This window comes from Sapajus apella, unplaced genomic scaffold (assembly GCF_009761245.1).
Source record: "Sapajus apella isolate SASKATOON/1434 unplaced genomic scaffold, GSC_monkey_1.0 scaffold74, whole genome shotgun sequence".
Lineage (NCBI taxonomy): Eukaryota > Metazoa > Chordata > Mammalia > Primates > Cebidae > Sapajus > Sapajus apella.
This window is the reverse complement of record NW_022437014.1, coordinates 2,111,555-2,183,643: the sequence shown is the minus strand read 5'-3', so window position 1 is coordinate 2,183,643 and position 72,089 is coordinate 2,111,555. Positions and strand designations below refer to the sequence as shown.

Here is a 72,089-nt window from a genome sequence, read left to right as displayed (position 1 = left end):
CTGTAACCTCATGTGAGACTGAGGGCCAGAAATACCAAGATAAGCTGCTCCCGTGTTCCTGACCCACAGAAACTATAAGAGAAAAAAGTGTGTATTGTATGAAAACTCTGTTTTGGGGATCATTTGTGATGCAACAGTAGATAACCTGTGTAGTACCCTAGTAGTTCATTACTCCAACTCCCTAGGCCTCTGATTTCCGTTTTTGTTCGACCAGTGGGTAGAAAGTGAGGTCAGTGTGTCTATTCCTCAGCATCCTTTTCCAGTCCTGGTTTCCTTCCTCAAGAACCACAGCGTCATCTGGGCAGCCCCACAGGTGTCCAGGACTGCAAGTCTCTGCATTTCTGCAGCACTAACCCCTTCAAGCCTAGGTGTGGCATCAGATCTTGCTGTTGGTTTCCTTATCCCCGCACGTACCTCTGGAAATAGTCCCTTCATTCTCCTAAAAACGGTGTGCCTTCTATTTCCTACAATACCCAGGCAGATACAAATATCCTCCTGCAGGAGAGAACATTTGGACAGAGACCTGAAGAAAGTGAGAGGATGCTTCCTAACCTCTGGGGAAGAGTATTTCAACAAGTGCACAATACTCTCCCCTCAGACTGGAGAAAGCTGGATGTGTTCAGAACCAACAAGGAAGGGTCAGCACAGATAGAGGAGAATGCACACACAGGGTAAAAGATGGGGCAGTAGTCAGAGGCCATATTTAATAGAGTGTTGTGGGTCACGGTTGTATTCTGAGTGTGATGTGGAGTCATGGGGTGGGAAATGGTCTGAACAGGGGCAAGACATGATCGGATTTGGACTGTGAGACCAGAATGAAGGTAGCCAAAATGGAAACTAGAACAAGGAGAGTGTTTTGGAATTTAGAGAGATGATGTTGGCTTGGCTTAGCATGACGGATAGTAAAGGCCATGGGGAGAGATTGGATTCAGGTTCCATTTTGAAACGAGGGCTGTAAGAATTTACTGCTGACTTGGATTTGAGGGAAGGAGAGTAAGAGTGAGGAAGTCACCGAAGTGAATGGTGACTGGTGGGGCTATTTATTAGGATGGAATCCAGAGAGTGAAGGGGGCCGTGTGGAGGGAGGAGGGGAGGAAATCAAGAATTTGTTAATCTCAACTTCAAAAGAGGAAAAGCGTAACCTTCTGCTGTTAAAAAGGAAGATGAGAAGTTATTTCTCATATTACAAAAAAAAAAAAAAAAAAAAAAAGGACCTGTATTCATAGAGTAGCATCCCTACGTCCTGGCCTATCAGAATATCACTATTGGTAGACTGTTTAAAATCGAGTAGCAAATTCTCAATTTTAGTTGGAAGTGCAATCAACTCTTGGTAATTTGACTCTCCCAAAGTCAGACTAAATAAGTCCAGGAGCTAAGGCCTGCTGAGGGTCCAGGGCCCCTCTTGCCTGTGATAAAACTTAACCCGCCTATAGGAGGAAGATTCTAAACCACTGAAGCTTCTCATTATCCTGCCTGTAAAAGATAATCTCACTGGCTAATCTCACATGACCTTCTTTTTTAAATTTGAAATGTGACTACCTTCAGCTCCAGGAGCAGATGTGACAGGAAACAAGACTCAACAGAAACTTCCGCTTTTCTTGGGACAGCACCCCTCGGCCCACTTCCGCAGTCAGGGCTCCTCTTACCATAAAAGTAGAGCTGTGCCCCAACCCAAACCGAGAGGCTCTCTTCTTACACAACGTCGGTTACCTGCTTTTCCTCTGCAGACCTGAAGTGTCACAGAATTTGCCAATTGGGGTTGGCACTCCCGCTTACAGACTTCCCTCTACAGATGCTGCAGAGACCAAGTGGCACCGGTCACCTCTCCTCTGGGCTGAGGGGAGAAGGCAGCGCCCTGTGCCTCATGGTGGGGCTGGCTGCCTGCTCATTCCCACCCTCCCAGGCTGCAGCCTGCCTGGGGGTGCCAGTTCACAGGCCTCTCTTGATGCCAAAGGGCGTTTGTTGTGGTTGTTGATTTCATAATGACCTCTGTCTAAAAATTCTGTAGGCTTCCAGGAAGGGACACAGCCTACCGTGATAAAGTGGACTTCCCCTCCCCTCCCCCTCTGGTTACCATGGCAACTCCGAATGACTGATTTCCTGGTTGCCATGTAAATGCGGTGGGATCCCAGCCGCTGCACCGCACAAAGACGTCAGTAAGAATAGCGAGAAAACAAAACCAAACCAAAAAGATCATGTTTGAAAACACAAAGGATTGCATCTCAAGCTCTGTTCTCTCACACAAAAGTAGAGGGAAGGAAGCAATTGTAATTAGGAATGGTGCCCTTCCTGGAGCAGGAGTGCCTGCATCTGTCCCACAAGGGAGGGAAGAGTGGAAAAAGGGGAAATCCCTTTTTTGTAACCAGGGATGTTGGCATGGTGACGGGAAGGCAGATGCCACTCTCAGGTGGCTAGAACCCTTCAGCACTCAACTGCTTTCCACCAAGGAAACCTGAAATATTCAACTGGGGTGGCAGAATTAAGTTAAGCTGAAAACAAACCAAAAAACAGGTCTCACAGACATGTTTTAGAATGTTCTTTTTATAGTTCTAAATTTTAGAATTAAGATTTTAAATGCTCAAATTTAATATGGGGTTGAAGTTGAATTTTTACTTCTATCCAACAACTTCAGAGAATTAACAGCAAATGCAGCTGTTTTCCCATCTTAAAAATTGATTTGTAACACCCTGATAAAACCACAGAGCAAAAATTGATTAATCCAGGTTTCTACGGTTTTCATAGCCTGGGTATTATCTGTCTTTAGTAATATGTATGAAGAGCACTCATGTGTGAAAAAAATTGTACGTAAAATGTATTCTATATTACTCCAAATATATACAAAAACTAAAATGATTGATAACTCATCTCCTTATTTCATGATTATATCTGAGTCAACTGGTTTAAAATTAATCTATTTTTCCTTTTCCAAAATACATCTTTCTTTCGACAAATGGTTTATACATTTTAAAAACTGAATCAAGTAGGGTTCACACAGAGTTACTGGTGCTTTACTGCTAATTTTTGGCAGCTGAATCACGAGGTCATTTTGTAATGCCTATCTTGTCAAAGGTGGAAGCTGCAATGAACTAGAATGTCCCATGTTTTATAGGTGCTGGAGCAGTGGCGCCAAGAGACAAAGCTTTGTGCCCAGGGGACTGCAGAGCACAAAGAGAGCGGATCCAGCCCTGTAACTGCCATTTCCCAATATTTTTTCCGGCATGTACCACCGCCCTGTCACTCAGGCCAGCATATCCCACACTGGATCAGTAGGTGGCACACAGGATGAAAGTGAGGATGGGGAATTCAGAACTCACATCATTTTGCAAAACCATAGGTTCAAGAATGTTGACCAGCTTTATTTAGGACAGGACTTCTCTGGGCTTTTGATACGTTGGTATCTGGGATGACTCTTCAAGAGGGAGTTCTACAGAATAAGAATGTGGTGTTTCCCAAACATATTTGACCACTGAGCACTGCCTTCACAGAATCTCTCGTAGGTCTTTAGAACATACTTCAAGAAATGCTGGGTCAGATTGTCTCTGAGATCTAATTACAATTTAAAGATCCATGGATATTTATTTATTTATTTATTAAGACAGGTCTTACTGTCACCCAGGTTGGAGTGCAGTGGCACAATCTCAGCTCACCGCAGCCTTGACCTCCTGGGCTCAGTCAATCCTCCCCCCTCAGCCTCCTGAGTAGCTGGGACCACACAGATGTGTGCCACCATGCCTGACTAATTTTTGTAGATGTGGGCCTTCGCCATGTTGCCCAGATTGGTCTCAAACTCCTGGGCTCAAGCAATCCACCTGCCTTGGTCTCCCAAAGTGCTGGTGTGAGACACTGCACCCGGTCTTTATTTATGATTGAAAATTACACAATTTGAAAAAGTGATTTGGCCCATATAATACACTAATTTAGCCCACAGAGAAAAAGATTTTTAAGAGAGCCAAGAGAAAAAAAATTCACAATAAATCGGTGTCTTTTATCTATTTTAAATCAAAGCAAGAGCACCAAGTTGTTTCAATAAAAATTGTGGCAGGAGGGCTGGGCGCGGTGGCTCATGCCTGTAATACCAGCACTTTGGAAGGCCAGGACGGGTGGATCACGAGGTCAGGAGTTTGAGACTAGCCTAGCCAATATGGTGAAATCCCGTCTCTATTAAAGATACAAAAAATTAGTCAGGTGTGGTGGCGTGTGCCTGTAATCACAGCTACTAAGGAGGCTGAGGCAAAAGAATCACTTGAACCTGGGAGGTGGAGGTTGCAGTGAGTGAAGGTCATACCACTGTATTCCAGCCTGGGTGATAAGGTGAGACGCTATCTCAAAAAAAAAAAAAAAAAAAAGTTGTAGCAGGAGGTAAAGAGGATCAGATACAAAGGGCCAGGTGTGGTGCCTCCAGCTGGGAGTCAGCCGGAAGCTATGTTAGGTTCTCCTGGGAAAGAACCACTAATGTTCAGGGGACCTTCGTGGAACTGAGTCTTCTTCAGTGGAGATCTTGGCGCTTTCATCTGATCATACTAACTCTTCGTACAACACTCCTCTCCCCCACCCCCCAACACACACACACACACACACAGCAACCTTAGCATCACTGAAGCCAAAGAAGAAAACAATGACTTATGGAAACTCCTCCTCCTCTTCCTCTCTATTATGACGTCATGAATAAGAAGGGAACAGTCTCAGAGGATCTGCCCCCTACCCAGCCTAGTCTAGCTTACCCTGGGGAGAGAAAGAGGTTTGAGCCACATCATATGAGACAGAAAACCGGACCAGATTATTTTAACAACACAAATGACTTAAGAGTTATGACAACGACTCAAATGTTGTTAAGGGGACTGGGTCCCTGGAGGGAAAGGAGAGCCAATGACAGGAACGTACAGCTGGTGGCAGCCATTTGCAAGATTAAACTGCTCCTTGTTTCTGCCTCCACAAGTTCAATGTCTTCAATCAAGATTGTTGAGTATGTGGGACAGCCATGTGAACAAAGTAGGGAGGAGCAGAGAGAACTAAGAGGACACACAGCCAGGAGATGCACAGAAAGGAGATATATTTCCTTTACCTGAGTCACTAGGAGAGTCTTTAGAGCAAGGTTGGAACCAAGGTGGTGGCCAAGGGCTGGGGAAGAGAAAGGGGGCCTTGCAGGCTGAGGCAATTGGCTGCTTGGAGGCATAAGTTTATGGCTTATTCTGTGAGCCATGAATAGCTTGGTATAGTGGGACTGAAAGGCCAGGGCATGTGAGTGGGGTGGACTGAAGAGGTGGGCTAGGATAAATGGGGTGGACTGAAGAGGTGGGCTAGGATAAATGGGGTGGACTGAAGAGGTGGGCTAGGGTAAACTGAGGAAGTACCTTCCATGGCAATTCAATCAAAATGGAAAAATGAGGAGCCATTAAAAATGTTAGTCAAGAGGACTGATGTGACCAAGTGTGCACGTTGGGAAGACTGCCCATGACAGAGTGGGATAGGCATTGAAAGGAAGTAGGGTGGAGGCTGAGAGCAGAGTAGACACACTCAAAATATCTGAGAGGTTTTTTTTTTTCTTTTTTTTTTTTTTTAAAGTTCTTGGATACATGAGCAGAACATGCAGGTTTCACATGCCATGGTGGTTTGCTGCACCTATCAGCCTGTCATCTAGGTTTTAAGCTCTGCATGCATGAAGCATTTGTCCTAATTCTCTTCCTTCCCTTGCCCCCCACCCCCTAACAGGCCCCATTGTGTGATGTTCCTCTCCCTGTGTCCATGTGTTCTCATTGTTCTATTTGAGGGGTTTCTACAGCAGTTGGCAGTCAGGTGTCTGGGTAGTCTTATGAGGAGGTAACAGGGAGAGAAGAGCAAGAAAGAGGAGGTCAGCGTTAATCCCAAGAGTAAGACAACCACATAGGCAGTTGTGTCTTCATCCAGCCCTTCAACAAATGTTTATTTGCATTAATATAGAAGCATCATCTCTTTCCTCTCCCCTTAAGACCTTTCCTATGATTTACGGTAAGGAGTGCATTGATTTAAAACACCTGAAATAGTTCAGCTAATTATAACTTAATTGGGTTGTTAGTCTCTTCTGCAGTCTTTAGCTGCAACATCGCAGCCTGCTAGCTTAGTGGCAACAAGATTAACAGCAGAGTTCTCCAGAGGGAGAACAACATTTTTCTTCAGTTCTGGCAAATAGGCCAAGTGCGGTGGATTACAGGCGTGAGCCTGTAATCCCAGCACTTCTGGAAGCTGAGGTGGGCAGATCACTTGGGGTCAGGAGTTCGAGACCAGCCTGCACAACATGGCGAAACCCTGTCTCTACTAAAATAAAAATTAGCTGGGTGTGATGGCGTGTGCCTATAATCCCAGCAACTGGGAAGGCTGAGGCATGAGAATCACTTGAATCCTGCAGGCGGAGGTTGTAGTTAGCTGAGATGGTGCCACTGCACTCCAACCCCGGCAACAGAGCAAGACTCTGTCTCAAAAAAAAAAAAAAAAAAAACCACAATTCCAGCAAATAACTGTTCTCTGAAAAAGGGTCACACACAGGCCATTTGTGGCCAACCAACCATCTTGTTAAATAAATTCTGGACCCTGAATAGGTCTGTGACCATTGGGGTGGGACCTCAGGAAAAGCTACTGTGGCACTGGGACAGTGAGTGTCCCAGCTTCTCAGTACTTCTGTTTGTGCGTGAGGAGCCCTGTGGCTGCTGCAAAACAAATCCTGCCTGCCAATCACAGGTTCCATTATTGGTGTGCACGACTTGGACAGCTCTAGAGGATGCAGAAGGAAGAAACACAATGAACTATTATGGTGAAGACCTGGAAAAGATGCTTCCTTGTTCTCTCTACAAAATAACATGTATTAAAATTGAATTTTTAGAAAATTTATTTCAAGACATCAACGCCAGACAAAAAGATTCTAATTGTACCTTCTTGCATGAATCCCTATGTCTAGACTAGATATTATCAGGACAATAGTCTCCTATCTGAATAAGCTTTTAGTGTTCCGGCTCTGAATAGGAGGATTTTTCAAGGATCTCAATTTCATTATGGTTTAGGTCAGGAGAGGGTAAATAAACCATGACATCATGGTACCCATCTAGGAGAGCTAAACAGGAGGCCCTCTTGACAACAGGAAAATAATATACAGTGAATTAAAACATTCATTAGACAGAATGTTCAGAGAGCAGCCTGTTTTCCTTGATGGGATTTTCTGGGTAGCTGTAAACAGTCAACTTATGTTAAACATCTTTCTTAAATATATTTTTAATAATATATTTTTCATGCAGAGTCTATTGGAAACACTTTATTCTTCTTTCTTGATGGCGTATGCATTGGCTTGAACTGTCATTAAAATCACAGTTGTCATTGTACAGCCCCAAAGAAAAGCATTTCCTTGTATCTATACCTACCTCTATATGCTGGAAGTCATGTCATGTCTGTTTCACAATAATTTCCTATTTCCTACAAAGTGATTTTTCTCATCTGCTTCTCATCACTTCCTACTCTTTTCTCTTCATGTGCCTGAATGTTTTCTTTTCTTTTAATGGTTCTGTTGAAATATTATTGTGGACTTCAAAGCCAGATTACCTGGGTTCAAATCCAGGCTCCAAAGCTTAACTAGCTGTGTGACTTTTCTGTGCTCCCGGGTTCTTGTCTGTAAAATGGAGGGAAAAATTGTATCTACCTTCGAGGATTATATGAATTCATATAGAACAGTGCCAGGCTCTTTTTTTTTTTTTCTTTCTTTTCGGTGGAGCCTCTAAACACAGCATTCTCAAACCTGGTCAAATATCAGAATCACCTGAGGAGGATTTTAAAGTCTAGATTCCTGGGCCCCCTGCCATTGATTCTGACTCAAGTCAGTCTGGAGAGGGGCCTGTTGCAGCTGATTCATGGAGTCACATTTGGGAACCACCACTTAAAATGTGGGGGTCTCCTGTGCTGCTGTCCTTGCTTTTCCTCTTATATTCTCTTGCATTTTCCTCCATTTTCTAAGTTTGGGGCTTTCTTTGCCTGCCAGTTATGGACCTTTGTAGAACTACCCATCTTCTTACTGGCTAAACTGACCAATCACAGTATTTTATTGATCTTGGGTTTTATATTACGCATTTGTGGTCACTCCTCATGGTGTGATTGTTACTTCTGCTCTTGGGAAAAAAATTACCAGATACATGAAGGCTTCAATTAATCTAGATTTGCTGTGGTGAGAGGTAATACATTGTTTTAGCATTGTACATGAGAGACTGAACCTAGCTTTGGGGCTCAGAATATTGTAAGGTGGGAGAAGCTTCAGGGATTCATTTATCTAACATTACTAACTGATACAAAAGAAAGGAAGGATATACTCTGGCATATAAACATAGCAGATGTGCTAAAAGGCACAGGGCCCTGAAAGGTCAGGCTACTCTCCTGCTCGCTTGACCTATGGTCAGATTGATGAAAGTAGATTGTTTCTCTCTTTATCCACTCACTGAGTCCAAAACCACCTTAGGCTCTACCTCAGAAAATATCCTGAGGCACCAGAATGAGTGACAATCTAGGCACAAGGCTGAGAAGCAACATTTAAGATACAGAGAGTTTGAGATTAGGGGTATCAGTGGGAGAGGGAGAACAGAAGTGAGGTGTTTACAGAGGGCAGAAATCCCTCAATGAACTGGGAACTGGGCAACTGTGGGGACATCCAGAGTTGAGAATAAGAATGTGCCCAATAGAGGGAGGAAGACAAACAGGCTCAAGGAGCTACTTTGGATTCTCTGGTGAAGGTAGATTTTGTGCTGAATATTTTATAGATGTCACAGGGGACATGATTGGTGGAAAGATGCAATAGACACTGTACAGGAACATAAAGCGTCTTAATGATAAAATAAGGGATAAATAAAATTCTGACAGTAAAGGAGAAGACAAACGTGTCATGCTCCCAGACCAAGGCATAGGCTTCCATATTCCCAGCTCCCACGACGACATCTAGCTATTGATGGAGCAGCCCAGGTGGAGCCATAATTTCACCAGACGTGAGAAACTCACCTCTGCCCATTCTTACAGGTATTTTATATCTTCTGGAATCCTTCCCAGCACCCTGGTTACCAGATGCAAGTAACCAGTACAAAACTACAACACATTTCTAATGCTTATTGCAAGACAGTTCGTCAAAGACCAATTCCCCAGGAGCATCCTACAACTAGCTGAAGTTGCAAGACTGTTGGGAGATCTACCCCTAGAATTGTAATAACATGAAGTTAGACATGGTTCTGCATATATTCCAGGACTCCATATTTATATTGAATGATAAACAATAAAGCTTGTTTAAAAAATTACAAATGTTGTGGTACATCTTGCTCTTTTTCCATTAAAAAAATTAAAGTATAAGTTGCATATAGCAAAATTTACCTTTTTTAAAGTAGTTATGTGAGTTTGACAAACACAATCATGTCACCACCACCACGATCAAGATATAGAACGGCTGCATCACCCCTAAAATTCTCTCATACTTCTTTGCAGTTAACTCCTCCAACCCCTGGCGGCTGACAACCATCTTGTGAAAGGAAACTAAATCTTGGGACCCAAAAATCACTAAGCCAATGGGAAAAGTCAAGCTGGAAACTGTGTAGGGCAAACATAGCTTCCATTCTATTCCCAAACAAGATAGCTACTAAGATCAAAAGCCTACATAACTCCCTCTCAAGGAATTTCCTTGAGGAAAAAGGACAGACAGAACTCAAAGTCATCCTTCTGCTCATTTTGGAAAGGCTAATCAGAAACTCAATGCAACCATTTGTCTCTTACTAACCTATGATCTGGAAGCCCCCTCCCTGCTTCAAGTTGTCCCGCCTCTCCAGACGGAACCAATGTGCATCTTACCTATGTTGATTGATGTCTCATGTCTTCCTAAAATGCATACATCCAAGCTGTGCCCTGACCACTTTGAGCACATGTCGTCAGGGCCTGCTGAGGCTGTGTCACAGGTGTGTCCTTAACTTAGGCAAAATTTATTTCCTAAGTCGACTAAGACCTGTCTCAGATATTTGGGGTTCACAATCCGTATAGTTTTGCTTTTTCCAGAATGTCAAATACATGGAATCATTACAATATGTAGCCTTTTGGGTTTGAGTTCTTTGACTCAGCATACTGTACTGGAGATTCATCCATGGTGTTGTACGTACTAGTGGATCATTTGTTGCTGAGTGTCTTGATTTTTTTTGAGACAGGGTCTCACTCTGTTTCCCTGTTGCCCTGGCTGGAGTGCAGTGGTGGCATGATCATAGCTCACTGCAGCCTCGATCTCCCAGGCTCAACTAATCTGCTCACCTTAGCCTCCTGAGTATCAGGCACTAAAGGTGGACACCACCAAGCTGGCTAATTTTTTATATTTTTTGTATAGATGAGGTCTGTATTAGTCAGGGTTCTGTAGAGGGACAGAACTAATAGGATAGATGTATATATAAACAGGAGCTTATTAAGGAATATTGCATTTTACCATATGAATGCTGTATCTTAATAAAAAATTTAAAACATTTTTCTTTTCGTCAATATGTACTTTGTAGCAAGTGGAACAAGGACTTCCTAAGTAAACAGATCCGGGTAATCATTTGTTATGTTGGATTTGGACACATTTTTTGATCTTCTTGATTTTCAGTTTCTTTACCTGTGTACATGGGATGAATAACCTTTTTTTTTTTTTTTTTTTTTTTTGAGAGAGAGAGAGTCTTGCTCTGTTGCCCAGGCTGGAGTGCAGTGGCACAACGTCAGCTCACTGTAAACTCCACCTCCCAGGTTCAACTGATTCTCCTGCCTCAGCCTCCTGGGTAGCTAGGATTATAGGTGTGCACCACCACACCCAGCTACTTTTTGTGTTTTTAGTAGATACAGGGTTTCAGCATGTTGATCAAATTGGTCTTGAACTCCTGACCTCAGGTGATTCGCCCACTTCCCAAAGTGCTGAGATTACAGGCATTAATAACTACTTTTCAGAATTGTATAGATCTCATAAAATAATGAATATTAAATTCTGCCAAACAATATGTGTAAAGTAGTGTTAACAATTATTCAAGACTTAGAAATTAGCAAGTGTTTTCAGTGTCAGTGGGGTTGTGTGTAAACCTGAGTGGGTGATTATCTGATTCTCCAGGTGAGTACTTTTGTTTGACTTGTTTACTACTCACGAGGATATTTTACAACTCTAAAAGTTAACTCATAGGAAACAGCAATGCAAATAATTCTCATCAAAGAGCAATGCAGAGGGATAAAAATATCTTAGCTGGAAATATCACTCCAAAGTTACGCTATTATTGCCCTCTAGGGCATGAACCAATTTTGTATCTAAATTATGAATCTTATTCAAACATTCTTCTTTGTTTTTCAGCCTCTATAAATACTTCAGTTTTTCCTATTTCAACTGCCTGCTGATTCCCTCATTAACAAGTTAAAATACCTTTGACTTGTGCTCCCTTTATATTTGAATGAGTCATACTTATTTTTTTTTTTTTTTTTTGAGACAGAGTCCCACTCTGTCACCCAGCCTAGAGTGCAGTGGGGCAATCTCAGCTCACTGCAGCCTCTGCATCCTGGGTTCAAGAGATTCTCCTGCCTCACCCTCCCGAGTAGCTGAGACTATAGGCACGCAACACCACACCCAGCTATTTTTTTTTGTATTTTTAGTAGAGACTTGGTTTTACCATTTTGGCCAGGCTGGTCTCCAACTCCTAACCTCAGGCGATCTGCCTGCCTCAGCCTCCCAAAGTGCTAGGATTACAGGCATGAGTCACCATACCTGGCTGAGTCATACTTTTAACTTTGTATCTGGCAATAATTAACAGAGTGTTTTGCTCATAATAAGTGTTGGATAAATTTTAGCTTTTATTCTCATCCCAACTTTCCCTTCCTATTTCTAGGTATGAGAAATAATATTAAATGAGGTATGTTTCTTTCAGAACTGATTTTCCAATTAATTTTTGTTTTATTTCATCAACATTAAGATGAGCTCATGCCAGGCACAGTGGTTCATGCCTGTAATCCCAGCACTTTGGAAGGCTGAGGAGGGTGGATCACCTGAGGTCAGGAGTTCGAAACCAGTCTGGCCAACATGGTGAAACCCTGTCTCTACTAAAAGTACAAAAATTAGCTGGGTGTGGTGACGGGTGCCTGTAATCCCAGCTACTCAGGAGGCTGAGGCAGGAAAATCAATTGAACCTGGGAGGCGGAGGTTGCAGTGAGCCAAGATCATGCTGCTGCACTCCAGTCTGGGTGACAGAAGAAAACTCCATTTCACTTAAAATCATAATACTGAAAATATTTTATTGAATTTACAAAAACAAACTTTTCAAGATAGGTTAGCATTAATTTTTTTTAAACTGGGAAGTTGTATGTAGCAGAAGTAGAGAATCCTATAAATTTGCCTTCCAATTTTTTTTCCAGGCACATTTGTTTAAGGGTATGTAGAAGAGAATGGAGTAGGGGAAAGAGAAGCGCATTAGACTTAATAGATTTCGGTCAGGTTATGCAAAACCAGTGGCAAACAGCATACTGGTGTTTGCTACAGTTGTGGTGAGGGGACAGGACACTAATGAGGCAGGTGGTATATTAACAATTGACAATAAAACTTTGTGACTTTTTATATTTTTAAAAGCATTGTCATATACATTCTTATTTAACTCATAAAGCAACATCATAAACTATATTCTTCCATTGCATATAGAATACTGGCATGAAGAGTTCAAGGTCACTCAATGAAATAGTGAGTGAGTTTTTTTAACAAGTTAAAAACAGGAGAGCAGTGAAGGATCCTGTAAGTTTACCTCGTAATGGTTTTTCAGATGCATCTGTTTGAGTGTTTGCAGAGGCACACAGAACATGGGATTGAGGAGTGGGTTAGACTCTGACGTGCTGGGTCAGCAAACCTCAAACTAAAGGTGGGTGATGGTGTGGGTTTTTGCTGAAGTTGAGAGGTGGGAGAGGCAAGTGAAGAGGACAGTTTGAAAATAGCTATCTTCAATATATAGCCTTCAATCTGTAGCCCCAATGTATAACCTTGGACCTCTGAAATATAGCTAGACAGCTAAGAGAACTGATGTGTGAATATAAATAGTAATTTTTCTCCTTCTCAAGATAAAAGAAATGGAGTAAGAATGTAGGTTTAGATGCTAAAATAATCAAAAGCCTAGATGCCCAGTCTGTCTCTTCATCTCCTGTTTTCTGGCCCTTTATGCCTCTTCTCTGATCCAATTAGTTCACTGCTGCTTCTTGCGTCTTACAGTAATTACTGACTCTCAGCTTCATTCTTCACCCCAACTGAGCTAGGGGCCATTCATAAACATCAGGTTAACCTAGTGGCTATCTCTCATCTCCTCTTTTGCTAGTTTCTCAGAGAGGGCATGAAAAGAGCTGAGCCACTGTCTGATGACTAATTCTACATCCTACTCCTTCTATTATGCTATATTTTGCTACCTTGGTTAAGACCCTGCTGACCTTCAGAGTCCTTGGCTCTTTCAGCACAGAATTTTGTCCTTATTCATTTATATAGTGGGGTAGACATTTAGAGAATCTTTAAACCAGGTATATAATAAAGTATTCTAACTCAGAGCAGGATATAGCAGAAATAAATCAAATGCCCTGAAGGGAATGGAAAAGAAAATCTATTTCCAGAACATCTGCATTCTGTTAATGAGCACTTCAGCCCAGGTATTCAACAACTTTGTATGCATTATAGCACTAGATGTGTTCCCAAGTTCACTTAGGTGACATCTCCAATGCGTTCCTTCTTAACCATGGAAAGGATTATCCTGGAAAGTAAAAATGGCTTTAGCAATCTCAGTATTGAGAGGGCAAGTGCCTGTCCTTACACAGGATCCAGTGGCATTGGTGTCGACGGAACACAGGAGCACAAGACAGAGGCAGCTGTCTTCTGACTTGCCACCCTCTGGAGGGAATAACATTAGCATCTCGCCAGCCTTTCATCTGTCACCTTTACCCAGCACTTGACACTTGTCTCCCAGCTGGTCGACAAGCTCTGTTTTCAGTCACCAAGAAAGGCCTCATTTCCATGTGGCTCAGACTTCGGCAGGGGAGCTTGTGGCAGGCAGAAGCCAGGTAAGTGCAGGGATGGAGGCCATCGCAGTGCTGATACCCAGCCATCACAGTTCGGGGACCAAGGGCTGAATGCCGGGTACATTCTGGGGGGACTTTAATATATAGGTAAGGAGGCATTTGCATTGTACTAGTTAACAGACAGGAATCCTCTGAGGCAATTCCAACTCTCCTTCTCCTGCCAGTCTTTAAAATGCCCTTCTTCCCCCATCTCCAAAAGCTTCAATGTATTATATATTTTATGCAGTTACTGAATGAAGCCAACATCCTGCCAATCATTTTGCCTGCCTTTGTTTTTTGGTCTTTTCTAGAAATTGTCCAGAGAGCAGAAGCCATGTTTACTAACTCAGTTGGTATTGCATGATAAGGCTGTCTAAAGAGCAGTCTGATGCTATTGTTGAATGGATCTCAAGATCTCAAGACATCTGCTGTAAGCTATGGAAACACTGTATGTCCCCTACTACTCATACGGCCACCAACATCACTGTAAAGGAAAAAGCAAGTGGCAGGGAAAGTTGGTGGTTCTGATGTGAAAGTAATTTCATTCATCAGCGCAGCAGATGGCACACAGCAACACCGCTGTGATGAACTGGTCATAGTGACAGGTGAGTGACAGTCTATAGAATGTGAGTTCCCAGTAGCTTTTCTAAAAATCAGTATTACCATTTGTATGCCCCTCAGGTAATCACATCCTTCTATCTGCCTGTTACTCGGCAAATTACAATTTTCATCCCTTTGATTTTAACAGTGCTCATCCCTCTTGAGCACTGTTAAAAATTCCTTAGGATGGTCCTCATTAAGCGTTATCTGGCATCTCAACTTAGTGTGAACAGGCATTTGGACTTTTCCTAAAGAGTAAGTGTAATGGAGCAAATACTGTCATATGTTTGTATTCACAGTCTTACCCTACTACAGGTTCTAAGGAGGACTCTTTGCCTCGTCCTGAAAAGATAATGGGTTGCAAGAACTAGATGAACTGGCAGACACCTAGAGAGGGCAAAGTGATTTACATTAGAAGAAATTCATAAACCAAGAGGGACTGGAAAAAGTTGAAAGAGGAAAGAGCCCATTAAAGATGAAGATTTTCATAGAATATTTAGAAGAGAGATTTGGGGGTGATACGAAAATTGCAATGAAGAGGCACCAGAGGTAGATTTTCCATGAAATTCTCACTGGCACTGACCCCTTCCAAATCCCTCAGACCTCAGATACAGAATGAATATACATATTCATTATATATCCTTCTTCTTGCAGACAATTGCCCCCATCCCCAAATTGTATAAGCTTCAGGCCCCATAAACTTGAATCTTGACTAGGTCTATGGAGAAATAAGTTGGTAAGATTGAGAAAATTTTTCCAACCTCTGAAAGGCAAAATAGATGATTGTGTACCTTCCTTGTTATATGAGGACCCTGTCTAGTAGGCCTAAGGGACATCTGAATTCAGAAGTGTGTAAAATTGTCTGAGTTACTAACAGGTATTAATTAGACCATTTTTGCCTATTGCTATGCTCTGTGTCTACAACCCCTTAATTCATATCTTGAAGCTCTCATCTTCAATGTGATGGTAACTGGATATGAAATCTTTGAGAGGTAATTAAGTTTATGTGAGGTCATGAGGCTGGGGCCCTTATAGTGGAATTCGTGCCCTTTTAAGAAAAGACATCAGAGAGCTTGCTTTCCTTGTCTGCCTTTTGAGGACACAGGGAGAAGGCAGCCATCTGAAATCCAGAAAGAGAACCCTCAACAGAAACTGATCATGCTGTCACCTTGATCTTGGACCTCTGAACTCTGAGAACTGTGAGAGAATAAATTTCTATTATTCAAGCAACCCAGTCTACAGTATTTTGTTATGGCAGCCCAGCTAAGACACTAAGAGAGAATAATTTTTGCCCTATAGAGATGCAAATTATTTCTAAAAGTAGAAAAGGTAACCCCAAAGATTGCGGTTTATTGCCCTGTAATAGTTTTGCATCTAATTAACAATCATATTTCTGCAATTATTTTTGCCTTTATTGACTATACATATATTACATTATTATCATTTGAAGTAGCTTTACCATCTTTTTTTTTTTTTTTTAAACGGGATCTCACTGTTGCCCAGGCTGGAGTGCAGTGGCATAATCATGGCTTACTGCAGTCTTGAACTCCTGGACTCAAGTGATCCTCCCCCAACTACCCCCAAGTAGCTGAAACCACAAATGTATGCCACCATACCTAATTTTTGTATTTTTTGTTCAGACAGGGTCTCGCCATGTTGTCCAAGCTGGAGTCGAACTCCTGGGCTCAAGTGATCCTCCCACCTTGGTCTCTCAAAGTGCTGGGATTACAGGCACAAGCTGCTATACCCAGCCTCCCTATCATTTTATTGAGTTAAAATAAAACTTTGACACATGCTCACTATGTATTTGTATAAGAATTCTCTTTTTAAATTTTGAAAATAATACTTTTGACAGTGAAGAGAACTTTAAGGAATTATGCTGCATATTTTATAATGTATTTCCCCTTGATATCACTTTATGAGACTTCATCAAATATTTTAAATTACATTTTAGATGTTAGACTGTGATTTATTTTTGAAAATAACACTATGCTAGCATTGGTCACGAAGTAATTCAATTATAGCAGGGCTTCTCCAGTGATATCAAACGTGAATTTTGTTTTGAAGTCCACTTTCTTACAGACCATGAGATGAGAAGGAAAAAGTGCCAGGTAATTTCTAACGACTACAAAGAAATGAGTTTTTCCTTCCTTCTCTCAGAACTGGTTGCCCAAACCACATACTGCTCTTTCGTGACCCCTTTTTATTACCATAGTTCTCCTTATTGCTTGTGGTTTCTGATACTGACAGTCTAGATTTTATGGATCAGGGCTACCCTTGCTGTCCTTTTCATTTATGTCGTCCTTTCATTTGAAAAATATTTATTGAGCACGGCATATGTGCCAGACACTGTTCTAAGTACTGGGACTATGCAGGGATCTACACAGGCAATCATTCCTGTCTGGTCTTCCTGGAGATTATATTCTATTGGGGGAGACATGTAATAAATACAGTAGGTTAGATAATAACTAGGTGTTGGCAAAAAATGTTTTTAAAGGGAAGGAGGATAGGCTGTGCTAACACAAAGCAGGAGGAGGTTTACAGGAATATTAAGTGCGGGGGCCTCTGGGAATGTGACACTAAAGCTGTTGCAGTTAAATAATTTTTGGAGTTGGGGAACTAGCAATGCAGAGATCTGGAGGAGCAGCATTTCAGGCAGAGGACATGGCAAGTATACACAGGACTTGAGGCTGGAGCATGCCTGGTGGGTTTGTGGGCTAGCAAGGAGGCCATTGCGTGGCATGAGTAAAGGAGACAGAGGTAGGACATAAGGTCGGGGAGGAAGAGGGCAGAGAAACAGATCGTGTTGTCGGGCTTTATCAGCCATTTTAACTATTTGCTTTGGAACTAAAATTTTGCGTGAAATGGACAATTTTTGGAGGATTTTAGAGGAGGAACTGCATAATCTCATGTTTGAAAACGTGCACTTTTGCTGCGGGAATGAGACTTGACTGGAAGGGCGGCAATGATGAAATCAAGGAGGCTTATTAAGAAGCTATTTCAATAATTCAGGTCAGAAACATTGGCAGCTTGGATCACAGTAGAAGAAGTGATGAGAAGTGGTTAGTGGCCAAATATATATTAAAAGTTGAGCCAACAAAGTTTGCTATGGATTTGATGCGGAATGTGTGAGCGAAAAGAAGACACCAATTGACTCTGCTTTTTGGCTTGAGTAATTAATTGGAAGGATATATAGGGTCGTTATTTGCTGAGCTGGGAGAAGTGCAGGAGGAACAGTTTGAAGGTAAGATCAGGAGTTCCACTTTGGACATGTTAAATACGAACCATCTAGTGGAGATGTCCAACGGGTAACTGACATTTCAGACTGGGGTCCAGATGAAGGGTCTTTGCTAGAAATATAAACCTGGGAGTCATGAGGACAAAGACGGTATTAAAAGCCACTAGAGGAGATGAGCTCAATAAGAGAGTACAGAAAGGTCCAAAGACAGAGCTCTGGAGTACTCTACTATTTTGAAATCAATAAGATGAAAAAGAACCAGAAAAAACTCTACAAAGGAATGGCTAATTGTAGAGAAGGAAACCCAGCAGAGTGAGAAATCCTGAAAAATCAGAAGAATCAAGTGCTTCAAGAAGTAGGGGAAGATCAACTAGGAACATAGGTCAGTTAAGATAAACACTGAGAAGTGACCATTAGGTTTAGCAGTGGATGTCTCTGGTAATCTTGATGAGAGCAGGATTGGAGGGGTGGAGGTGAAATCCTGATAAGAATGAGTTTAATGGAGAATGGGAGGGAAGGAATTGGAGACAGTGTAGATAGATACTTCTTTTTAAGGATTTTATCTAAACGGGAGCAGGGGAATGGGCCTGTAGAGGGCAACAGATCAAGATAGGGCTTTTACTTACAAGGTGGTAGGAAATAGCAGGCAGGCAAATGCAGGTCTGTAGTAGGTGATGAATTGGGCTTAGCTGGGATGGGGGTTGACATGTGAGTGCCCTGGAGCAAAAGAAAGACAAGTGAGATGAGGATGTGGTAAAGATGATGAGCTCTGGAATCAGCTAGGTAAGGCGAGAATAAGGGTTTGGGGGCCTTGTAAGGGAGAACGAAAGGTGGTATTATCAATAGCTTGCAGATGTGTCCAAGAACTGCTGGATTTAAAGAACTTTTGGAGTTGGGGAGATAAGCTGGACAGCCAGCAGATGATGATTGAGAAAGGGCTACCACGGATGGTAACAAGTCTAGATAACCATCCCTAGGAGGGGACAGCTGAGGCAGAGGAAGACCAGGTCACTGGAGGGCCGAAAGGCTGGGCGGGTAGGAGAATGCAGCTGTTCGGCCAGCAAGTGCCTTGCTGCTTTACTGAGATGTTCACAGCTGCCGTCTGCTCTACCAGTCAGGGCCTTTGCCCACTTGTTATATATTGTGAATATTATTCCTAAGCAACGAGGAATCAAAAGCATCATTACTATGGACCCTGGCATTTCTAAGAATGGTGACAAGAGTGTTTGGGGAGTGCGATGGTGGAGGAGAGCTAGTATCCTCAGAGAGAGGGGCCTGTAAGGCCTGCACATCACACTGTCAGGCAGGGGGGAGGTAGTGGGGGTAAGCCTCTGCTGTCCCCAGCCCTAAGCCCCTGGGGTGTTCCTGAAGGGTAAGGCCAGGGCCATAGGGTCAGGAGAAACCAAGGAGAAGAATTTCTGGAGGAGATGAAGCGGCCTGAAAACAGTGGAGTCAGAAGCAAATTCTGCCAGCTTCACAGCCCGGCCTTAGACCAGCCCAAGCGGTTTGATGGGTCTGCAAACTAAGCTACATCTTGCAGCCATTAGGATGTGTAACTCACACCTGGGCCAAATGCATTCCAGAATCATCAGTGTGGCCATAAGTCAGACAGGAATCATAGGCCAACCACTCAGCCAGTGAAAAGGACATGCGTTCTTCTGCTTTTGTGATTATCGCCTTGTTATTTTGTAATAATCTCCTTGATTTATTCCTTCCTCCTTTTTCCCTCCTGCCCCCTTATCAGTCAGAGCTAGGATAAGCAATATTAAAAGGTTGTCAAGGTTCTTCTGATCCTGCTTTCCTTTATGATAACCATTGTGCCCAGGAGCCATTTTCAGGCAGGCGCAGCTCCTTCCTGGGGAAACCACCCAGAGCTCTGGAAGTGGGAAAGTTGCCCACCTGAAAGCGCTCACCACAGACCAGGCTCTCTGTCACCTCCTGTTCACCTTGAGACGGCTTCCCCAGTCCCTACAGCTTCCCTGCCCAGCACAAAGCACCTTGCCGGAGACTGTGGCTTTCACCACACAGTGACTCAGCTCCCCTGGGGATGGTGGCAGGACTGTCTGGCACAATCAGCCACAATGGCACCAAATAACTCACGGTGAGGAAGTTAGTCAGTTCTACCAAGGCCTCTTATCTCGAGAAACCATGGCCACCACCCCCAAAGCAAATGGTGCTTGCCCTCCCCCACCTTCTACACCCAAACATTTATTCCGGATTATTCTCGCATCTTCTGCAGCTTTATGCTCCCTCCTGAGTCCTCCCACTCAGCCTCTCTCTCCACGCTCTTTACTCTTTCCGCCCTTCCCTCTTAAGCCACCACCCCACAGAGAATAAACACTTCAGCGTTTTTCTCTTTGCAGTATCGTTCCACCACCATCCGTTGAAGCCTACCTTTCCCTGAAGGCACACCTTCTCCTCGCTTCCCTCTCCATTGGAGGCTGCTGTTTCCCCTGCACGCCCCTATAACGGAGGCACAGGTTGGACTCAGGATTCACCCAGCTCCATGCTGCTGCTTTTCCACTGTGTGTAATTCCAGGATATTTAAACATATGCGTGGATGAACATCCAGCACACTCATCAGTGCTTTAATTCCTTGACCTTTTCAAGGCTCAAAGCTGAGCTAGTTACGGCCAGGAACTGCATGACATCAAAAATTACCACTAGCTTTCTCGCTACGTCTGTTCTCGGAGGGATCACCAGGACCAGGATTCCTTCTTTTCCTCCTAATTCAGTGATTGTCCAACTTTAGCAGGTATCAGGATCACCTGGAAGGCTTGTTAAGACAGATGGCTGAATCCTGGCTCCCAGAATTTCTGGTTCGATAGGTCTAGAGCAGAGCTCAAGAGTTTGCAATTCTAACAAGTTCCCAGGTGATATTGATATTGCTGGTTGGGGGACTACACTTTGAGAAGCACTGTTCTCGTGTAGTGCCCAATATTTTTCAAACTTGTCTTCCTGTTAGAGTTACCTGGAGGGCTTTGAAGAGTATTGACATCTGTGCCCGTGTCCTACTCCTAGGGATTGTGATTAATTCACCTGGGATGTGGCTTGGCCTGTGAAGCTTTTAAAAGATCCCCAGATGATTCTACATACAGATAAGTTAGGGTACTGCTGCTGTCACCGTCTAGCCTCCCTTCCTTTCCTACCTGCCTTGGAAGGCGTGGTGAATTACCCGAACTACACCTCCCACCTGTATCATTGTGTCAGCCTCACTCCTTCCCCCAGGAAACCTCGGATCTGTGTCAACTCATCTCATGGCGCCTAAGTACGAGATATCAAGTATGGCTGGAGAAAACCTCATAGCCATCTCATCTGTGCCTAATCCTAGCTGTGCTTATTGATAGGCCTTTTATCCTTGGTTTCTTGTGTTTTTCCTTCACTGATAATTCCAAAACTTTGCCATTCTAATTCACCCTTTTGAACTCTTCAGAATATCTCCTCTCCTGCTTCAGCAAGTAAAATGGGTCCCATCAGTTGTGATCTCTTTCCATAATTTACTCCATCCAAATAACTAATTTATCTGCAGCCACACCCTTTCTTCCCTCTTATCCCTCCATCTCAGAGGATCAGGTGTCCCTGTTTCAGGTCACCACCTCCATTCTGCCGCCTGCGTCACTGCACTCAGAATGATTAATGGCATGCATACAGTTGCTCCTCAGCATTCATGAGGTGGGGGATTGGTTCTGGAGACCACCCCGCCTCCCAACCACCAATACCAAAATCTGCAGATGCTCAAGTCCCTGAGGGAAACTGACTTAGAATCTGCATATAATCTATGCACATCCTCCAACTACTTCAAATAGTCTCTAGATTACTTATAACACCTAATGCAAGGCTAATCTTACATAAATAGTTGTAACCTTCCCTTTTCAAAATTTGTATTTTTTAAATTGTTGTCTTGTCATTATTTATTTAGTATCTAGTTTTCGATCCCTGTCTGGGAACCTGCAGATAGGAAGGGCCACGGTACCTTCAGCCATCTGCTCTTGCTGGCTCGGCAGCCCCTCCTGCAACCCTCAGCCTCTCTAGACTCTAACGCTCCCCCTTTTCCTATCACTGTCTTATACACAAGCTAGCATCATTTCTCAGAGCCTGCTGCCCACTGATGGCTGATTCAGAAGGAGGAGTAAATCTTTCCAGATGCCTCCTTTAAAGGCTTTTTAATTTGGTATTCAGAATTAAGATCTTTCTCTCTTTCTTTCTTGCCATGTAAAAAGGGGACTCTGCTCATGCTGTCAACAGCACACTTCTCTTTATTTCTGGAACCCGGCTTCTTTGCTCAGTGCGCTAAGCATTAATGAGAAAGCTGCCCCAGCAACAGCATAAAGCATTATATCTGTGATGCTTTTGCTTCCAACACGTATTTACCACTCAACAAAGGCAGGCACGTAGTTCTTGTCAGCACAACGAAAAAGCAGCAAATCCAGCAACCCTTTGGGAAACCAGTTGTCTGGGGCTTTGAGGGTCTCCTATCCACATGGTGACAACTCCAGCAAAGGCAGGAAAGCAAATCACATTCACACACACACACACACAGGAAAATGACAAAAACACAAACAGGAAGCAGAGTACAAGAAGGAACAAGGCAGACAGAAGAGTGTCGGTGTAGTTCTGTTTGCTCAACTAATACAATTAAATAAAATTTTGTATAGGAAGTGTGCTTGCATTATTAGTAATGTGGCCCACCTGTCAGATTGGATCTCCAGTTCTAAGGTGCTATGTAGTTGATTTCTTTCACTGTGGCTTTGAAAACATTAATGTTAATCTAAAACAGAGTGCCACCACTGCTTCTTTTTAAAAACATTTCAACTTTTATTTTAGATGCAAAGGATACATGTTCAGATTTGCTGCATGGGAATACTGCTTGATGGTAAGGCTTGGAGTACAAATCCCATCACCACTATTGCTTCTATTCAAAATACAAAATAGGGCTGGATGCAGTGGCTCACACCTATAATCCCAGCACTTTGGGAAGCTGAGATGGGTGGATCGCTTGAGCCCAGGAGTTTGAGACTAGCCTGGCCAACATGATGAAACCCTGTTTCTACCAAAAATGCAAAAAGAAAAAAAAAACTGATGGGTGTGGTGGCACACACCTGTAGTCCCAGCCCCTCAGGAGGCTGAGGCTAGAGGATGGGTTGAGCCCAAGAGGTGAAGGTTACTGGGAGCTGAGATCACACCACTGCACTCCAGCCTGGGTAACAGACCCAGACTCTGTCTCAAAAAAAAAAAAACAAAATTAAAATACAAAGTAGGTCAGGAGGAATAATGGATAAAACTTTGGTATTAATTTTCCTCATAGCATACTTAATATAATAATGAACACATTCATATAAAATTATATTTTATACATAATATTAAATATGGTATTGATATAAAATTTCTTATTTTGACATAATATAGAAACAGTATTAAAAGCATGATGCATAAAAGAAATAATACACTGGATCTTATCAAAGTTAAAAGACTTTTGGGTTTCAAAGGACACCATTAAGAAAATGAAAAGATGAGCCATAAACTGAGAGAAGGCATTTCAAATCATACATCTGATAAAGAACTTGTATTTAGACTACACAAAGAACTCTTACGACTCAAAAATAAGAAAATAATCCAATTTTTTTAAATGGGAAAAAGACATGAGTAGACATTGCATCAAAAAAGATATAGGAATGGAAGAGCATGAAAATATGTTCAATATCATCAGTCATTAGGATAATGCAAATTAAAACCACAACGAGATGCCATTCCATACCCAGTAGAATGGCCATTATCAAACAGACAAACAATACCACATATTGGCGAGGATGTGGAGGAATTAGACGCTTTGTGCAATGCTGGTAGGAATGCAAAATGATACAGCTTCTTTGAAAAACAGTTTGGTGGTTTCTTTGGTTTTTATTTTTTATTTTTATTTTTTTTAGATGGAGCCTCACTCTGTCGTCCAGGCTGGAGTGCAGTGGCAGGATCTGGGCTCACTGCAACCTCCGTCTCCCAAGTTCAAGTGATTCTTCTGCCTCAGCCTCCTGAGCAGCTGGGACTATAGGCTCATGCCACCATGCCCAGCCAATTTTTGTATTTTTAGTAGAGACAGAGTTTCACCATATTGGCCAGGCTGGTCTTGAACTCCTGATTTCATGATCTGCCTGCCTCGGACTCCCAAAGTGCTGGGATTACAGGTGTGAGCCACCATGCCCAGACTGCTCATTTCTTAAAAAGTTTAACACAAACTTATTGTATGGCCCAACAGTCCCACTCCTAGGAATTTTTACAAGAGAAACAAAAACATATCTACAACATAAAGACACAGATGTGAATGTCCATGGGAGGATGATTCATCATAAACCAAACTGGAAACTTTCCAAATATCCATCAGCTGAAGAATTGACCAACAAAATGTGGTAAATCCATACAGCAAAATAATATTCAACAATTGAAATGAAAAAAACTACTGATTCAGACTACAACAGAGGTAAACTTCAAAAACACTATGCTATGTGAAGGAGGCCAGATATATAAAACAGCACGTCGTATGTATGATTCCATTTACATGAAGTGTTCAGGAAAGGCAATGTGTAGAGACAGAAACAGGTCAGCATTTGCCTAGGGCTGGGGGTGGGAGCCAGGATTTACTACAAACAGGCATGAGGATACATTTTGAGGTGACTAGAAATGCTCTAAAGCTGGATTATTTTATTTATACCTCAATAAAAACTATTTTAAAAAGTTAACAGCTCATAGTTTTCTAAATCACCAGTGAATGAAATTTCCATTTGTAAGCACTATTTTAAAAACATGGGTAAAGACAACACTCTGAGAGAAGAGGCTCCGGGGGGCTTTGAGAAGTTCATGCCAATGGTGAACCTGTGCTGGAACAGACTGCTACAAGAAACTGGCATAAACACCCAGACCAAAAAGTCTGCATTTCTCTGTTCTCACTTGTTCTTCCCAAGGTGAGAAAAGCCGGAGACCTGGACAAGCCTAAAATAAAATGTCATTCTTGAAACACAAGGCAGCTAACTCGTTTTTTTGCCTGGTGCCAGTGAATTTTGCCAGCATCATGTATTATTATAATTCAGGCTTGCCTTGTTCATCCTTAAGGGCCATCAAACAATACAGAATGAATGCACTGGCAGTACTTTCTTGTCAGGGATTGCACTGAAAGGTGCACGTGAAGCACCAACCTTATCCTCTCTGCATGAGCATCTTTTGTGTGCAAGGCAATGAGCCAGGCTTGTGGGCAGGAGGAGGTGACGCAGCCTCTGTGCTCAAGGAATGTGTAAGCTGGCTAGAAAAACAAGCTGAGAAATGGTCATTAGGAAACAAGTAGTAAATGTTAAAGAAAAATGTTGTGAAATCAAGTTGAAAACTTCAAAATGTAACACAAAGGAGTTGCACTACAATATGGTTTTGAGTTGCTTCCAGGTTGAATATTCTACCATTTTTTTTTTTGAGATAAATCTTGGTTGTTTGCATAGGCTACATAGCCTGTATAGCCACATGGAGGCTGTGGCTGGGTAACTTAAGGATTTGTTATGTTTCCGTAACAACTACTTATTTAGTGATGCCTTTTGGTCTGTTTCATAAATTGCATGAATTACAAGATTGTTTCATTTCTAAGTCAAGATCTCATCGTAAAGCTGAGCCAAGTGTGTGTGTGTGTGTGTGTGTGTGTGTGTGTGTGTGCAGCTGCAATATGTTCTGTCTCCCTCTCTCTTATCTTTTCTTCCTGTATGTCCTCAGTTCTGCATGGCAATGCTGATATTATGAGAAGTCAAGTCATTATATTATAACTAAAAAGGGAACAAGGTATATTTCCTGGGGCCATGCATACGTAGCTTACCCTGGCCTACTAAAGCAAAGCAGAGGTCCTTCGCAAGTGGTGCTAGGTCTTGTACTTGAGTTTCCAGACAAAATCCAGATCTGTTAAGCAAAGGCAGACAAACTGTCATGTGTCCGGACACTCTTGGTCCACAGCCATGGTGAAGGGAATGGCCTCATTAGTGATTCCTCTCCTATTGAAAAGTCACCCCTGACTTTCAAATAAACTTAGGAACTGCACACATTAATTAAGGCAGCCTAGAATTTTGCAGATAAATTTTCATTCCGTTTATATAGAGTTTCTATATTCTTTAAAACAGCAATTTGCAGAGAAATGAGTCATTGTTTAACATAAGGTCAGGATTGAGGTCCGGGTATGAAATGATGCGAATTAGAATAACATCTTCCCCATCTGCTCTCTCTGACTCCCATCTCATCGTATTTATAGACCTCCACAGAAATGTAAGTGGCAACATCATATCTAGGCATTGCTAAATCAATCTTTTGTATGTGTGAATGCTCCTGGGCCTGAGAGATTCCATAACCACACTCCTGCTTTTTTTTTTTTTTTTTATTTGCACCTGCACCAGCCAAAGATATTTCCAGAAATACAACTCAATCCTGCTTCCAAGGCCTAACGCATACTTGGCCCACCCTGTTTCCACCCCCTGGGATGCCATAGCCTTTACCCACGTCCTAAATTACATTATAAGTTTTACTTCATCAGAAACATTATCCTGGCCTCCTTTTAGCAATCTTGTCTTGAAATGCAATTCAGTGCAAAATATTATAATGTTATAAAAATGATGGTTACTCAACTGCTTAACTCTCAGGAGAAAAAAACCAAGTTAGATTTTTTTATTCGCATGACATGCCAAAAAATACTCAAGTGGATAAAAGCTTTAAATGTAAAAGTACAACAAAAAATAAAAATCGTGAAAGGAAAGGTAGGTAAATATTTGATTTATAGACAGAGAGGCCCTATCTAAGGTTAAAATCAATAGAGGAAACCATCAAGGAAAATATTGGATTGACTACATAAACAGTAAAATCTCCTACGTATAAAGATAATCATTAAGAAAATTAAAGAGTAAACACTAAGCTAGGAAAAATATTTGTGACAAATATCAATAAAAAAGTTAATGTTCTGATATTGAGAACTTATCTAAATCGCTATGGAAAATGGTAACGTTTCTATAAAAATGATATCCCAAAGGGCATAAACAAGTTATTATACAAAGCCAATTTATAAATGACAATTTAAAAATGCTGAAGTCTTTAATCTCATTTTAGGTGAAAAATAAAAATTAACACAATGGTCAGATGTGATTTTTTTTTAAAGATTTGTAAGTAGGATAGTAACTTCCCAGTGCAGAAGTCAAGGCAGAGAGCGCTGCAGTTAATGGTGCCAAGCGCCACAGCGAGTGCACAGAATAGAACTGAAGCACGCTGCGGGGCTCAGAGCACCTATTAAATCTGTGTGAGGGGAAAACAAGGCGGGATGCCAGCTGGAGAGATGGGGAAGAATGCAGGGTTGCATGAGTGGTGTGGTGTTGTTGGGGTTGTTAAGGTCTAGGCATATTCCACCAGAGTCAGGAGGAAACCACCATGTGCTGGGGATTAGGGTAATGATATAAAGGAAAGGCCGAGATCGTTTCTGCCCTGAACCAAATTTAAAATGTTACGGGAAACACAGCAACACTCAATTAGTGACCTTCTTTTCTATCAACTTCTTCTAAACTTATCTTCACAAAATGTAATATGTCAACTGAATGGCAGCCAGCAGCAGATGCCTGGACATCTGAAACGTGAGCCGAGAGCACACCCCAGCTCAGATAATGTCATTGTCAAAGAGGTGCTGTCCTCTGTCACATCCAGTCACACCTCAACTGTTCTGTTCTGGACCCATTAAATGCTCTCCATCCCCAGCTGCCCTGGATCCCTGCCAGGACAATATTGTCATCCTAAGGCTCTGTCTGACACATTGATCTGTGCTCCCGACAGAAAAGTGGCGTCCACTTAAAGGACAAATAGACACAAATCTGCTCACTTCCAGTGTGCCCGCCATGATTTCTGCATGCTTTCTTGGTGCTAACGCGAACCTAGTAATGCAGCCAGACTGTGACACAGCAGGCAGGTAGGCCAGATGTGGGTATAGGCAGCTGCAACTTCCGTTCTATTGTGATGCTTCTGAGTACCTGTAATAGTCATTTGCGTGCTGCTCTTGGTACTGACATTGGGGTGTAGTTGCGGAGTGTGTTTTTCCTCCCCATGTAAATAGTTGACCCTTGTAAGGAGGAGAGATTAAACCTGCTTCTGCATATGCCCCTCAGATTCCAGCACATTTTACATAATGTTTTATACAGTCCATACCCCTTCCCCCTTTTTTCTGCTTTGAATCCAAACATGATGTATGAAACTCGAAGCCCACCTTGGGACCACAAGGTTACAAGAATGAGGGAAAGGTCAAGAGCCTCCCCAGGTTGCTGACCATGACATCATCAAGCAGCCAGTGGAGGCAATAATTTATATTATGAGAGAGAAATAATTTTTTGGCTTAAGCCACTTATAAGTCAGGTTTTCTGTTTCCTGCAATTAAATGTAATCTACCCAGGCAGCATCCACTCCCATGACGTCTACATTAGAAGAACCCCAATTTTTTCAACCCTCCATGCCTTTCTCACTCAGCTAGGTGCCTCAGGTGAAACTGACCCCATCTCTAGGTTGAGGGTGGCATTGATGGCCAAGGGTAATTTAATTTCATTTCCCATGCCAGTGTTGAATTAAGAAAACAATGAAGCATAGAGTGAGGATGAAACCTGATGGGCATCAGGGACAAGGTTCCCATGATACAGCAGCAGAAAGAGTGTCTCTCTCTCGCTCCTGTGGATATTTCGATACAGATCACGGTTTAGCCTAAAACGTGTCCAGGTTTGCTATGTGAAACTGTTGCATCCTACTTCCCTGAGGACGAGGCTGACACAGAAGATGGTGGGGTGAAGAGGCAAAAATAACCTGGATCTTGTTGACATTCTTGCTGTGCTGAATCAGCCAGCCTTGATGCCTGCTTTGCCCCTGTATTTTCTGTTCTCAAGCAATGTAAATTTATTTTTTTTTATTTCTTTTTGAGACAGGGTCTTACTCCACCCAGGCTGGAGTGCCATGGTATAATCACAGCTCACTGCAGCCTCAACGGAAACTCCCACCTCAGCCTTCCAAGTAGTTGGGATCACAGGCGTGCACCACCAAGCACAGACAATTTTTCAATTTTTTGTAGGGATGGGGGTCTCCCTGTGTTGCCAAGGCTGGTCTCAACCTCCTAGGCTCAAGCAGTCCTCCCGCCTTGGCCTCCCAAAGTGCTGGGATTACAAGCATGAGCCACAACAACCCGCCAAATTCTTTATTTTTAATCCAGTTTGAGTTGAAGTTTTTGTTACTCATCGCTGAAAGCATCTTTACAAAAACTGAAGATATTTCTTCTCCCTTGAAAATAGAAGCTTTCGATACAGATCACGGCTTAGCCTAAAACGTGTCCTGAAGCAAGTGTTTGCTACCCTGGTCAATCTGACCCAACTAGAAGAATGCCCTGATTTATTAAACTTGTGTCCCTAAGTAGGGTACAGAAATCGAGCCAATAATCAGATTATCTTTTCCCTCATGGGATCTTAGGGTAAATGAGCCAATGAAAAATAATATTCTCACTTCCAATAAGACTTGAGAAAGACAGAACAGTGGATTATTTCATGACAGGAGCTGGGGCTGCTGCAGTTGGTGTTTCATAGGCTGATGCCCTCTGTGACCTCCAACCCTCTCCCAGTCCCCTCTGGGATCATAAAGGTGGAGATGCCTGTGCATGGTCTGTGGTTGGCAGGAGCCATTATTTCTGTGTCTCTGAATAACTGTCCCAAGAAGGGGAATGCCTTCAGATGTTGCAGGTTCATTAGGCTGTAAAAAGGACTTAAAACTATGTGTTTAATGGATAAGTGAAGGGGGCTAAGCAAGTGGCTTAGCTCATTATCTTAGAAATGCCAAAACAGCATTTTTATTTCTTCTTCCCTCCCCTCATCCCAGTTATTCTTTTTCTAACTGCTCATTGCTGAATATGGTTGAACTATGCAGGTGGTCCAGGGAGACTTGGAGTAGCCTGTCTGAGGTCACTGAATTATCCAGAAACACGTCCTCAAAACCAGAGCCAATACTATAAGCACAGAATATTTTTAGAAGCTGTGGGATAGAGGAGGGCCCTTCCCAAAATATTGCTTGGGGACCCAGAATTTAAACGTTCACCATTGGCTCCAGACATGGAGACTGTGCCACATGCTTCTGAAAAGATGGCCGCGTGAGTCTTTCATCATTGCTTTTGATACAGAAGGGGGGCAGGGAGGTGCTGTGTAGAGAAGGGCGGTGACCCTGGTGAGGGCTCCACCCTCCCATGGACCTAAGTGAGGACAGGCACTCCTGTTTACATGCCCAAATGTTGCATTTTCCAAGACCACCCTGGCCCACCATGCCCCCCAGTCCTGTGCCCACAAAAACCCGAGAGACCCTAGTGGGCACACACACAAGCAGCTGGATGTTGAGAGGAACACACTGGCAGAAAAACACGCCAACAAACAATGGCAGGCCATCAATGGTGGAACCACGCAGATGCCCAGTGGCCCAACTCCAGGGAAGACCCCTTCCCACTCCATCCCCCTCTGGCTTCCCATCCATCTGCTGAGAGCTACTTCCACCACTCAATAAAACCTCGCACTCGTCCTCCAAGCCAATGTATGGTCAGATTTTTCCAGTACACTAGGCAAGAACCCCAGGATATAGAAAGCCCTCTGTCCTTGCGATAAGGCAGAGGGTCTAATTGAGCTGATGAACACAAGCCGCATGCGGATGGCTGAGCTGAAAGAACACACTGTAACACACAACCACTGGGGCTTCAGGGACTGTAAACACTCAACCTTAGACGCTGCCATGGGGTTGCAGCCCACGCTCCCCACAACCTACCAGTTTGCATGCTTGTCCTAGGGGTTTGAGCTGCAGGGCACTGAAGAAGGGAGCCACTCCCCTGTCACGCCCTGCGAGGGGGTGAAGGGAAATTTTCACTATGACAAATACTTCAAAAATGAACTTGCAGTATTTCAGAGGTGTAGCCATGTCTCTCACCTGCTCACGGTGAACCCGGAGTGTATGCTCCTAGATAAAGCCATCAAATGCCCACCTTGCCTTTGAGGTTCTCTAGAAGATACGTCTTCTTAAAGGGCTGAATTCTGGTATTTACTTTAATTTTCTACTTGCTTAATAACCAGTATTATAACCAAACATGTATTCTGACTTTCAACACTGAATGTTCTCTATCCCAGATGATTTAAACATTTTCACCTTTTGTGAGATGTGTTCATCTTCTGTGAATGCCCAGAGTCCAACACCGTGAAGCATAGTCAAACGCTCAGTACATGCTTGAGGAATAATTGGATGAATTGCATGGATGCCTGTGGTGGGAACAGACAGCAGGTTCCTTTTTAATATGTATGTTCTGCACATTTAAGGCAATGTATCTGATGGAGATTCTAGCTTACAAATTTAATAAGAAACACTATAGTGATGGGCGGCGGGGCAAGGGTTTCCGAATGCTGAAACTAGAAAGGTTTTCAGCCTCAGCTGTATCATTGTAAATAAACACTACTGTTTGTTGTTTGTCCTGAAGATAAGACTGGCTGGCATGGTGTTAGGTGCTACATACATGACAGCGTTTGTTCTTACAATGACCTTATACTATATATATATATATTGCTGTAATTCTTATTCTAAATAATGAAGAAGGTATTTTTTTGTAGTCACACAGCTAGAAGTGTTGTATGGACATGCCTGACACTTTATAACCATGTTAATATGCCCAGGGTACCTTCAGGAAATTTATCAGATCTGGTTCCTGTGCAGTGGTTTATGCCTGTAATCCCAGCACCTTGGAAGGCTGAGATGGGAGGATCACTTAAGCTCAGGTGTTTGAGACAAGCCTGGGCAACAAAGCAAGACCCCATCTCTATGAAAAATAAAGAACTAGCCAGGCATGGTGGCTCACACTTGTAGTCCCAGCTACTTGGAAGGCTGAAGCAGGAAGATCACTTGAGCCCGGGAGGTTGAGGCTGCAGTGAGCTGTGATCTCACCACTGCACTCCAGCATGGGAGACACAGTGGACCCTGTATCTAAGAATAAATCAATATATAAAATAAAAACTAAACTTATTAGATCTGAAAGAGGACACAGAGTAAAGAGAGTTTGAAACCAGGGAGATGCAATCCTCCCACCTCAGCCTCCCAAGTAGCTGGGACTACAGGTGCTTGCCATCACACCCAGCTAATTCTTGCATTTTTAGTAAAAATGGGGTTTTGCCATGTTGGCCTGGCTGGTTTTGTACTCCCTGCCTCAAGTGATATGCCTGCCTCGGCCTCCCAAAGTGCTGAAATTGTAGACGTAAGCCACCATGACTGGCGAAGAGCAACTTTTTTTTTTTTTTTTTGAGACATCTTGCTCTGTCACCCAGGCTGGACTGCGATGGCGTGATCATGGCTCACTGCGGCCTTGACCTCCTGGGCTCAAGTAATCCTCCAACCTCAGCCTCCCAAAATCCTAGGATTATAGGCATAAGTCACTGTACCCAGCCATGACAGCAATTTTATCTAATCTTCGTAACTCTGACTAAACAGGTTTGCTCAATAGACCTTGTGCTATGACTTTTTCTTTCCTAATGCCCGTCTGTCTTGCTACCATAAGACTAAATCCTCCTTTCCCATTAACGTTAGCTCAAATCCTATTCACCATTCTGACCTGACATGATAATTCTAATAGTGTCATTGAGACCTTACTATGTGCTAGACTCTGTAATAAACACTTTATTACTTAATTGCCAAAGCAATGCTATATAGGAGAAACTATTATTAATCTCATCTTATAGATAAGAAAAGTAAGTTATGAGCAGTTAAATAACATTCCCATGCTCACCTAGCAAGGAAGAAGTAGAAGAGGAGGAATCTCTATTTTTTTAACAGAAAAAAGCCTGGAAATAAGTAATAAATTAAGAGAGGCTAGCTCTAGATGCTAGAGAAATATATGGTTTTTATTTTCTTCTTTATAGCTTCCATTTTTTCTACAATAAGCATGCGTTACTTTTATAATAAGACAACCAAAAAAGCATTCTCTACCAAAAGGTATTAAGACTCTTTGGTGGAAGTGGCTAGGTTTATATCTAGGGCAGGTAGGGTACAGGCGAGTCGTCACATCTTATTGTTCCAGAAATTAAGGAAATACTCAAGAACCAATGGGATCATATCAAAATATTACAGGAACCAGCTCAAAGGGCCCCCAAAAAAAATAATGAGTACAATGAATGCCAACATATTGGCTAATATTAATAGAAACAATGAAAGAAAACATGCTGGATAAGAAATTGTGAACATAGATAGAAAAATAACCATTTGCAACCCCAATGTAATAACTGATTAAGGCAAGAAGGGATCAATGAATGCCATTAATAAAACTACTTACTAGGTAACAGGTGACAGGCTGCAGAGAGACCAGATAATATTGTACAGAATACTTATTTATTGCAAAGAGAAAGACTTTTCTATAACAAGGAGGAGATATGGCAGATCCTATCTTTGCCAGATATCTAAAAGTGACACACACACACACACACATATATATATATATATATATGCACATATATATAATTTTTTTTTTTCTGAGACAGAGTCTCACTGTGTCACCTAGGCTGGAGTGCAGTGGCCTGATCAAGGCTCACAGCAGCCTCCACCTGCTGGGCTAAATCAATCCTTCCACCCCAGCCTAGCATGGAGCTGGGACTACAGGTATGCACCACCACACCCGACTAATTTTTATATCTTTTGTAGAGGTGAGGTTTCACCATGTTGCCCAGGCTGGTCTCTACCTCCTGGGTTCAAGAAATCCCCCTTTCTTGGCCTCCAAAGCGCTGGAATTACAGGCATAAGCCACCACACCCCAGCCAAAAAATAAAAAGAATATTATTCACTTAAACATTGCAAGAAAAGGCTAAAGAGTAGAAAGCAGTTGTCACTGGGGAACAGGCATCAGAAGAGGTGAGGAGCAGAAATGAGCTTTGTTTTTTTTCATTTATAAGTCCCTAAATACAAATCAATTTTAAGTATGTGCATATGGTATTTCTTTTTAAAAAGGTAGTAAGAAAAGAGCAGTGATAGATATTCTGTAAATCAAGAGAACACAGCTTTAGGAGAATAAAGGAAAGTTAGCTGAAACCTTGCATTAAACACTGGGTTTCTCACAGGGCAAGTCATCAGACTTTGGTAAGCTCAAGCTTGGAGGAAATTCAAGAAAGAATGGGATAAGAGAAAATTGATATTGCTTCTGTTTTCAGTTTTGACGAGCTTTAGATGCACAGAAGTTTTAATTCCAGGATAGTGAAATGTATCCCTTTCCTTTGTGGTTTGTACTCATTTTGTGTACCCTTTAAGAAAGTATTCCTGCATTTTCTTCTAGAAGTTATTGTCAGCACTTTGCTATTAGTTTAAAGTCAGATAACTGTGTTAAAGTGAGAAAATTTAGTTTAAAATAAAAAAAAATGGTGACACAGAGTTTCTCTGCCTACAGTTTTCTAACTTCCTTGGACAAAAGACCAAGGCATTTTTCCTCAAAGAGAGGATATCTGTCAAATACAGCTGGCCCTCTGTTTCCATCAGTTTCACATTTATGGAGTCAATCAGCTGCAGATCAAAAATATTGGGGAAAAATTAATAGAAAATAATACAACAATAAAAATGCAAATAAAAACGAAATACAGCATAACAACTATTTCTATAGCACTTACATTGTATTAGGTATTTTTAAGTAATCCAGAGATGATTTAAAGTATACAGAAAGATGTATATAGATTATATGCAAATAATACAACATTTTCTATCCAGCACTTGAGCATCTGTGGATTTTGGTATCCATGGAGGTCCTGGAACCAATTCCACTTGGGTACTGAGAGAGGACTGTTTCTTTTTTGAGATAACTCACGGACCAATTTGAACAGCCCTCTAGACAGCTTGAAATACGCAAGTATTTATTATATTTTATGGGATAATAGTTCCCTTGAAGGAAAGTGCAAGAAAGTATATCAAACATGTTTATTCATGTAAATAACTGCTAAGTTGTAACTTAGAGTTACAGGACTCCTTATGGTTGCTTAACCCCTTGCTATGCAAAGTGTAGACCGTAAACTAGTAGGTCAGCCTCCCATGACAGCCTGTTAGAAATGCAGAATCTCAGGTACCACCCTAGACCTACTGAATCAGAGTCTGCATTTTAACAAGGACCCCAGAAAGTTCCTATACTCATTACAGTTTGAGAAGTGCAGTTTTTTTTTACAGGATCTTGCTCTATCATGAGGCCGGGTTCCAGATCATGTCTCACTGCAGCCTCCATCTCTCAGAGATCCTCCTGCCTTAGCCTCCTGAGTAGCTGGGACTTCAGGTGTGGCTAATTTTAAAATTTTTAGTAGAGATGAGGTCTCACTGTGTTATCTAGGCCAGCCTCCAACTCCTGAACACAAGAGATCCCCTTGCCTCAGTCCCCCAAAGTGTTGGGATTACAGGCATGAGCCACTGTGCCAGGCTGAGAAGTGCAGTCTTAACCCATAAGACAGAGAGGTGTGCAGGAGGTAAGTTTCAACAATTTAACCATTTTTTGAGCATGATGGTTCCTAAACTTGTCTACACATCAGAATCACCTGGAGAGATTTAAAAATTACAGATGCTTGAGTCTCACCCCTAGAAACTCTGGTATAATTGGTCTTCAGTACAGCCTGGGCATTGAAGTTTGTTTATTCATTTATTTAGAGAATGGGTCTCGCTCTGTTGTCCAGGCTGGAGTGCAGTAGTATGATCACGGCTCACTGCAGCCTCAACCTTCTGACTGATCATTCTGTATCAGCCTCCCAAATGTCATGCCCACTAATTATTTTTTTAAGAGATGAGGGTCTCACTATGTTCCCCAGGCTGGTCTTGAACTCTTGATCTAAGTCAATCCTCCCACCTTAGCCTCCCGAAGTGCTGGGATTACAACAGTAATACCTGCATTACTGGCCCACCATGCCTGGCCTGCCATTAAAATGTTTTTTTGTTTTGTTTTGTTTTGAGACAAGAACTTGCTCTGTCCCCCAGACTGGACTGCAGTAGCATGATCGCAGCTCACTGCAGCCTCAACCTCCTGGTCTCAATGATCCTCTCACCTTGGCCCCCCAAGTAGCTACAACCACAGGTACACCACCACACCAGGCTAATTTTTAAATTTTTTGTAGAGATGTGGTTTCACCACGTTGCCCAGGCTTGAATGGTTTTAAACATTTCCAGGTGATTCTAATGTCCATACAAGGCTGAGAAGCACCACTCCTGAAAATCTATAAGTTAGAAATGATTTCAGCTGCAAGCAATAGAAAAACCACGTAATGGGGGCTTAAGCCAGTGGTTCTCAAACTTTGCTACACATTAGACTTACTTCAGGAGATTTTACAAATTATGATGCCGAGGCCACATCCCAAGGGATGATGATTGAACTGGAATGGCATGTGATCTGGTGGTAGATACATGCAATCAGGTTGGTTTAGCAACTCTGTGACGCTAACCAATACCCTGCTCTTCTCTCCCCTCTGTCTTCTACTGGATGGAATTCTAGCTGGGATTCTTAGCCCCGTGGGCAGCTGATGAGCCGTGTGTTCTTGCCAATGGAATGCAAGTAGAAGCATGTGCCATTTCTGGGCCTACCCCCTAAAACATTTTAGGTGGGCTCCTTTATGCTGTTTTCTCCTCTTCTTTCTGGAATGGCAGTGGCCAGAATAGCCTTGGAAGGGATACAGTGAAGACAGCTCTTACCATGAATTCTTTCAAGAAGATGTGAAAAAGAGCCATCCCACCTTCAACCCAAAACTCCCAACCTGGACTGTTACATGAAACACAAGTAATCATCTGAGTATTTGTGTTGCTTGAGCACTTAGCCACTTACCAAAAGTAAACGCATCAGATATAGTCTCTTTTTATCTTTGTATGACCCCTGTGAGACAAGTATCATTACATCCATTACACAGATGAAGAAGCTAGGATCCAGCAAGGCTCAGTAACTTGCCCAGAGTTACACAGCTGGAAGGTGAGAGAAGGGATGGAAAGCTAGGGTTTTTTTATTTCACGTCTCAGGCTCTTAACCACATACCATATATTCTCTCACAAATATTTCAAAGTAAAAACACCATAGTTGTAAAAAATGAAGAGTTGATACAGAGAAGGCTGTAGTGAAAGCAGCTTACATCTGTGTCTTGAAGACTGAATGTTTAATTCTGCATTCAGTAGCTTGTTGCTCCATAATTTTCAGCTGCATCTTTTTGGCTCAGCAATCAGGTCTCCATGCCTCCTTCTCTCTCACATCTGCTGTGTATGCCCATATGTCTGATCTATATGCTGCTGCGAGGCGGGTCCTCCTAAAAAACTATCTTCTCATGCACTTCCTCCTTGGACAGCTTCAGAACCTACCAGTTGAAGTTCACAGTCCTTACCGTGGCACTGAAATCCCTCCTTATCTTGCCCTAGCCTTACCTTCTGGTCTTTTCCGACACCATCTCTGTTTCAGCCAAATGTGTTTATTTCAACTTTACTGAGCCATCAACTTTCAGGGTAAGCAAGAGCTTTGAGGTCAAGTAATTCAAGCCATCTGTATCAGTTATCTGCTGCTATGTAACAAACTACCCCAAAACTTAGTGCCTTGCATTTCTAACACTTCTCAGGGTGACAGGGCAGTTCTTTTGTTGGTCTCACTTGTGGTCACACCTATGGCTCCATGTGGCTGCAGCTGGGCTGGATGGGAAGTTCATGAAGGCCTCTCTCACACAAGGGGATCTTTGTGCTATCAGCTGGTGAGTCCCAGTGTTCTTCCACATGGTCTCTTGCTCCACAAGGCATCTCGCTTCATGAGGCATCTCACTTCCAGGACTTCTGTACATGGCCTCTTGCTCCATGAGGCTTCTAACCCTCCAGGGCTTCTCCATGTGGCCTGTCGCTTCACAAGGTGACTCATCCTCCAGGCCTTCTGTGTGTGGCCTATTGCTCATGAGGCATGCCACCTCCAGGCCTTCTCCACATGGCCTCTTGCTCTGTGAGCTGTCTCATCCTCCAGGGCTTCTCCGCATGGCCTCTCTCTCCAGCAGGACAACCTAAACTTTCCTACACTGGTTTCTAAAGGGAAAAAGCAGAAACTATTGTATTTCTGAAAGCTTAGGCCTCTAACATACACAATGTCACTTCTGCTACATTCTATTGGTCAAAGCAAGTCACAGACCCAGCCCATATGGACTCCATCTTTGGGAGCGAGGAGTGGCTACTAGAAGCTGTGGCAATCTTCTCCCTCTCCCTTTACATGCCTCTGCCTGAGTCTTCTGACATCTTTACCTACTGTTCTTTCTCAGCATATTATAGAGTTTAAGGAGTGGACTTCAGGGCTATGCTTATCTAGGTTTGAATGTCAACTCTACTACTTACCTACTCTTTGAGCTTGAGCAAGTTACCAAACTTCACTGTGCTTCCATTTGTTCAACCATAAATTACAGGGAAATATACATCCTACCTTACAGAGTAGTTGTGAGAATTAAATAAGCTAATACAAAGAGCTGGAACAGTGCCTGGCTTTAGTAAGTGCTTCATAAATGTTAATTAGTAGTAGTATTAAGTGGATTTAGCTCTTAGTTTGGTGCAAAACGCCAAGAAGTCAGGAGAGGCCTAGGGTTTAGGCTGCAGGGCAGAGGAGATGAGGAGAAGTAATATATATAATCCCTAAGGAATCATCATTGCACCAAAATGCCTTGACTTAATTGATTAACAAGGGATATTTCAGGGGAGGTGTCTAAGTGCTTCTTTACCTTCTGAAGGGCTCCTCCGATCACAGAACCCCTGTTTCTGTAAGGTGGGAACCCACATCCCATGACCTGTAAGATAATCTCATGGTCATCTGAGGGTCCATTTACCTGACTTAGTCATGATGCTGCAATCCTCATCTTATCAAGCCTTGGACTCCCAACACTGAAATACCCTTTTTACAAGGGCATTTTTCAGATCCAAAGGAGAAGTCTAAGGCAGAATCTTGTCTGCTGGATTCTGCATACTGGCAATTCCAATCTTGGCACACAACACTCTGCTCTGAGGAGCGATGATTTACAGCAGCAGAGTCTGGGCAGGAGACCCAGCAGCTCCTGCTACGTGTGACAGAGCACAGATCCCCAAGCACACAGACCATGTGGTGAAGGCGAGTGGGGATGAGCTAAGGGAATGAATTGTGAGCTGAGGGCAGACCTCTGTGGGTATTGCTAGTCTCTCTTTCTGATCATTAGTCATATTCTGTGGCATGTGAGTCTTATTTTTCCAGTTCCATTTGTCTTGCTCCATGAACAGATTAATGATTGCTCTTACTAAGAGACAGAAAGAAAAGCATGATTTAAAGTCACTCAAAGGCTGAGAGTAATCATACAAATGCATTAGATCAGATGATGCTTTGGGGCAAGATTGCTATTAGTCTACCATAATTCATCTGAAAGTTCTGTAATAAGCCTTCCTGCCATTATTTATTATTTGTTTTGCAGCACAAAATATGCAAAATATAGAGAAATGAACGTGGTGTGTAGAACTTATGCCTAAAATTCTGAAATAAATTTGTGTCCTTACTGTCTTCAATTTATGTAATAGTTTTGGAGTACCAAGTATGTGTATAGCACTGTGCTAGGTACTGGCAGCAAGAGGGAATATGGGAAAGGGAATCAGGTGTTTATTGAACCCATACTCTGATCAAGGCAGCCTGACAATATCAGATTCCTGGCGGGTCCTGGAAGTCATAGTCTCTGTCCTCAATAGCTTATGATAGGGGTAAAGAGATGGCAGGCACACAGACACGAATAGGTATAAATAAAAGTTGAAGACAACATACTAACATCAAATACTTTGAGGCTAAGTGAGAGTATGGATTGTTAAGTGTGAGCTCCTGTGGTCATGGACATCTTTCTTCAGCAGCAGTGCCCTGGACAGCTACAGTCCAGAGGGCTGTCTTTGGAGAAAGCTTCCATGGAGCTCACACTTACAATCTCAGCATGGGCTTGGAGTCCAGGATAAGGTTCTGGGTGCACCATACACCAGCTCGGAGAATATGTCATGCTACTTGACTCCTCTGTGCTTTGGTTTCTTCATCTGTAACTTGCACATGAGTTACATCCAACTTAGAGGGTGGCAATGAAAATTAAATGAAGATGCAATGCTCAGACTAATCACATCATCAGTACCATCTAAGCTCCAGATCTCACTTTTTATTGTTTTGGTGAATGGAGAGAAAGGGGGAGGAACAACATCAAAGGGCTACAGTAGAGGCTGACCTAAGCCATCGTTACAGGACAAGAGCATCTTCTGCAATTGGTCTGGAGTCATCGCAGCCTCTCCCACTCTCTAGCCAGAGTGCATGGGAGACAGAGAGACATGGAGGAGGATGGGATTTGCTGCAGCCAATCTCTTGTATTTCCTTTGACATTCTCCCAGAGGATCCAGTAGGGTTTCAGTTGCTTTTCCATCATTCTTGCCCTCTAACTGCTCTTTATGTAAATATGGCATGGGCAGAGACTGGCAAGGGGGCGTGTCTGGTTATTTCTTCCTAATCATAAGTGATCCCAGCCACTCCGAACCTTCAGGCCACTTTGTTTGAACTCCCTTTTAAAATATATACATATCCTTGATGTACTTTGTACCATAATGTATTTCCTTTTGCAGATGTCATGTGTCCCTGATAAATCCCATTAGGATAAAAGGTGGACCTTAACTTGCTTTAAAATCTTGCTTTGTATAGAGTAGTTTGTGATTATTATTGTCAAAATAAAGAATAGAGTATTTTCTAGGATCAGAGACGAACGTATTACATGAAAAAAAAAGTTCCAACATAAATACTGGAAATCTTAATAATTTTATAATCTCAATCTTGAGTGGGATTTTAATTCATTCTAGAAACCGGATGGGAAACTTCAATCGGAAGGGAAGATTTAACTGCTTGCTTTTATTTCAGATACTGGCATTGGTAGGGCTGAGAAGCCTCTGCCAGCCTTGGGCCAGGAGTGGCAGCCGCACTCTGGTTCCCTGCTGAGGTATAGCATTCTATTAAGATGTACCGGAGCAGGGCTGTAATGTAATTGGCTTCCCGTCAGATAGCTGTGACCATCATTTGAAGGCAGGGGGAGATATTTTTAAATGAATTTCACTTTCAGCCTAGGATGCCAAGGAACCTCTTCACTGTACAATATGAAAAAAGCAATGTATTATCTGTATTACAGTTTAGAAAATATCACAGGCAAGCCAGATGTGGTGGCTCACACCTGTAATCCCAGCACTTTGGGAGGCTGTGGCAGGTGGATCACCTGAGGTCGGGAGTTCGAGACCATCATGACCAACATGGAGAAACCCTGTCTCTACTAAAAATACAAAATTAGCTGGGTGTGGTGGCTCATACATTGTAATCCCAGCTACTCGGGAGGCTGAGGCAGGAGAACACAGGAGGTGGAGGTTGTGGTGAGCCAAGATCGCACCATTACACTCCAGCCTAAGCAACAGGAGTGAAGCTTCGGCTCAAAATAAATAAATAAATAAATAAAATAGAAAAGAAAATATCACAGAAAAGGAAGATACACAGATAAATGTTGGATTTGAGTTATCTTTTCCAGTGGTATTATTGCATAAGAAATTCTTATAAGTAAAAATGGAAGTTTGCAAGTATGTTAATATTTAGAGCATTTAATTCACTCCTTCCCATTGCCCCCAGACCAAGGGGCATGAATGACACAGGAAGGCATTTTCATGGCAGACCATTGAAAGAAGGACTTCAGAGAAACAAGAGAGACAAGGTACATTCCATAAACCAGGCAGAGTGTGGCCTTTTGTTAAATACCCTTTTGATGCCAGAGGCTCTAGAACGGGGCTTTCCAACTCTGGCAAGACATTCATTTTATTTTTTTACTTTTTACTGAGATATGACATATATCCAGTAAAGTGCACTAGTCTTAAGTGTAAAGCTTGATTAATTTTTACATCAAAACTTGATGAATATTTACACCTACCTGGAGACACCAACAGATCAAGATATAGAACATTTCTAGCTCCCCAGAAGCCCTCCTCGCAGGTAACCCCTGTTCTAACTTCAGTTGCCATGCGCTAGTTACGCTTGCACTTGAACTCATATGGATAAGATCATACAATCTGTACTCTTGTACATCTGCGTTTTTTGCTGAATATGTATGTGTGATTCATTGGTGCCATATATATAATTAGTTTGTACTTTTATATTATATATACCATACGTAATATATACTGTGTAGTATTTTAATGAATGCATATACAACAGTTTATTCATTTTACTATTGATGGACATGTGGATTATTTCCATTTTTTGGTTATCATGAATAAAACTGCTGTGAATAATCTTGCACATGTCATATCTACTCAATTCTAGGAGTGGAATGGCTGGGCCATAAGGAAGGTATATGTTTAGCTTCAGTAAATACTGCCAAATGTTTCTAAAATGTCTCTATCAATTTTTATTTCTACCAGCTATGTAGAGGAGTTCCAGTTGCTCTCATACAACTTCACCAACAGTTGGTATTATCCAATTTTTAAAATGTTAACCTCCAGAGCTTTGATAAGATACTACTACCTGAAGTCTTATGAAATTTTTCTGGGGCAGGATCTATCTTTGGAAGCTCTGTATCTCTGGTTTCCCAGAGATATGAATGCTAATGTGCAGCCAGGGTTGAGAACTATGCCATAGAAAGATGTCTTAATTTGGCTCGTTATTGGAATCAGCTGGAGAACTTCAAAAACTAGAGGTTCTTTGGTTCTCTTCAGACCTGCCAAATCGGATCCTCTAGGAGAGGTTTTTCCAGAGAATCTGATTTGGCAGGTCTGAAGGTGAGTTGGATGTAACTAGTCCTAAATTTGGCAAACACCAATTTGGCATATATTTGTTTTTTTAAATTAGTGACTTTTTTTTTAATTGAAAAAGATTTACACATACAGTAAAAAGCAAACAAAAAAATAAAAACAGTTCATTTGCATACATGATGGAAACCAGACTCCCAGTGCCTCTCCATAGAGGTAACTGTATTGTTGAGTTTCATGTTTCATCTACATGTACTTCGAAAATGTTTCTGCCTATATAGTATTTCTTATGACCCCTTATATTGCAAGTGATAGAAATTTGTATCCTGGCTTAAATTTTAAAATGAAAACATTAAAAGACTAGTCCAGATTGAGTCTTGACTCCAGGTACAGTTTGATCCAGGAATGAAATCTTGGTCATATCTCTTAGTGCTTCCTTTCCATCAGGCCCATTCCTTTCATGGCAGCAACATGGCTGCCACAGTTCTCAACCTCAGGACTTCACTCAGCAACACCTAGGTTGCTACCACATTCTGAGTAATCCTCACCTTCTCAACAATTATGAGTATTCACTCTGTCTCATTGGGTTGCATTAGGCAACACGCTCATCTATGAACTATTCACTGAGGCCAGAGAAGATGGAAGGTGCTGACTGACTTAAAGCAATGCCTTAGAGCTGAAGACTAGGCCATTTAACCAAACTATGTGACCAAAACATGTGGAAGAATTTCCCAAAGGAAAATCAAATGGACGTTGTCGAGGACATAAATAATGTCCATGTTTACTATGTAACAGTACACTCAGTAGTCAACAAAAACCCGTTTTGGAAAGCAAGTTACAGCCTTCTGGTCAAGAGAGTTTCTCTAGGGACTCTGCGCTAATCCCCACAGGTTGTCAGAATGTTTTATTTTCTTCTTACCCCTTATCTCAATAGTAAAAATGGAGGATATTCTTGAGGACAGAAGCTGGAAGGTATTTTGGAGGCAAGGGAAGGTTGGTTTTGGATGTTCTTGGGGTTAAGTACTGACTCTTTTGTCCAACTCTCAGGCTTCCTTCCCCCAGCCTAGAAATGAATTTGCTGAGTTGTAGTTAGTTCTTGATTCATAGGCACCCACTTTCTGAAGCTGTGGAATTGGGCTTGCTTCCGTAACAGCTGTCCTTTCATACACATACTCTAAAATAACCTGAACGAGGGTTTGCGTGCCTGGCATCTAGAGGGTAGAGGAATAGCCCCCACTACAAAGCATCATCCAGCTCCAAAGGAATAAGCTTAGGAAACATGCCTATGAGCAGTGGAGCAAGGTTCATGGAGCAGCAGCCCATGCTGATGCTTCCAACCACCTGCTCTGCGTCCTTCTCTCTGTTTTAGAATACCTTGTTACACAGGTAAGTTTCCAACTCTTTCATACATACTTATCTATACATAGAAATAGTGTGTACACAGCCTTCCTAATTTGACATTTGCTGTCACATATTATCACACCAAATGTTGTATTCAAATTACAATGCTGCCCAGAAGTGCAGACATTAACCCCACCCTATAAAAGAGCATTTGTGGTGCACAGGTGGCTTCATTCTAGGTTATAGGCTGATTCATGTGATGCGTAAACATATAGCCATTAGGCAGAACTTTCACAGGAGAGTGCGGTGATCATGCAATTCTTTTTTCTTCTTTCTTTCTTCCTTCTCTACCCTTAGTTCAGGTGTCCTGGAATAAAATCCAAATACTGCAGAGGTCTATGATATATTGGTTGGTACTATCAGAGAGTAGCACCAGCTGTCAGAAAAGAAAGACAAGGCCAGGTGTGGTGGTGCACCCTTGTAATCCCAGCTACTCAGGAGGTTGAGGCAGGAGGATCACTGGAGCCCAGGAGTTTGAGGCTGCAGTGAGCCATGATGGTGCCACTGCAGTCCAGCCTGGGAGACAGTGAGACTGAAAGCAGGAAGGAAGGGAGGGAGGGAGGAAGGGAGGGAAGCAGGAAGGAAGGGAGGGAGGGAGAGAGTGAGGAAGGGAGGGGGAGGGGGAGGGGAGAAGGGGAGGGAGGAAAAAAGAGAGAAAGAGAAAGGAAGAAGGAAAAGAAGGAAGAAAAGAGAGTGAGAGAAAGAAAGAGAGGAAGGAAGGGAGGGAGGGAGGGAGGGAGGAAGGAAGGAAGGATGGAAGCAAGGAAGGAAGGAAGGCAGGCAGGCAGACAAGCAAGCAAGTGAGCCAGCCCACCCAACCTCCTTCCAAAACGTCATGAGAATCTTGAGCACATATGGCCCTTAGCATGACCACATGACCTGCAGAGCCCCTGTTAGAGAACTCATTTTTGTATTTTCCTTAATATAACAGTTAATATAATAGTGTCATTTGTTAATAGTGTGTCACTTTACTTTTTAAATGTACATTATTGAAATATAGGTACAAAAACGTACATCTATTGTAAGTGTGCAAATTGATGAATTCTAAAATCTTGAGTGCACCTGTTTAGCACCTAGATTGAGACACTGAACATAACTAACAACCAGAAGTCTCCTTGCACACCCTCCTGTTACTACCCCTGCTCCTGACCAATTTACTCTCTTCTAACAGCATAACTGTGTGTGACTAATTTTTTTTAATTTAAAAGAAAGAAATCATACGGCATGTATTCATTTGCATTTGGCTTCTGCCACCCAACATTATATTTGTGAGATTCATTTGTACAGCTGCATATTCATTTGTAGATCCCTCACTCTCGTTTCTGTAGGGAATTATATTGCATAAATATGCAATATGGTATCACATGCATAAATATGGTATTATATTGCATATATGGTATGATATGCATAAATGGTATGCATATGGTATTATGGCATGCTATTATATTGCATGAATATACCATACTTTATCCGTCATACTGTTGAACATTTGTGCAGTTTCCACTTGAGGGCGATTTCAAATAGTGCTGCTACCAATATTCTTGTAAATGTCTTTTGGTGAACACATGCAACACATATATGCATTGTTTTTGGTTCCCAGGAGTGGAATTCCTGGGTCATAAACAATGCATGTGTTCAGGTTTAGTAGAGTATAATGCCAAACAGGTTTCCAAGGTGTTTGTGCCACTTTGCATACGAATCATCATTGTAAAAGTTCTGTTTGCTCCACATTGTCCCCAGTGCTTGACATTTTCTATTTTTTTTCTTTTTAGCCATACTACTGGGTGTTTAGTGGTATAGCAATTAGATTTTAATTTGCATGTTTCTTGTGACAAATTAACCTTAATTTTATTACTATCAGGCATGTGGAAATGTGATTTAAATGCATTTAAAAATACAGTAGTGAAAACAGATACAAGGTCACTTTCATACTTAGAAAATTTACGTAGAATGATTTCTATGTAAGCTTTTACAGTGTAGTCTGAGTCCATAAATGTTGATTACAAAAAACACATCTGTAGGTGAGTTACAATACCTCGCTTATAATTCCACATTCATGTTATATTAGCTCAGTATTTTTCAAATATATTTTTGCAGACAATTTTCACCTTCTTTTTGAGTGGTCTCGGATATTTTGTCTGGATCCAGCACAGCGCGTTAGGCTGCCATTGTTTGGATGCATGCATCCACATATCTGCACCATGATGATATGACACGCCCATACCCCCCACTTTGTGTTTCGTCAGAAGTGCATAGCTATCACTAACAAACTTTGCCAGTAGAAATTTACTCCCAATTTCACATGGACTTATCTTGAATAATCTCACAACTGAAGCATAACAGGTTTTGAATTCTGTTAGAATAGTTGTTTTTACTATCTTTTAATTTTATAAAAATTTCAAGGTTACTTAATACTTTCATTTGAAAAGTGAAACAAAGCTTTTTCTCTCCCTTACCCACAGGATGGCCCAGCAGAGGGGAAAAACATTGGCCCCAGGCCAAAATCATAAAAGCTTTCAATTAACTAATAATAATTGCTGGCATGTTGCCATTTAAATATCCTTGCCTCGTTATCGGGGTTGCTTTATCAAACCCATAGATCACTAAAGCCCACTTTTGAGACAAAAACTATTTCTCCCACAAAAGTCAAGGGAAATATAAAAAATGAAGTTAGTGATTAAGGATATAAGTTAATTAATACAATCATTTTGGCTTAATTATTTAAAGTCCAGTTTTTTTCCTCCAGCAAACCTGAAAATACACTATCCTCCCGCTATCAGAATTATACTGAGATTTATAATTTTTCACTGATGAATTTAGAGCTCTCATATACTCAAAGGAAAGAAATAGAAAAACAAGAATTCTGAAGGTAATCCAAACAAAAATTGTTATGTGCTGACACATATACAACAATTTTCACATACACACATCCGGAACTTTTTTAAAAAGACAGCCTCTTTCATATTAATGTCATTTTTGTTTACAGCTAAGCAATCTTAATAATTCTTTCAGAGACATCATCACCTAATGAGCGATCTTTCTTAATTGTATAATCTTGGATCACCATTTCAAAAACCATTTTACCCATTTTAAGTGTACGATTCAGTGACATCAAGTATATTTGCAATGTTGTACGGCTGTCACCACCATCCATTTCCAGAACTTTTTCACCTTCCTAAACTCAAATGCTGTGCGCCTAGCAACAATAATTTTTCATTACCCACCCTCCCTTACCCGTGGCAACTAGCATTCTATTTCCTGACTGTATGAAAGTGAATTTGACTAACCTATGTACCACATGCCTGTGAAAAAATTTGTCCTTTGGTGTCTGGCTTAATTCACTTGGCATAATGTCTTCAAGGTTCATCTATATTGCAGTATGGGTTAGAATTTCCTTTCCTTTTAAGGCTGAATAATTTTTCATTGTATAAATATACCATGTTTTGTTTATCCATTCATCTATTACTAGACATTTGGGTTGCTTCCATGTTTTGGCTATTATGAATAATGCTGCTATGAACGTGGGTATACAAATATCCGTTCAAGGCTGTGCTTTCACTTCTTTTGGCTATATACCCAGAAATGGAATAGCTGAATTGTGTGGCAATTCCATGGCTAATTTTTTGAGGAACTGCCATACTATTTTTTCTCAACAATGCCACTATTTTACATTCATCTCAGCAATGCACAAGGCAAACATTAAATTTTAAACCCAGCGACTCTGAATAGCTTTTATACAAATCCTGTAACCTTCAAAACCTGCACTTATCTTTCTATTTTTCTGTATCTATCTATCTATCTATCTATCTATCTATCTGTCTGTCTGTCTGTCTGTCTGTCTGTCTGTCTGTCTGTCTGTCTATCCATCCATCCTGTCTACTTATCTCTCCATTTCCAGACATACTTAGAATGAAAACTTTAATTTGCAATTGGTGAAAACACCCTGAATCGGGAGGCGGTTTTGACGGGCATATATCTAATTGGCCCCTCTCTTGCTGTGAGTCTCTTATTCTTCCAAGTACTCATGTATTCTAGAGAAAGTCCCCAAACACAACTGCCCAGAATGGCTCTCTATTTCTAAGTTACCCATTTCTGATAATCTAGGTGGATTCTCCTGTTTTTCTTCCTCCTCGTCTTCTAAGTAAATTTTTTTTTTTAGTCTTTTAGTATTGTTGCCAACACCACATCTAAGAATTTGTCCTCTGGCTTTCCTGGTACTCAGAACTTTTCACACCCTGGGAGGTAAGTTGCTTTCTAAGGATATTCCAGAAAGTGAGGAGCATTTGATCAGGATTTGTTAGTTATAATTGTTGTGGTCAGTCGAAAGACAAGAGGTTTTTAAATACCTTGAATATCAGGGCTGACAGGCTTAGTCATGTTTGGTTTGGAGAACTGACCATTTTGTCACTTGGAGTGAGGAAGAGGAGGTAGAAGAGGTGGGTTAGTGCTGGGGTTCATTCTCATTGGAGGACGTGGCTCTCTACAGTGGGGCACTCATGTTTATTTGAACTGATGCTGATGGAGGAGTCTCCTGTGGGTGCTTCCCTAGCTTCCCCCCTGCCCTTCTGGCAGGTTCCTCTTCCTAATAAGGCTGTGGCAAAAACTGGGAGTTGGAGTCAGAACCGATGCGATGTCCTGTCCTCACTGCCAGCCCCTCCTGAGCCTCCTGCACTGGATCTCCTTCCCCACAGCTTCTCAGTGTTGGAGGGCTCTGGAACCCTGTCCTGAGACCTCTTCTCTGGTCCAGCTAACCTCATTTCCCAGGTGAGTTCTACCGGTCCCATGCATTAAACAAATCTGTAGGCTAATAACTCCCAAATTTAAGTCTCCTGTCTTTTTTTCCGGCTCTAAATTTGTTGATCCAACTGCCTACACACTATCCCAAATCAGATGCCTGAGAAGAATGGTAGAGTCAATGTATCTAAAATCAAGCTTTTGATTTTTTCTACCTAAGTAAATCTTCATCTTTTCTCCTCTTTCCAGCTCAGTAAATGGCTCCACCATTTATCTAGTAGCTCAGGCCAAAATTCTTATTGTCACCTTGGACTCCTTTTTTTAAAAATTTTTTTCTTTTTATTATTATTATTATTTTATTATTATTTTTCTCTCTTTAAGTCTGTTATTGGTGTGTAGGAATGTGGACTCCTTTTTTTTTTTTAAACTGCTATGTCTAATTCAATCTGTGAGTCCTGTCACTTTTACCTTCAAAATACACCCTACAGCCTCTACCATTTCTCACCTCCTTCACTGCTAACAACCTTCCCATGTCACTATCAGATCTTTCCTGGATTCTTGCCCTGGTCCCATCAGTGTTTGCAGGGCTTCCTCACTGGGCCCTCTGAGTCTCATCTCCACACGGGTTCCAGGATTTGAGAATATTAATCCAATCAAATCACCCCTATTCTCATCCCTCTAAGGACTTCTCATTTTATTCCCAGAAAAAATACGTGAAGTCTTGTCATGACCTGTGGATCTGTTTCTGGCGGCCACTGCTGTCTCAGCTCCTAATGTCCCTTGTCCCTGTCCCTCTACTGTATCCACACTGGACCTCTGGACGTTCCTCACACACACCCCGCATTCCCACCCCACATTGCTGAAATGTGCTTTCCCCTAAGCCTGGAACACTCTTCTCACAGTTTTCGCGTGCCTCATTCCCTCACTTTATTTGGTGCTCCGCTCATATGCCACTCTTTCTGAGAGGTCGTCTCTCACTCCTTGTGTCAAATCTCACCCTCTTGACAATATAGTAGGTTGTATCAAATGAAAAAAATTGCCATTTAAGGCAGGGCACAGTGGCTCACATCTGTAATCCCAACAATTTTGGAGGCCGAGGCAGGTGGATCACCTGAGGTCAGGAGTTTGAGACCAGCCTGACCAATATTGTAAAACCCCATCTCTACTAAAAATACAAAGATTAGCGGGGCATGGTGGCAGGCACCTATAATCCCAGCAACTTGGGAGGCTGAGGCAGAAGAATTGTTTGAACCCAGGAAATGGAGGTAGCAGTGAGTTGTGATCACACCATTGCACTACAGCCTGGGTGATGAGTGAAACTCCATCTCAAAAAAAAAAAAAAAAAGGTAAAAAGAAATTGGCATTTGAAAAAAAATAGAGATGAGGTCTCCCTATGTTGCCCAGGCTGGTCTTGAACTCCTGGGCTCAAGCAATCCTCCCACCTCAGTCTCCTGAAGTGCTGAGATTACAGGCATGAGCTATGGCGCCCAGCCTGAAATTGCCAAGCACCTTGAAGGCAGCAACTTGGGTTGTTCACGTCTAGAGTTCCTGGAACAAAGAGGCATTCACAGGTTATCTGCTGTAAATGTCTTCCATGTATTGTCCAGCCCTTTGACAAATTAAGCTCATTAAATTGCTCTCTGCTAGTCACACTGGTATTTTTGAAGCCAAACTCTTTTACTTCTTATCAAGGTTGATACTCTTGTATCCTCAGGATTTCATTTTGGGGATCCTCCCATTCATCCTTCTCATTCTGTTTTCTCTTTCAGATTGTTTGATTATGGGATCAAGCTGCAATTTCCTCTGACCTTCTTGAGAACTGTGTACCCATTTAGAACCCACATTAGAGCTTTTCCAGAATGGTTTTCCTTGGGCATTTTAATCCCCCTCTGAAAGACACCCCGACTCACTGGCTGCAGAGGCTCCAGTACTTCTGCTTCAATAGCCGGTTCTTCCTGGTAGGTCAGAATTAAATCCAGGAGAGAAGTTCCTTTTGTTTCTTCCTCTTCCTTCTGCAAAATAAAATTATTAGTAAGAAAAGATTAAAAATGCATGTTCTGCTTTTAGAGAAATTCGATTTCCAGCAGAAATGCAGAGAGCTAAGTTCCCATTACATCTATGACTTGCAAATGTGTCAATTTTGTGATTTTTGAAAATGTGCGCCCCATGTTTATTCCAGTGCCAGGACATGGAATCAACTCAAGTATTCATCAACAGATGAATGGATAAAAGAGAATGTGGTATATATACAAAACGGAATGCTATTCAGCCATAAAAAAAGAATGGAATCCTGTCATTCATAAAAACATGGATGGAACTGGAGGACATTATGTTAAGTGAAATAAGCCAGGCATAGAAAGTTTAATACCTCATGTTCTTACTCTTATGTAGACATTTTAAAAAGTTTACTCAGTTATAAAAAGCAGAACAGAGGTTACTAGAGGCTGGGAGGGGTAGGGGAAAGGTAAGGATAGGGAGAGATTTGTTAAAGGACACGAGATTACAGCTAGATAGAAGGAACAAATTATAGTGTTTTATAGCATCGCAAGATGACTATAGTTAACAATATATTATATACTTTTCTTTTTTGAAATGGAGTCTTGTGCTGTTGCACAGGCTGGAGTGCAGTGGTGCGATCTTGGCTCACTGCAACCTCTGCCACCCGGGTTCAAGCAATTCTCCTGCCTCAGCCTCCAGAGTAGCTGAGATTACATGTGCATGCTACCATGCCTGTTTAATTATTGTATTTTTAGTAGAAATGAGGTTTCAGCATCTTGGCCGGGCTGGTCTTGAACTCCTGACCTCTTGATCCACCCACCTTGCCCTCCGAAAGTGCTGAGATTACAGGTGTGAAACGCTGTGCCCTGCTATATATTTTCAAATAGCTAGAAGAGAGGGTATTGAATGTTCCCAAGAGAAAGAAATGATAAATGTTTGAGATGATGGATATGTCTTGATCTGATCACTACACATTGTATGTATCAGAACATCAGTATGTACCCATAAATAGTATAATTATGTATCAATTAAAAATAATTTTTAAAAAATCAGTATTACACCATCAGAGTTTTAAAAACAGTAAAAAAATTGTCCATAATTTCCCTTTCACCGTAGCCCAATTTCTGTCATTTTTGTATTTTTTACATAAATGCATAATTTTGCAGTTGAATATAGTATAGTATACAACTTTGTATCTTGTTTTCTTCACTTATCACAAGGTTTTCTTCATGTTGCCACATGGGATCCTAATTACACAGCGGCTGCAGAATAATCTGTTAAGTGGTTGGACCCTAATTTGATAAACTAGTCCTCTAAAATTATTGTTTCTAGTTTTTGATCACTATAGCACTCCTTTATGCATTTGGCTTTTTTTCTGACTTTGGGTTATTTTATCAGGATCAAGTCCCAGACCTGAGATTCTTTCTTTTTCTTTTCTTTTGGACAGAGTCTTGCTCTATCACCCAGGCTGGAGTTCAGTGGCACTATCTCAGCTCACTGCAACCTCCACCGCCTGGGTTCAAGTGATTCTCCTGCCTCAGCCTCTGGAGTAACTGGTACTACAGGCACATGCCACTCCACCCAGCTAATTTTTTTTTTGCATTTTTAATAGAGAGGGGGTTTCACCATGTTGGCCAGGCTGATCTCAATCTCTTGACCTCGTGATCCACTCACCTCGGCCTCCCAAAGTGCTGGGATTACAGACATGAGCCACCACGCCTGGCCCAGACCTGAGATTATTGAGCTCAAGGGTAGAAGCATAGAGCAGACAGGGCTCCTAACACTGGGTGCGCGCTGCTTCCCACAGATTGAACCCTATGACTACTGCAGCAGTATTCACAATAGCCAAGATACAGAATCAACCACGGAATCCATCAACAGATGAATGGGTAAGACAATGTGGTGCATAGATACGATGGGGTACTCTTCAGCAATAACAAAGATTGAAGCTCTGTCATTAGTGGCAACACAGGTGGAGATGGAGGACTCTGTGTTCAGTGGAATAACACCATGATGGTGACCACAAGTGAACCCAGCCTCATTCTCTTCACGGCTCCTTCCTTGACATGCTGGCTTCAGCTGCCTCATTTCTGTTCTCAGCAGTTCACAGGGTAGTCCAGGTGAGCAGTTTTTGACTCTGTCCTATCCTGAAGTGACCACAGGGACAGTGCCTGGCATCTGCCATGAACCACTGAGGGGCAATGAAGCAGCAGTCAGGGCAGAGGTAGAAATGCACATCCATGAGGGCCATGGCCCACAGGAGCCCGGCCGCTGGGGCACCTCTTGGCAGGTGAGGTTTCTCCTGCTGTCCTGGGGCTTCTGTTCCACGTTGATGTCCTCTGTAATTTTCTTCCAGGTACATCTTCTCCCAGCTCAGGTCTCCACCCAGGTACCAGGTCATCTATTCTCTGGTTGGCTCCCAGGGACTGGCATGGAAGCATCCTGGGATTCTGCAACAGTTTCCCATGCAGACTCCCACTTCCTCCTCTTTTCCAATCCACTCTCCACACAGCAAACAGAATTGTTCTTCTGCTGCCCCGCAGCCCATAACCATGCCAGTCCTGCACCCACCTGCTGCTCCACACCTGCATGCACTCTCTGTGATCTTTTTAGGAATATGTTCATCAGAGCTCCATCTTCCTTGGCTGATTGCTATTATACTTACTTATGTCATGTTAGTTCTTTCCAAGCCATTTGAGAGGATAGACTGTTCAGTCACCAACATGACAATGCTTAGGGTTTTCCCCAAGGAGTGCACACAAAGAACATAGCTCGATTTCCTAATTATACTTGATTTAAAGTGTTATTTGAGTGCCAGGCTGCAAATGGGAGAGGGGTAAGAATTAAGGGCCTGGATTTGTAGTCAGACATACCCATTTTTTAATCCTCTTGCTCCTGTATTAGAAAAACAGAAATCAAGCCAGTAACTTCACAGAAAAGAACTTAATAGAGGGACTTGGTTAAACTGTATCAAAAACAAAAATGGGACAGTGGGCCACCAGAGAGATTTTAACTCCAGGAAGCAGCTACTGCCACTAGGGCCAGGGGAACAAAGAGAAGAGGATGAAGTTACTAGAACTTAGAGGCTTGGAGTAGAAACGCTTCGGAGCTGGGACCTGGATTTCTCGGCAGGAGGTGCTGGTGGACTGGTGCTAGTATTTCTGAAGAGTTCATTCTGGAAGTGTAGAAAATGACTGCTGATTGGCTAAAGAAAATGTGGTACATATACATCATGGAATACGAGGCAGTCTTAAAAAATAATGAGATCACGTCTTTTGCAGGAACATGGATGGAGATGGGGGCCATTATCCTTAGGAAACCAAGGCAGTAATAGAAAACCAAATACCACATCTTCTCCCTTATAAGCGGGAGCTAAATGATGAGTACTTACGGACACAATGAAGGAAGAACAGATGCTGGGGCTTACTTGAGGGTGGAAGGTGGGAGGATGGAGAAGGGCAGATAAAGGAACTATTGTGTACTTGGCTTAGTACCTGAGTAATGAAATAATCCGTACAGCAAGCCCTGTGACACAAGTGTGCTGCTCCATATAACAAACCTGCACATGTACCCTTGAACATAAACGTTTAAAAAGAAAGAAAGAAAACGGCTGCTGCTGAGGTGAAAAGCCATTATTGAGATGATGCAGACAGAAACAGGAGACAGGTAGGAGGAGTGAGTCTCCTCTCCCTCATCCAGCCTCAGTGTCCTGGCATGTCAACAAAACACCAGCCGGCTGACCACGCAGAAATGTAGTTTGCAGAATCCTCACCACGGCATCGCAAAGCAGAGTATAAAAGGGTGGCTTTGAAACAGAAAGAAAATAGCTTAACAACCAGTACAATGACTTTAGGTAGATTACATAGCCTCCCTAAGCTTCAATTCCTATACCTGTATGACGGGAGAAGTACCTCCTCTCAAGGTTATTGTAAGGATTAAGTGAGATAATAGATATAGGCTGCTCAGTAAGGACACTGAAAGTAGCTGCAGATCTATCCCTGATACCCCATCTTTAGCCTCAACATGGCAGCCAGAGGAGGACAAGGATAGGGAAAAAGATGGAAAGTGGAGAGAAGAAAGAAGATGAAAGCAAGTAGAAGGAGGGAAGGATGGAAAGAATGCAAGAGGTACTTGGGACCACCATCAGAGAGAAGGGCAAAAGCCCTGTGGACCGGTCCCTTGTCTCTTTGGGAAGGCTTTTCCCACTTTGAACAAATTACATGCTCCAGGTGCCTTCAGTGACTCCCAGGGGTGGTTGTGATTTCTGCAAAATCAAGAGAACTAATAAGAGTAGCTAGAGGTATGTGATCATTTTCTAAAAAGTTGAAGGCTCAGTGGTTTGGCAAAAGAGGACAGCAGGAGGTCTTAATGAGTTAGACCACAAATTAATCTTGCCTTCTTTCCTTTAACTGTTTCTTTCCCCTGTGTCTTTGGCTGATTCTAGCAGCGGTTCAACTGTGTAATTAAGTCTCTTCTAAGAGAGCTGTGAAGCTGGGTCAGTACTGTATGTTCTCGTGATCATTGGCTATCAAGTTAAAGGTTGAATTGATATTTCGAGCAGTTATCAAACTTACCCTGCCCCATTTTCATGGAAACTGGCAACTGGAAATGCTACCAGTATTCAGAACCCTACTGCGATCAACAATTCCAAGGAGGGATAAAATCCAGAGCTAGCCTGATGCCTCCAGCAATATTTCTCCAGCTCTTGAGTTGGTGCAAAGGTAATTGCGGTTTTGGGTCGTGAAATTTAAATCACTGTAACTAGACTCAAACAAATCTTTATTAATCAAAATAGAAACCATTATAATCAACACGTTTGCTAATGAGAAATCAGCTTGTTTATGTCTGTAGCATTAGCATTAAAATGTATGCTTTGGGATTAGACAATCTCTCAGAAAGCATTTTCTGCATCCTGCTGGTTGTGGAAGCGTTTTCTCTGCAAAACGTTGTCAAGATGCTTGAAGAATTGGTGGCTGGTTGGCAAAGAGGTCAGGTGAATACAGTGCATGAGGCAAAACTGCACAGCGCAATTCTTTCAACCTTTGAAGCGTTCGTTCTATGATGTGCAGTCGGGCGTTGTCATGGAAAAGAATTGGGCCCTTTCTGTTCACCAACGCCGGCTGCAGGCATTGCAGGTTTTGGTGGATCTCATCAATTTACTTTTTTTTTCCAGAAAGCTGTAGTGGATCAGACTGGCAGCAGACCACCAGTCAGTGACCAAGACCTTTTTGCGATGCAGGTTTGGCTTTGGGAAATGCTTTGGAGCTTCTTCTCAGTCCAACCACTGAGGTAGTCATCGCCGGCTGTCACATAAAATCCATTTTTCATTGCATGTCAAAAATCCAGTGAACAAATGGTTTGTTGTTGTGACTAAGAGAAGATGATACTCAAAAATGATGATTTTTAAGAAAATTTTGCTCAGCTTATGGGGCACGCACTTACTGAACTTTTTCACCTTTGTAATTTGCTTCGAATGCTGAGTGACCATAGAATGGTCATTGTGATCTTCGGCAACTTCTCATGTAGTTGTAAGAGGATCAGCTTTGATGGCTGTTCTCAATTGGTCACTGTTAGCTTCCAATGGCCAGCCGCTATGCTGTCATCTTCAAAGCCCTCCTCTCGTTTGCAGAACTTCCTAAAGCACCACGGCACTGTCTATTCGTTAGCAGTTCCTGGGCCAAATGTGTTGTTGATGCTGCAAGTTGTCTCTGCTGCTTTATAACCCATTTTGAACTTGAAGAAGATAATTGCTCAAATTTGATGTTTGTCTAACAGTATTTCCATAGTCTAAGATAAATATATAATAAACAGCAACTAATAAGTCATTAGGAAAAAACACAATGCAAGAAATGCACATTGAAATGATGTATAACATAACCACATTTATTTTAAGGATGTATTCCAATATCAAATGGCAAATTTCAACAGTGCAAAAACCACAATTACATTTGCACCAGCTGAATAGCTAGAAAAGAGAAAACCAGGATAAAATATAGTCTAAGAAACTGAAAATGTACTGTTCACTCTATTCCACCTGGACAGGAAGAATCCTCACATCCCACTTGGAGGTGTGCCCCTTTGCCTTTATCCTTATTTCCTTCCTGGAGACTGTATGTAAGTTCCTTACAATGAAAAAGAGTCACTTTCTAAAAGTGTAAATTGAAATGTGCTGCCTACATAAACTTATCAAATTAGTTCTCCTGGTGGAAAAAAATCTTAATTAAAAGGCCGCTTTGAAATAAGGAAATGTAATAAAACCTTTTCATTTTGTTTGCCTTCACACCAGCCACATTCACTTTTATGATCTAATTTTTATTTTTCTTATTGGATGACATTAGATTTGTCTTCCCAGCAGGTTCATTTTCAAAAAGTTAATGAAGTCAAGCTAAGCATATGTGGTAGATCATTAGGTCTTCTGCTTACAACCACCAATATCCCATAGTCTTGGATTCCACTTTCTCTTTCAGGACACAATGGGATTTTTCAGAAAAACAAATTCCTCTTTCTAAATACAGAGGACAAAGCCATGTCCTCTGATTTCATGTATTATGAAATCACTTGGGAACTATCAGAATTATAGAGGAAACAGCACCCTGTCCATCTTCTCCAAATGAGTAAATTTGCCGTGAGATCAGTTTTTTGTGGCTTTACATAATAAAGAATTGAACAAAAGTAAGATTTGAACTATGAGAATCAAAACTTGAGAATTTTTAAATTGGTGTGTAGTAACTTAGTCTTATTAGGGATCAGCATTTTAAGTATTTGTTGAAGTCTGGTAAAACTTAACTTTTTATAAAATCTTTCTTTTTGTTTAAAGGTGAGACCCAACCCTTATTTTCTCAAGTGAGGCTACTTATGGAAAGAATATGGGATCTGGGGTCTAAAGGCCTTGGTTTGTGAGTCTGCTCTTTTGAGCCAAGATGAAGTAACAGGAATGAGATTTAAAATTCCTACCTGAACCAACCACAAAACTCAGGGAAAAATGAAAGAATGTTTTTCAAAACATGGAAAATAGGAAACAGAGAGATGGTAAAAATTGCAGTGAGCCTTACAATATATATAGAGTCAGTGCGATGCTAAGTAAAATCTCAGGAATTTTTAAATACAAATTGACAAGCTGATTTAAAATTTGTATGGAAATGCAAAGGACCAAGAATAGTCAAAACAACTTTGAAAAAGAACAGCAGAGTTGGAGGGCTTCTCTACCTGATTTTGAGAATTCTTATTATAACGCTGTAGTAATCAGTATGGTATTGGCTTAAAAATAAACAAATAGATCAATAGAACAGAATAGATGATAATAATGGAGTTATATATATTTGATCAATTGACAGTCAACAAAGGCACAAAGGAAATTCAGCGGAGAAAGGATAGTTTTTTCAATAAGCGGTGCTGAAAAACATTAGATATTCATTTGCAAAAAAAAAAAGTAAGTAAAATTTAAAAACTCCAATACATATCCCACATCATACAACAAATTCATCAGAATAAATCATAGACCTAAAAGCAAAACCAAAACAACAAAACCTCTAGAAGAGCATATAGGAGAAAATCTTTGTGAACTTGGGTTACTAAGACTTGTTAGATATGGAACTAAAAACGTGATTCCCCCAAATTTTGATAAATTGCACTTCATTAAAATTTAAAACATCCAGTCCTCAAAAGAAACTATTAAGATAATGAAAAGGAAATCTACAGAATAAGAGGAAGTATTTGAAAAATTACATACCTGATAAAATATTTATATATGAATGCACAAGGAATTCACAAAACTCTATAATAAGTCAACAGACAACCCAATTTTTTAAATGGGCAAAAGATTTGAACAGACATTTCACTAAAGAAGATATATGAATGGCTAATAGGCACATGAAAATATGTTCAACATCATTAGTCATTAAGGAAATACAAATTAAAATCACAGTGAGATGTTACTACCTACTACAGTGCCTAAAAAGAAGACGAACCACACCAAGTGTTGGCAAGGATGTGGAGAAACTGAAAAACTCATACATGCTGGTACAACCACTTGGGGAAACAGTTTAGCTGTTTGTGAAAAATCTAAACATACAGTAATTACTGATCAAATAATGCAGACATTTCATTTTTAGACTTTTACCCCAAAGAAATGAAAACTTAGGTCTGCTGCAAATATTTTCACATCAATTTTTATAGAAACTTTATTCATTATTGCCCCAAAGTAGAAATAATCTAAATGTCTATCATTAAGAGAATGAATAGTGACATACCCATATAAAGCCATATTCCCTAATGAAATGAACATACAAAGCAACATAAATGAATCTCGCAATAATTATGCTAAATAAACAAAGCCAGATAAAAAGGGATATACACTGTATAATTCCATTTATATAAAATTTGTATAAAATGAAAACTATAGTGACAGCAGATCAATGGCTGCCCAGGGATGGCAGCATGGGAGTGGAGACTGGGGAATTCCAAAGGGGCATGAAGAACGTGATGGGATAAAGGATATGTCCATTATCTTGATTGTGGTGCTGGTCTCATGGGTTTATACTGTCCAACTGATCAAAGATCAAGTTTACTTCTCCGCACCTGAGTTCCCTCAAGAATCAAAAGAGGAGAATAGCATACACCTTGCAAGGTTGCTGTGCCAGGCAAGATCTTGTGGCAACAGCCCTGAAAAAGCACTAAATCAACTCCACAGAGAGCGTCTTGTCATCTCTGTCAAGACTTAACTTTCCGATTGATCTCTCAGCAGAATGGCAATGTTCCCTCTCTCATCTTCAGAAATCAAAGGACATGACTTTTAAAGCTAGAGTCGTTAGATCTCTTAAAGGCCTTTATAAACGTTAGATGGAGAAAAATGAGAACACACAGGAAATTTAAAAGCAACACTGTAAGTATCAGCTTTGTGGAGCACTTGTGAAAATTGGGCTTACTCTACCATCAAGGGACACAATAAATTTAAGCCATCTGGCCTATGTGTAACCCCTGCACACACACACATGAATATAGGTATCATATCCATGGTACACAATTATGAACGGAAAATACATTTTAAAAAATAAACTGCAGCCAGGTGCAGTGGCTCACATCTGTAATCCCAGCACTTTGATAGGCCGAGGAGGGCGGATCCTGAGGTCAGGAGTTCAAGACCAGCCTGGCCAACATAGTGAAACTTTGTCGCTACTAAAAATACAAAAATTAGCCATGCCTGGTGGCGTGTGCTTGCAGTCCCAGCTACTCAGGAGGCTGAGGCAGAAGAATCGGTTGAACCTGGGAAGTGGAGGTTGCAGTGAGTTGAGACTGCACCACTGCACTCCAGCCTGGGCAACAGAGTGAGACTTTGTCTCAAAAAGTAATATAATAATAATAAATAAATAAACTGCATATGCTTTAGAGTCAGACCTTGAATCAGATCCTGACTCATTCACTGGTTCCGTGACACCTTGGACAGCTCCCTCAGCCCTGCTGAGGCTCAGTTTCCTCACTTGTAAAACACTATCCTGGAGTAAGAAGGTGGAAAAACAAAGTAACCCGTGTAAAATACGTAGGACAGTACCTGGCACAGGATGCTGCTCAGCAAAACAGCTTCCCTAAGGTAACACACTAGATTGTGGTCACACCTAAATTCAAACTTCCTGGTCCCAGGTCAATAATTTTTCTATTATCCTTTATTGCTGGTTTACCTGAGTAGTCTGCTGCAGAGGGGCAATTGGAAACCAGCTGTCTCAGCTCTCACTCTGGCGTTGTTGCCACTGCACAAGGTCATTTTTTAAACATCACCAGTAACGAGTATTTATTAATTGGGCGGGGTGGTGGGGTCGGGGAACGGGACCTAGGGATAAAATCACACTGGTTGAGGGACCAGGAAAAATCCCTTTGGACCCTACTCTGATGCTACTGATTACTACCAAGTCAGTCCCCAGTGTGACACCTGTCTCTCCACTGGTCATTCCCTGTTTGCTATTGCCCCTGCAGAAGAATCCTTTCCAGAGCTTTCTGTCTGGAAACCCCGGCACTGGACTTGGCGGGATGTTGGGAGTACATAATTGTTGTTGTGACGGCCCTCAACCACAAGATGGCAGCACACGACTCTCTTCTTTCCGAAGAGAAACCTGCAACGGGAATTTTGCAACCTGGAACGTTTCGAGTAATATGAAAATGTATTTATTTTTAAAAGTTGCCTCTGTCACCCTTCAAATGGTAAGCATAAACCAAAGAGCACAAAAGGAGGCTCTGCTAAGGCATGAGGATGAGGGATGAAGGGAAGGCTGGAGTAGACAGACCCTGCAGAGATGCTTGGCCGCTGCAGGATGTGCCTTCTTGGTGTCTGCACTAGGCCTTGTTGCTGTCCTCTTTGTTCACATTCTTCCCAGAGCTCCTAACTCCAAAATGAACTAAGCTAGGGGTCTCTGCCCTCGATCGAGTCTATCTGAGCCTTGACTAGACTTTAAAATTCTGAATTCCTCTATTTCCATAAAGATGTGAGTGTATTCCTCATTTATTTTCCCATAATATCAAGGGCATGGGGTTTTTCTTTTTTGTTTTACTTTTCTCTGCATGTTCTCTGCTGCTGCACATCCACTTTGGACATCATTTGTTGTTGTGGTTATGGCGGTATCAGGAGATGGAGTGGATTTTAATCTCCATCTCACCTCAGACACACCAAGGCCTGAACTAAAGCAGTCCTGGCTACCCTCAGTTTCTCGGCCCCAGGTAGCCCTCTGCTGATGGGTTTCTCACCAAGTTCTTCCTTCTCACCTGAACTCTAAACACCTGTGAAGGGCAGAGCGCAGCACCTAAAGCATTTTAAACTCCATCGTGGGAGCTCATGAATCTTTCTTTCTAGATGGAGTCTCGCTCTGTCCCCCAGGTTGGAGTGCAGTGACATCATCTTGTCTCATTGCAACCTCCGCCCCAGGTTCAAACAATTCTCCTTCCTCAGCCTCCTGAGTAGCTGGGATTGCAGGCACCCACCACATCTGGCTAATTTTTTTGAATTTTTTTTTTTTTTTTAGTAGAGACGGGGTTTCACCATGTTGGCCAGGCTGGTTTTGAACTCCTGACTTAAGGTGATCTGCCCACCTCAGCCTCCCAAAGTGCTGGGATTACAGGCGTGCATCACCAAACCTGGCTGGTTTTTGTATTTTTAGTAGAGATGGGGTTTCACCATGTTGGCCAGGCTGGTTTCAAACTCCTAACCTCAGGGGATCCGCCAGCCTCAGCCTCCCAAATGCTGGGATTTCATAAACCTCATGTTGCAAGCAAGAGAATATTGTGATTACCTAAAGTAACTAGAAGCTCTGCACTTAAATTGAGTATCATCATTTTTACTGTTAGGTCTTGAGAAAATGTGGTACAGGCACATAGATAATCAGAATGTAAATTGGAGGGGGTGGGGAGAGTTGGTTAGTGATGATTCCCAATGAAGAAGTGAGCAGGGCTTAGCAAGGCTTAGGTGGAGCCTAGGGCGCTGGGGTGAGGAAAGACATTCTCCTCGGAGAGCAGTTCCTGAGGAGCGGAAGTGAGAAACAGTGAAATGCAAGCAGGCAACCACAGGCAGCTCTGTCCTGCAAGAGAGTGAAGTGGGGAGAGTCAGTAACAGAGAGGCTCTTCCCATAGGCAGTTCCTAGATCAGAGGATGCCTTGCATGCCATACAAAAGTGCTGGGGCTCCTGCTCTAGGAGATGGACAGTCACTCAAGTGTTTGATGAAGACCGTTCATATTTCAAATAGATCGCTGTACCCTTAAGATGGGGGAGATATTTAGGAAGCCGATTCCTGTAAGTAGGGAAACCAGTGGAGACACTGTTGCAATAATGCAGGAAAGAGACAAAAGGGTCAGAGGCGAGATATGGGGAAAAGATACAGAGGGGCATTTAGGAGCCTGCTCAGGAGGAGCCCATCAACTGGCTGGATGTAAAGTGTCAAGGGTGGCTTCAAAGATTCTAGCTTAAAGGACTGAGGAGATGGTGGCATCGCCACCTGAAATAGAGACGTTTAAGGAAGAGTTGGTTTAGAAGGGAACCCTAGTGATGAAATTGGTTTTGTGGATGCTGAGGCAGAGGTGCTGGGAGGACCTCTGGGTGGGGAGACCAGCAGGCAGGTAGATATACACAGCAGAAGGCTGAGAGAGGGCCTGGGCTTGAGACATTGATTTGAGAGACACCAATGGTGGGGGCAGTGAAAACTAGGAGAGCGAATACAATTGCCCTAGAAGCAGGTGAAGAGGGAGAAAAGCCGGGGGTCAAGGAGAGAACTCTGGGAACATCAACATTTAAGGGATAAGTAGCAGAGAGAAGCTGTTGGGAAGAGAAGTCATAAAGGAGAGGGAAAGCGATGGTCGGAGAGGTATAAAGGTTGCCCTAGACACCAAGTGACTAGGGACCCTCAAGGAAGACGGAGCCCACAGTTTCAAATACAGCAGGAGAGGCCTAGCAAGGTGAAGACTGAAAGCTCTCCATGGGATGTGGCAGTGAGAAGGCTGCAGACGTCAGAGGGTAATGGACTGAAGAGTGAGCGGAAGCTGGGGAAGTAGAGACGGGGACGGCGATAGGAAGAGGAGAGACATGGGTGATGGGTGGGGCTGGTGAGGTGGAGCTAGTGGGGTGGGGACTGGGCAGGATCAAGCTGGGTATGGGGCAAAAGCAGCTCTTGTTGTGTTGTTTGTGGGATTGTGTAGAACAGGAGGGCCCTTGACACATTTAGGGAGTGAGTGGGGAAGAAACAAGTAGAATGTGATAAATTGAAGGTGCAGGAGAAAGATGAAGAGGCATCGTCCTAGGAGGGCTGGAGGAGGTGCAGTGGGGGAGCATGGGCTTCACGGGAGGGTGTGCGGCTTGTCCTCTGAGACTGGAGGAAAGACCGTCAGGCTGGGTGGATGGCTAGACATGACTTTGTTAAGTGAGAGGGCGGGAAGTGGACTTTCTGCAAGAGAGCGGCAGAAGATTAGAGGTGGGAGAACTTGGGGAACTGTGTGGCCTGGTGGCCACCAGCATGGGCTCTGGAGTCAGGCTGACCTGGATGGCAGTGCCAGCTCCACCACTTACCAGCCATTTGGCCTTGGCCAAACTATCTGATCTTTCTAAGGACTCAGTTTCCTTATAAAGTGGGGAAGAAGACCTCCCTCATAGGATTATTGCAAGAATGAAATGAGATTCCATGTATTCTCTGAAGTTGGACAATGATGAAGACCATGCAGCAAATGGAAGAGCTAAGTGTACCAGATAGACTCAAGGTCTAAATAATTGGATAATTTTCAGTTTATACGTCTTTTGATCGCCTCCCACAAGGTTGAGAATAACCTGGGGGTAGGGGTCATATGTCTTGCTTTTGTTGGTCTTCCTGGCATTCAGTGCAACACTTGCTTCATCAAGAGTTCTCAGTAAAGTTTGTTAAGGGATTGAATACATGAATCGCACAGTCAACCCAACCACGGTTCCAGCTCCTGACTGCCAGACTGCACACTTCCCATGCTAAAAAACCCACTACCTTTCTTGGTCGAGCCTTAACTTCCCTGTGTTTATCAACATCGTCACACTATTTGTGATTACTACGCAAAAGAAAAACAGTTCCTAGCACTGGGCACTATGCTTTGGTTCTGGAAACGCAAAAGCACATTATTATCGTTTAAGTCAGGTGATCTAGTTCTGGTAATTAACTATTAAGTTAATTAACTCCTAAGAATGAAAAAGGAGAGGGTGATTTATGGCCAGAGAGGCTTTTTCACTTCTATGGCCATTTTCATCCTGTGGGTGACTGAGCTTTAGCACGTTGACCAGGTTAAGTAGCTGGATGCCGGAAAAGCCACACCTGGGCCTGGCGGGGCAGCGAAAGGGCCGCCGCGGCTGTGGAGCCCGCATGCTCAGGCCTCAGTGGTTTCAGGTGCCCCAGCCACGTGAGAGCGAGGCAGAGTGGGCGCCGGCTGCTGAGAGGAGGCCCGAGGCATGAATGACGGAGGCCACAGGCGCAGCTTCCAGAGCTGTGTCCGCTTCCTAAGCTTTTCAACCTTGGTCCCCCGCCTTAAACAAAACCAAACAAAATAACCTTTAAAAACATGAGCAGACCCCACATGCCCTTCCTTGTCCTTCTCTCTCCTCTACCCCTTCGATGCAATGCAGCGATGCAGCTAAAACGCTCCCACAAATGTTCGGAGACGGGGGAGCTGGCGAGATGAGCGTGCCACGGAGGCCAAACAAGGGACTTGGCAGAGCCGTGAGCCGCGCACCGCCCCGTCCTCAGGTAACCCCAGGCTTGGCAAAGGAGCCGAGAGGGAGTTTATAAGGGCTTAATTTCCTCCTCCCACAAGCCCCCAATCGCAGAAAGCCAAACTTTCTGGGTTCCTCCTACCCAACCACTCCCTTCCGACCACCAGAGGGCAGTTAGGAACAGGCGGTGGGTCCCCCAAAGGCGCGCTCCGGCCTAGCTCCTCCCGGGCTCTGCGGGCGCGCCTGGAGCCCCTCCAGCCTTACCCGAGCTCACCCTGCAGGGGCCTGTGGGACTCCCTTCTCCTCTGTCATGGACACGGGCAGGCACCCCAGAGGCTGCCTGGAGTGTGATAAATTGGAGGTGCAGAAGAAAGATGAAGAGACAACGGCCTCAGAGGGCTGGAGGAGGCGCAGCGGAGGAGAACGAGCTTCCTGAATGAGTCATCCCCTACTTCCACTTGTTAGGTTTGAGAACCACTCACCTAAGAATCCTGTGACGCAGGGAGCTGATTAAAAAGCAGGCTCGGGCCGGGCGCGGTGGCGCAAGCCTGTAATCCCAGCACTTTGGGAGGCCGACGCGGGTGGATCACGAGGTCAAGAGATCGAGACCATCCTGGTCAACACGGTGAAACCCCGTCTCTACTAAAAATACAAAAAATCAGCTGGGCATGGTGGCGCGTGCCTGTAATCCCAGCTACTCAGGAGGCTGAGGCAGGAGAATTGCCTGAACCCAGGAGAATTGCCTGAACCCAGGAGGCGGAGGTTGCGGTGAGCCGAGATCGCGCCATTGCACTCCAGCCTGGGTAACAAGAGTGAAACTCCGTCTCAAAAAAAAAAAAAAGCAGACTCAGGGCTCTGCTTGTAAAGGCGGATTCTGCAGGTTGGGAATAGGGCCCAATCCCCTGCGTTTTAGGCAAGCTCTTCGAGAGGTTCTGACGTTGGTGGTGCAAGGCTACACTTTGAGCAGATGATGTTTTAATCAGTTGCTCAAACCTGGGGCAGTCGCTAAGCACAGACTTTGGTTTTGTGCCATCCCCGAGACTCAAGCAGACGGGATTAGGCCTACATGCCCTCACAGCTGTAGGCCATTGAATGCACGCTTGCTGGAGCACCTGAAGTGATACAGCTTCTCCTGGCTCCATCCACTCCCAAGCTGGGAGGAAGGAAAATTCGTGCTGCTCCGTGTAGGATGAGGACCATAGCAGGCAGGCCCTGCCATCTCCGGTTGCCTTCCTGCTCCACGTTCCTTCTCATCATTTCTGGGCACTGGTTTCCTTATTCTGACCCCTTTGATGTGCCCCATCCTCATCACTCAGAAAAAGCATCCTGGATTTAGAAGCAGCTAAGCTCCCTTCCCAGGATAATCCTTGTTTGTTGTCCTTCCTTGGTGCTAAGACACAGTCTACCACATGAGCACCTCAATGTACCTGCAACTTTTCTGAGAGGAGTGAGAGTGAAATGTGACATGAAATATGCACATGCAATGGAAGATGCAGTCCCCTTCCAGAGTCGATAAAAAGTGCATTTTAGAATTGTGGAAGTTTTCTCTCCTCTTCTAATGATCTAGTGTTACTGTATTCATTCAACCCCAACTTATTGAGTGCCTGCTGTGCCAAGAACCTGCTCCATGTCCTAGGAGAAGCAATTAAGCAAGGCGGACAAGGGCCTCACCTTCACAGGCCCACATTATGGTACAGGAGGCACGCAAAGAATAATCAATACGTGGATTAGTGAATCAGAGTTGTGATTGCTGGTATTAACAAATAAACAGGGTTCGGTGGTAGAGACACAATGGAGAACTAATTTTGGAATGGGTGGTCATGGAAGAACTTTCTAGGGAGAGGTCATGGAGCTGAAATCAGAATGATGAATACAAATAAGGGGGACTTAGTGGTTGTTCCCACCAGGTTCACCTGGCCTCCCAGTACGGGCTGCAGAAGCTTCACTCACTGCTTTATTCAACATTTATTGGGCGCCCTTTCCATGTGGCATTGGGCTAGTTCCTCAGGATGAAGCTGAAAACAAGGGAGACGTGGCTTCTGCCCTCATGAAGTTTATAACCTGATGCATTTGTTATTTAATGAAAGCGAAAGCTCTGCTGGCCTTCAATTTCTAAAGGTCTGGATCTTCTCCATCGTGGAAAATCTATTCTGGGCCAGGTACTGTGGCTCACGCTTGTAATCCCAGCACCTTAGGAGGCTGAAGCTGGCGGATTGCTTGAGCTCAAGAGTTCAAGAGTGCCTGGGCAACATGGTGAAACCCCATTTCTACAAGAAGTACAAAAATTAGTTGGGCATGGTGGCACATGCCTGTGGTCCCAGCTACTCGAGGCTGAGGTGGGATGATTGCCTAAGCCCAGGAGGTTGAGTCTTCAGTGAGCTGGGATCACACCACTGCTCTCCAGCCTGGGCCACAGAGTGAGACCCCATTTCAAAAAAAAAAAAAAAATCTATTCTGGATTTTGAATTAGGCTGGCTTTGGTGGGAAGGGCTTTGTGACTACAAATATCAAAACCCACAGAAAAATTAACAATGGAGGTCTCAGGCAGCTGAATATGACATCTAGTGGCTCAAATTTTAAAAATCCAGCTACTACCTTCCCCCCATTTTAGGGGGGAAAGGTTTCTCTCAGCTCTCTAGCATTGTCCTCATACTATCCAAGTCTTCTGTGTTCTGGGAGCGAAAAGAAATTCAGTTCCAAAGGCAAAGCTCTATTTTCCATCCTGAATTCAGCCCATTCAGGTATCTTCATTTTTGGTAGCATCTGTTGGTGCTGAGCAAAAGCGCAGCAGCTTGGCCTTTGATGTTCCCCACCACACACCTTCCACACCTTGGAGGGTGCGGGAGGAGCAAGAAGTATTTGTCTTTGAACCTCTGAGTTCATTCTCAGAGAACCTTCAGAGGTCTAAGACTCTTCAGAGGTTCTCACTGCAGATGAATGATGGGAATAAAAATGACAACAACCGATGGGCTTTGCTACAGCTCCTCCCAGGAATCACCTGCTTCTCTTATAGCATGAGTTCATAAATGACAGATGCCGTCAACACCCTAGCAAAAAGCAAATCTTTAACGATATTCTCTCAGACACCTGGGTTTCAGAAAGTTCTCTTTGCATCTGAAATTCTAATGAAGAGGGAAGAAGAGAAAGCTCAAACAGGCAGAGGACTGCCTTGGGAAATGGGCAGGGGTGGTCTGGAGCTGGCACGGCTGGCTCCCAAGGGTGGTCAAACAATGAATGGGTGCATCGGAATCCTCGGCCTTACCCTCAGAGTCTGGTCAGTAGATGTGGGCTAAGACCTGGAAATAAATCTATACTTTATCAAAGCTCCTCTGGAGCTTCTGAGAATCATTTAAGTTTATGAACCCTAGAACTAGGGGCTAGACTGATCAACAATCTCCTGGTTAGCCTCTCCTCCCGTCCTGACTCCAGAACTTCCCACCTCTGTGTCTCCAACCCCTCCCTCCAAACACCAGCCTTAGGTTCAGTCTTTTGCTCCACTTTTTGTCATTAGCCCCTAGAGGCCTGTGGCTGAAACTGGAGTCAGCCCCAGCCCCGGTGCCAGGTGGAGCAATTGACTTGGGCTGTTTCAACAAAGGCTTTGGGTTACCAGACACGCATCTGCTGGCTGTTCTCCCCAAAGAAATGGGAGTCAGATCACTCTCACTGGGTGTCAACCCCACACGTCCCCGAGTGCAGGGGGGAAGAGGATCCGCCTCACCTTCTGGCGCCTTAACTACTAACAGCTCTCAGATGGCTCCCCAAGGCCTTCTCATGAACAGCCTAACACCTCGCAGAAGAGGCTGAGCGTGTTGTCAGTAAGAGTCCACTCCAAAGGAACAGCAGCCTCCCTCTTCCATTCCGTCTCCGGGCTGGGCGCCCACATCCTCTGTTCATTCAAGATAAATTTAACAGCCCACTCCTCAAAATAGAGACCCAACACCCACTCATCCTCACTTCGTTCCATTTGTTGGTCCTTTTCTCTTTATGGCTTCCAGGAACCCAGGGTTATTAACAGGAGTCTGTGCTAGTGACTGAAATAGTTTTTATCTTCTTCTTATAAAAAGAGACTTTTTATTTTTATCCAATATGTCTACACAACTTAAAAGTCAAATATACTACAAAGCCTCAAACAAACAAACCAAAAAAAGCAGTTTTCTCTTCCTTCTTTCCCCAGCCACTAACACTTTGAATTCTTAAAGTGGTTTTGGCAGAAATGCATTAACCTCCATATTTCTAAGCAACAGTCTCCTATTTGTGTACTGTTTTTTTCATGCTTTTTCAACTTGGGACATTATTGACTTCCTACTATGGAAATGGCAATATAGCCCTTTTACACACATTTACTCCTTTCTCACTATCCACATAGCATTTCCCTTCTTTTCCTATAACTTTTAATTTGTAACTTTTAAAGCTATAATGTAACTTTTAATAAGTTGACATTACAATATCGTTTACAGTATGATTGTACAAGTGCTGTTCATTGTTAACCCATGTATTATACTATGATTATGTGTTTTCCCACAACATTTTGTTCTCAGAGTTTATAACCTCCTCTTTTTCCTTGCTCAGTTATTCTGTGTAGGCATCATCAACTTTTCACACTTTCTTCAAAGAACCGTAAAACCTCTCGCTTTTTCTAAAGGCTATGGAAGGTTTATGACTTTTCTTTATCTTTAGTATTTAAAATTTAATGATGCTGTGTCCTGGATTGGTCTTTATTCCTCATTTTCTGGGCATTCCTTGCATTGTTGTTATTTTACAGTTTGGAAATGCATGGCTTTCAGTTCTGAGGAATTTCCTTGTAAGACTTTTTTCCTCTATTCTTTACTGTGTACATACGCTGCCTACCTATCTCTATGTAAGCATATGTGTAACATTTGTCCTTAGATGTTGGGAATCTCTCATTGTCTATCCTTTCTCTTGTCCCTCTTGTTGTCTTTTTGTTCTGCTGAGAGATTGCCCTTATCTTCCAATTCTACCACTGGAACATTTATTTTGGCGACTATATTTTGAAGAGCTCATAATTCTCCCTCTCTTTCTATATAGCAGTCCTCTCCAATTTTCTGAGTGCAATATTTTCTATCTGACAATTATTATGAGGTTGTTTTCTCCCAAAGTTTTTTGCTTTCTGCATAATCTCTTTTTTTTTCCTGAGAAGATGGAGGTTTTTTGTTTTGTTTTGTTTTGTTTTAAGCAAGTTCCGTTTCCTCTCTCTTTTTTTAAAAAAATTTTACTTTAAGTTCTGGGGTACATGTGCAGATCTTGCAGGATTGTTACATAGGTATACACATGCCATGGTGGTTTGCTGCCTCCATCCCGTCACCTACATTAGGCATTTCTCCTAATGTTATCCCTCCCCAATCTCCCTACCCCCTGCTATCCCTCCCCTAGCCTCCCACCCCGCAACAGACCTCAGTGTGTGATGCTCCCCTCCCTGTGTCCATGTGTTCTCATTGTTCATCACCCACTTATGAGTGAGAACATGCAGTGCTTGGTTTTCTGTTCTTGTATCAGTTTGCTAAGAATGACGGCTTCCAGATTCATCCATGTCCCTACAAAGGACATAGACTCATCCGTTTTTATGGCTGCATAGTATTCCATGGTATATATGTACCACATTTTCTTTATCCAGTCTATCTTTGATGGGCATTTGGGTTGGTTCCAAGTCTTTGCTATTGTAAACACTGCCACAATGAATATATGTGTTCATGTGTCTTTATAATAGATTGATTTATAATCCTTTGGGTATATACCCAGTAATGGGATTGCTGGGTCAAATGGAATTTCTATTTCTAGATCCTTGAGGAATCGCCGCACTGTCTTCCACAATGGCTGAACTAATTTATGCTCTCACCAACAGTGTAAAAGTGTTCCTGTTTCTCCATATCCTCTCCAGCATCTGTTGTCTCCAGAGTTTTTTCATGATTGTCATTCTAACTGGCGTGAGATGGTATCTCAATGTGGTTTTGATTTGCATTTCTCTAACAACCAGGGATGATGAGCATTTTTTCATATGTTTTTTGGTCACATAAATGTCTTCTTCTGAAAAGTATCTGTTCATATCTTTCACCCACTTTTTGATGGGGTTGTTTTTTTCTTGTATATTTTAGTTCTTTATTAATTATATTAATTTAGTTTATATATTAATCTACAAATATACAAGAAATTATATTAGCCCGTTGTCAGATGGGTAGGTTGCAAAAATTTTTTCCCATTCTGTTGGTTGTCGGTTCACTCTAATTGTTTCTTTTGCTGTGCAGAAGCTCTTTAGTTTAATTAGATCCCATTTGTCTATTTTGGCTTTTGTTGCCATTGCTTTTGGTGTTTTCGTCATGAAGTTCTTGCCTATGCCTATGTCCTGAATGGTATTGCCTAGGTTTTCTTCTAGGGTTTGTTTTTATGGTGTTAGGTCTTATGTTTCAATCTTTAATCCATCTGGAGTTAATTTTTGTATAACATGTAAGGAAGGGGTCCAGTTTCAGCTTTCTGCACATGGCCAGCCAGTTTCTCCATACCGTTTATTAAACAGGAAACCTTTCCCTATTGCTTGTTTTTGTCCAGTTTGTCAAAGGTCAGAAAAAATATGAAACGCTTCATGAATTTGTGTGTCATTCTTGCGCAGGGGCCATGCTAATCTTCTCTGTATTGTTCCAATTTTAGTATATGTGCTGCCGAAGCAAGCACCCTTTCCTCTCTTTTCTTTCTCTTTCTTTTTTTTAAGATGGAGTTTCAGCTTGTTGCCAAGGATGGAATGCAATGGGGCAATCTGGGTTCATTGCAACCTCCACCAGGTTCAAACGATTCTCCTGCCTCAGCCTCCAGAGTAGCTGGGATTATGGGCATATGCCACCACACCTGGCTAATTTTGTATTTTTAGTATAGAGATGGGCTTTCTCCATGTTGGTCAGGCTGGTCTCGAACTCCCCACCTCAGGTGATCTGCCCACCTCAGCCTCCCAAAGTACTGGGATTACAGATGTGAGCCACTGTGCCTGGACTCCTCTCTTTTCTTTAATACTCCCTTCTTCAGATTTATCAATAGTTTAGTTTGCCTTATGTCCTTCAAGGTCATTTTTCAGG

The 72,089-nt window shown here is 42.5% G+C and overlaps 2 long non-coding RNA genes and 1 other non-coding gene across 3 annotated transcripts; 2 read left to right on the top strand and 1 right to left on the bottom strand.

Moving 5' to 3' along the window:
• The first annotated feature begins 28,996 nt into the window (after window positions 1-28,996).
• On the top strand, window positions 28,997-57,100 carry LOC116532011. The gene is made up of 3 exons (XR_004260674.1): window positions 28,997-29,007; window positions 41,306-41,314; window positions 54,248-57,100. It is a non-coding gene; the product is annotated as an uncharacterized LOC116532011 (long non-coding RNA).
• On the top strand, window positions 48,095-52,932 carry LOC116532010. The gene is made up of 3 exons (XR_004260673.1): window positions 48,095-48,847; window positions 50,587-50,775; window positions 52,788-52,932. It is a non-coding gene; the product is annotated as an uncharacterized LOC116532010 (long non-coding RNA).
• A 14,487-nt stretch (window positions 57,101-71,587) lies between the features above and the next one.
• Window positions 71,588-71,694, bottom strand: LOC116532180. Its single transcript, XR_004260744.1, has one exon. It is a non-coding gene; the product is annotated as a U6 spliceosomal RNA (small nuclear RNA).
• Window positions 71,695-72,089: the final 395 nt, after the last annotated feature.